Source organism: Tiliqua scincoides, chromosome 2, assembly GCF_035046505.1.
Source record: "Tiliqua scincoides isolate rTilSci1 chromosome 2, rTilSci1.hap2, whole genome shotgun sequence".
In the NCBI taxonomy this organism is placed as follows: Eukaryota; Metazoa; Chordata; class Lepidosauria; order Squamata; family Scincidae; genus Tiliqua; species Tiliqua scincoides.
The window spans coordinates 271,596,947-271,664,080 of record NC_089822.1 but is presented as its reverse complement, the minus strand read 5'-3'; the positions used below and the strand labels follow the sequence as shown (position 1 = coordinate 271,664,080).

The 67,134-nt window shown below is 59.4% G+C and overlaps 4 protein-coding genes across 8 annotated transcripts in view; 2 read left to right on the top strand and 2 right to left on the bottom strand.

Moving 5' to 3' along the window:
* Positions 1–7,643, bottom strand: part of COL11A2 (collagen type XI alpha 2 chain) — a gene marked incomplete at its 5' end in the record, with an annotated part of 69,624 nt that extends 61,981 nt beyond the window's left edge. The window contains 3 exons of the mRNA XM_066613218.1: positions 601–811; positions 4,326–4,493; positions 7,634–7,643. Of these exons, the coding sequence (XP_066469315.1) occupies positions 601–811; positions 4,326–4,493; positions 7,634–7,643 (389 nt within the window). The remainder of the gene's footprint in view (positions 1–600; positions 812–4,325; positions 4,494–7,633) is intronic.
* Positions 7,644–19,350: 11,707 nt separating this feature from the next.
* Positions 19,351–36,532, bottom strand: RXRB (retinoid X receptor beta). Of its 4 annotated transcripts, XM_066613828.1 has the most exons (11): positions 36,300–36,442; positions 32,209–32,401; positions 29,860–30,092; positions 29,578–29,731; positions 27,897–28,076; positions 27,101–27,330; positions 26,640–26,769; positions 26,205–26,337; positions 24,446–24,537; positions 21,484–21,589; positions 19,351–20,631 (listed from the first exon to the last, which is right to left on the bottom strand). In XM_066613828.1, the coding sequence occupies exons 3-11, from the start codon at positions 29,989–29,991 to the stop codon at positions 20,484–20,486; spliced, it is 1,305 nt and encodes a 434-aa protein (XP_066469925.1). In that variant the 5' UTR covers positions 29,992–30,092; positions 32,209–32,401; positions 36,300–36,442; the 3' UTR covers positions 19,351–20,483. The 4 variants fall into 4 exon arrangements, with proteins under 4 accessions (XP_066469925.1, XP_066469926.1, XP_066469923.1 ...); XM_066613829.1 differs by lacking the exons at positions 32,209–32,401; positions 36,300–36,442 and adding an exon at positions 36,450–36,532; XM_066613826.1 differs by lacking the exon at positions 32,209–32,401.
* Positions 36,533–36,761: 229 nt separating this feature from the next.
* Positions 36,762–42,476, top strand: SLC39A7 (solute carrier family 39 member 7). The gene is made up of 8 exons (XM_066616906.1): positions 36,762–36,805; positions 37,381–37,912; positions 38,871–39,039; positions 39,139–39,219; positions 39,847–39,969; positions 40,754–40,855; positions 41,000–41,196; positions 41,743–42,476. Exons 2-8 carry the CDS (start codon positions 37,391–37,393, stop codon positions 41,992–41,994), a joined length of 1,446 nt encoding a protein of 481 aa, XP_066473003.1. The 5' UTR covers positions 36,762–36,805; positions 37,381–37,390; the 3' UTR covers positions 41,995–42,476.
* An 890-nt stretch (positions 42,477–43,366) lies between these two features.
* HSD17B8 (hydroxysteroid 17-beta dehydrogenase 8) lies at positions 43,367–47,531 on the top strand. Of its 2 annotated transcripts, XM_066616627.1 has the most exons (9): positions 43,367–43,435; positions 43,543–43,733; positions 44,608–44,724; positions 44,807–44,902; positions 45,037–45,122; positions 46,595–46,679; positions 46,836–46,878; positions 47,032–47,106; positions 47,187–47,531. In XM_066616627.1, the coding sequence occupies exons 1-9, from the start codon at positions 43,390–43,392 to the stop codon at positions 47,201–47,203; spliced, it is 756 nt and encodes a 251-aa protein (XP_066472724.1). In that variant the 5' UTR covers positions 43,367–43,389; the 3' UTR covers positions 47,204–47,531. The 2 variants fall into 2 exon arrangements, with proteins under 2 accessions (XP_066472724.1, XP_066472725.1); XM_066616628.1 differs by lacking the exon at positions 43,543–43,733 and having other exon boundaries at positions 43,374–43,435; positions 44,537–44,724.
* Positions 47,532–67,134: the final 19,603 nt, after the last annotated feature.

Genomic DNA, 67,134 nt, shown 5'->3' with positions numbered 1-67,134 from the left:
TTGGGGGGCCACTGTGAGATACAGGAAGCTGGACTAGATGGGCCTATGGCCTGATCCAGTGGGGCTCTTCTTATGTTCTTAAGGGTCTGTGGCTACAACGCTGGACCCTGGCCAGGGAGATTCTGGTACCAATGCATAAAACTCCCTGGGAGGGGGACTTGCAGGATTGTGGCGAGAGGAAGACCTGGTGGGCGAGGGCCGTGTCTGCTGCCCTGAGCACCTGAGAGGAAGGGCAGGTGCGACATCAATTCCATAAAAATTTCCCCCACCCTGGTGAATCCCCTCCTGCGGCTGCCTCTCTGTGCTGGTTGCCCAGACCTGGAAAAGGCAGAAAGAAGGAAGGTGGCAACTGCCCAACGGGCACACATTTTGCCCAGACGGCCCATTCACAGCGGTGGCTTTCACTCCAGGCGCTGTCCTGGATCCATCCAGCAGGCCCCTTCCTCCGAGCACTGACCTTGCCTAAGGGAAGGCTCCTGGTCAGACTGGTGAGAAACCTACCCCTCAGCAGCACCTACTCTCACCAGCACAGACAGCCTGCAGATAAACCCAGCAAGTGAAGAAAGTCCAGGTGGGAGGAGGAGGAGAAAAAGCACTCACTTGCCATCAGCCAGATTGACTCCCTGGAAGAGCGGGTAGTCCTCAGGGGCAGGGCGGCCAGTCTGATCTTGGTAGAGGAAGACAGGTGAGCGGCCAAGTTCCACGCCCAGCTGCTGGATGCCCTGGTGGTCATAGATGGACAGCAGGAAGGCCTGGAGGCCGGCCTTGGGCTTCACCAGGGCCATGATTGAGAAGTTCTCGGGGAACTTGCCTGCAGTGAGAGGAGAAGAGGCGCAGGGTGATCAAGCAGCAGGGGAGGTGAGAAGCAGGGGAGGTGAGAAGCCAAGTGCCCTGTTTGTTTGTCCAGGGACATAAGTACATAAGAACAGCCCCACTGGATCAGGCCATAGGCCCATCTAGTCCAGCTTCCTGGATCTCACAGCGGCCCACCAAATGCCCCAGGGAGCACACCAGATAACAAGAGACCTCATCCTGGTGCCCTCCCTTGCATCTGGCATTCTGACATAACCCACCTCTAAAATCAGGAGGTTGCGCATACACATCATGGCTTGTACCCCGTAATGGATTTTTCCTCCAGAAACTTGTCCAATCCCTTTTTAAAGGCGTCCAGGGTAGACGCCAGCACCACATCCTGTGGCAAGGATTCCACAGACCGACCACACGCTGAATAAAGAAATATTTTCTTTTGTTTGTCCTAACCCGCCCAACACTCAATTTTAGTGGATGTCCCCTGGTTCTGGTATTATGTGAGAGTGTAAAGAGCATCTCCCTATTCACTCTGTCCATCCCCTGCATAATTTTGTATGTCTCAATCATGTCCCCCCTCAGGCATCTCTTTTCTAGGCTGAAGAGGCCCAAACGCCGTAGCCTTTCCTCATAAGGAAGGTGTCCCAGCCCAGTAATCATCTTAGTCGCTCTCTTTTGCACCTTTTCCATTTCCACTATGTCTTTTTTGAGATGCGGCGACCAGAACTGGACACAATACTCCAGGTGTGGCCTTACCATCGATTTTTACAATGGCATTATAATACTAGCCGTTTTGTTCTCAATACCCTTCCTAATGATCCCAAGCATAGAATTGGCCTTCTTCACTGCCGCCGCACATTGGGTCGACACTTTCATCGACCTGTCCACCACCACCCCAAGATCTCTCTCCTGATCTGTCACAGACAGCTCAGAACCCATCAGCCTATATGTGAAGTTTTGATTTTTTGCCCCAATGTGCATGACTTTACACTTACTGACATTGAAGCGCATCTGCCATTTTGCTGCCCATTCTGCCAGTCTGGAGAGATCCTTCTGGAGCTCCTCACAATCTCTTTTGGTCTTTACCACACGGAAAAGTTTGGTGTTGTCTGCAAACGTAGCCACTTCACTGCTCAACCCTGTCTCCAGGTCATTTATGAAGAGGTTGAAAAGCACCGGTCCCAGGACAGATCCTTGGGGCACACCGCTTTTCACCTCTCTCCATTGTGAAAATTGCCCATTGACACCCACTCTCGGTTTCCTGGCCTCCAACCAGTTCTCAATCCACGAGAGGACCTGTCCTCTAATTCCCTGACTGTGGAGTTTTTTCAGTAGCCTTTGGTGAGGGACCGTGTCGAACGCCTTCTGAAAGTTCAGATATATAATGTCCACGGGTTCTCCCACATCCACATGCCTGTTGACCTTTTCAAAGAATTCTATAAGGTTTGTGAGGCAAGACTTACCCTTACAGAAGCCATGCTGACTCTCCCTCAGCAAGGCCTGTTCGTCTATGTGTTTTGAGATCCTATCTTTGATGAGGCATTCCACCATCTTACCCGGTATGGATGTTAGGCTGACCGGCCTATAGTTTCCCGGGTCCCCCTCTTTCCCTTTTTAAAGATAGGCGTGACATTTGCTATCCTCCAATCTTCTGGCACCGTGGCCGTTTTGAGGGACAAGTTGCATACCTTAGTCAAGAGATCAGCAACTTCATTCTTTACAACCGGGACGGGTGCTTTACAACCTGTTTATAAATGACCTGAAGTTGGGGATAAGCAGCAAGGTGGCCAAGTTTGCAGAAGACACTAAGCTTTTCCAGTTGGTGAAGACCAGAAGGGATTGTGAAGAGCTCCAGAAGAATCTCTCCAAAGATGAAGAATGGGCAGCAAAATGGCAGATCCATTTCAATGCAAGCAAAGTGTAAAGTAAAACGCTCTGGAGCAAAAACAATCAAAACTTCTTATATAGGCTAATTAACTATATAGAGCTAACATATAAGCTAATGAGTTGTCCGTAACGGATCAGGAAAGAGGTGCTGGTGAACAGCTTGATAAACGTGTCGACCCAAAGTGTGGTGGGGGTGAAGAAGGCTAATTCCCAGGCTTGGAATCATTAAGAAGGGGATTGAGAATACAATACTATTCTATCACTCGACAAATTGATGGTTAGGCCAGATCGGGAGTACTGCATACAGTTCTGGTCACCGCATCTCAAAAAGAATATAGTGGAGATGGAAAAGGTGCAGAAGAAAGCAACCAGAATGATTCCTGGGTTGGGGCACCTTCCTTATGAGGAAAGGCTACGACGTTTGGGATTCTTCAGTCTGGAAAAGAGGCGCCTGAGGGGGGACATGATTGAGACATACAAAATTACGCATGGGATTGGTAGAGTGGATATTCTTTTCCCTCTCACAAAAACCAGAACCAGGGGACATCCACAGTGGAGTACCCGGGGGGCAAGGGGGGAAAATGCCCCGGGTGCTGCACTGAGTTGCACTTGGGGGAACGGCGCTATGACCCACTTCCCTCCTTCCTTCCCCCCCTTTTTTTTTTCAAAAATAGGGAACGTAAGCTGTGATTACAGCGTTACGAGACAGGTTACTTTTACCCTACTGATGGTGTGTTGTTGCCATAGTAATCCTGCTCAGTACCAGAGGAACTGCAGGTTCAACGGGGAAACGGAGGAAGCAGCCACATAGAAGTAATTGCGGAGACGATGATATCACTGCAATTACTTCCAGGTCAGGAGTGGGGGGGCAGCAAAGACAGAGGGGGCCCCCGGCAGAGAAAAGTTCAGGACCGCCCATGGACATCCACTAAAAATGAGTGTTGGGAGAACAGCCAAAAGAAAACAATGCTTTATCCAGCGTGCACTTAGTCTATGGAATTCCTAGCCACAGGATGTAGAGATGGCGCCTGGCCTGGATGCTTTAAAAGGGGATTGGATGGACTGATGGAGGAAAGGTCAAGCACAGGTTACAAGTCATGGTGACTGCATGCAACTCCTGGGTTTTAGGGCTATCCCATCTTGGAATGCCGTCTGCAAGGGAGTGACAAGGGGATGCAGGTCTCTTGTTGTCTTGTGTGCTGTCTGAGGCATCTGTTGGACTACTGTGAGTAAGAACAGGAAGCTGGACTAGATGAGTCTATGGCCTGATCCAGCAGGGCTCTTTGGTTCTGATGACAGGCAGAAACTGAACTAGTGAAGCCTTTTCCTGGCTTCATGGACATTCTATATTTAAAGAAACCTTTTGGTAGGTAGCCAATTCACCCCCGAATTGGCCTTTTCAGCCACACTAGACGCTGTTCCAGAACCACCTTTCAGAGCACGATACCAGAGTCTTTCGAGACTGAAGGTTGCCAACATTGCTAGGTGGATGGGAGTCATGCTAGAAAATCTGACTACAGTCCAGTTGGGGGGGAAGCACTAGATCCACCCACCCACCCACTGAACCAGCCCAACCTCCCCTTTGAGAAAAGCCATTTTTCACATGGGCTGTCGGTGAGGCTTGTGGCTACCTGGGAAGAGCTGCCACGTGGGGGCGCTGATCTGGGCTCGCCTGGATATCCGATAGGCCACATCTGGCCCTGATCCTGAGCGTCTCTTTGTGCAGAATCCTGTGGTCTTGCGAACACCTTCGGGCTGGTTCTGCAGCTGCAGCACTTTGAGCACATCCACGGGTTCTGCTGTGGGGGAGAAGGCAGAGACACAAAGATGAGGAAGGACTGAGAGGAGGGAGAGGCTGGGGATTGCTGACTATCCCTCTGCTTCAGCTCCTTCCCAATGCCCTGACCTTTGGCACAACTCCCGCTCCCTGCCCCATGCCTGGATCCCCCCCAGCCCTACCACTCCCTCTGCCTTCACCTCCCCCAGTTCCACTGCTCCACCTATCCCTACAGAAACGGAATGGGAACAGAAAGAGGGAAACATAAGAACAGCCCCACTGGAACAGGCCATAGGCCTATCTAGTCCAGCATTCTGTGAAATAAAGGCAGAGGAGCAGAGGTGGGCAGCAAAGGTGACAACCTTATGCCCAGAGTGGGCACTTGAGGCCCCTTTCAAAACTACTCCATTAAACAGACACCCACAATATGGCCTCTTCTGATAAACGGGCTGCAGCCAATCCGATAAAACCTCCTTGAGGACAAGCTCCTGAAGTCACAACAACCCACTGGAAAGGGAAAGCCCCTGCAACCTGCGCTCAGAACATCACATCCTGACAACATCATCCCTTGAAGGTAGGCTGCTGCTGTTTCCCTTTTCCAGGTGGAGATCCAGGCCGAGCCAAGCGCAAACGGTCCCCTCCCGGCTGCACATTCCGGGCTCTGGGCGACTTCCTCTCACAAGACTGGCTAGAGCTGGGAAGGGGGTTCCCCAGAAAGGTGGCCCCCCAAGTATGATCTGGGGGGGAGGGGCAGGAGACCTGCCCCCAAATGGCTGCTGCCTTGCTCTGACTCAGAGGTTCCCTGCAGGGGAGGGGGCACCTGGGGGTCCCTCTCCGGAGCGGGAGGCAGAATTCCAGTGGGATCAGATAGGACCAGACTGGGGTGTCCCTTTCAGGTGTGCCCGTTAATATCAGAACTCCAATCTTCCCCCTGGCAGCAGGCAAGGCCTCCCTCCCCTGCCGCCAGGGACGTGAAAGGGCTCTTTGTCTGGCCCAGGAGGTGGCTCCAGGGCAGGCGCACCGCAACCCAAAACACACACACACACACACACCAGGAAGGAGTCGCAGGCCTTCCTCTTGTGTGCCCAGATGCACAGGCCCTCCAACACTTTCCGGGTGAGCCCCTGGACCGCACCCCTGGGCGACGCACACACAGCCACAGGAAGCGGCAGGTGCACGTCAAGAGCCGTCCAGGGTTCCTTCCTTAAAGGCCCCGCCACAGCCTCCAGGGAGGGCGGAGGAAGCTGGTCTCTCGAGGTCACTTCGTCGTGATAACAACGTTTCGCAGAGACCGTCCAGGAGCCCGGAGCGGGGCACGGTCTCTGCCCCGAGGGCTTCGGAGCGGGGAGGAAACGGCGGGGGAGGCCACGTGTCCACTCCGGACAGGCCTGCCCGGGAGTCTCTCGCGGGCCTGCGCGGAAGAGCCGCTCGCTCCGCTCAGTCGGCTGCGGGCAGCTCTCCGTCCCGCGGAGCCGCCGGGCGTCCGGCCTGTGGGCCCGGGCGGGGGCGCCTGCAGGCTCTCCGGGGTCTGGGAGAGCCCAGGCTGAAGGGCCCGCCCAGGCCACTCCGGGCAGCAGCCTCCGCCGGCCCAGGGCGCCCCGAAGCCCAGGCGTCCTCCTCTGCAGTTGCTGCCAGGAACGTGGGGCTGGAAGGCTGCCGCCCGCCCCTTCCAGGCGCCGGAGTGGAAGCGCGGAAGGCGCGGCGAGGGAGGGGGCAGCGGCCTGGAAGGGCTCCCGCGCGCAGCCCTTCCCGAGGGCCAAGGCGCCTGCCGTCGGGTCCCGCCAGGCGCAGCTGCCTGCTGCGGGGCGAGGCATTCCTGCTGGCTGGCTGGCTGGCTGGGGCGCGCTTGGCACCCCGGCGCTGCCTCCCGGGGCCCCCACCGGCGGGAAGGCGAAGCCGCCGCTTGGCACAGCCCTGCACGTCGGCCGCGGAGGACGCACGCCCGCACCCCCCCTCGCAGGGAGGCGCTCCGTGCGGTCCCTTCAGGCAGCCGGCCCGACGTGCCCGGCTAGCCGGTGTCAGCTGCAGCTGGGGGGTCCCGGGGAAACGGCCTGCAAGGTCGCCAGCCCGGCCCCACTGCCTGCGGAACGGGAGCGACAGGAGACAGTCCTCCGCCTGAGGAGGGGGCTCGTGCTGCTGCTCCCCCCGCACTCAGTCACAGGCCGGGACCCCTGGCTGTGCGTAGTGGAGGGGGGTCAGCATCCATGGATCTGGCGGAAGCAGAGGGCAGTCCTCGCCCCTTCTGGGGGGGGAAGCAGACCCTCTATTTCCTTGGCTCTGCCTGACAGTCCCCACACACTCTAGCCCCCCCCCCCCCAGTTCTGGGGACAGGACACCTCGGAACTGTCCGATGGCTCCAGGAGAAGAAGAGGGGCCCCTGCCGCTGCTCCCTCACCACCCCCAGGATGTGTCCCCAGTGATGGCAGCCATGAGCCCCACTGCCCCCCCTTACAGCAGAAGCCAAAGGTGGGCCTCTGCCCCATGGAGCTTGCTGGTGAGCCCCTGAGTGGCGTTTGCTCAGAGACATGGAGAGGCTGCAGAACAAATGAGTGCCCGTTGGCGGGTGGCACAGCACTCTTGATTGGCCTCTGCCCAGAGGGACTTGGCCCCACAGCCCCTGCTCTCCAGTCCAGCCAAGAACAGCTCGAGGCACCCAACACTTGAGGTTTCGAGGCTCTTGGGGCCTGGCACAGCCGGGAGCATCTCCGCTTGGCAGCCGCTGAGCCCTGCATCTTAGGCAGGAAAGTGTCTCTCATGCGTCCCGACAGAGCTCTGTGTGACTCAGAAGGCCGTGCGTGTCTCCACCAGCAGTGGGAGAGGAGAAGCAAAGGCTCTCTGAGCAGTTGGTTCACTTGCAATGTATTTTTACAGCTGAAAATGTTGTTTTTAAACCATTCTCTAGATCAGGGGTACCCAAACCCCGGCCCGGGGGCCACTTGCGGCCCTCGGGGGCTCCCAATCCGGCCCGCAGGAAGCCCCCAGTCTCCAATGAGCCTCTGGCCCTCCGGAGACTTGCTGGAGCCCATGCTGGCCGGAGGCAACTGCTCTCAGTATGAGGACAACTGTTGGACCTCCCTCCACTCCTTCCTGTTTCATGTCTGTGATGCAGCAGTGGCAGTGAAGGAAAGGCCGGCCTTGCTTTGTGCCAGGCCTTTTATAGGCCTTGAGCTACTGCAAGACCTTCATTCATTCATGGAAGTTCCTTCTCTAATATATTCATTTATGTAAATTTATTCAAATTTAAAATGTAAATTCTTCCCCCCTGGCCTCCCCCCACACAATAGAGAGGTGATGTGGCCCTCCTGTCCAAATGTTTGGACACCCCTGCTCGAGAGTGCTGTCCTGGAGCTTTCTGGGAGACAGGTGAGAATTGCAGGCTGCACAAAGGCTTTGCCGCTTCAGTGGTCAAGATGTCAGGAGACCGCAGTCCAGTCCCTCTCCCCACATCTGACCAGTCACTGGACCTGACCAGCCAGACACCAGCACACTCAGCAGATTCACGACAGGCAGAAATTCAGCTGGTGCTGCTTGTCTCATCTCCCTGCCCAGAAAGTCTTTCCCTCTTTTGTTGGAACCAGAACTTCCAAAGGATCTGCTGCTGTGAATTCCTGCGAGGTGGCCGAAGGCAAGGTCAAGGTGATGATGATGATGAAGAAGAAAGGCACTGGGACTTATTAAGCTTCAGGGAGGGGGCTGGGGTTTCTGTGGGGTGGGGCGATCCTGTGTAGGGGGCTCAGTGTGGCTTCACCTGAGGAGAGGAGCTAGCACGTGGGACTTCTGGGCCAAGAGCTGGCCCCAGGAATTGGAAGGGCCTGCCAGCCTCTAGGGATTGCACAAAAGGGCCATGATGACAGAGGGCCAGCAAGAAGAGGAGGCCTGTCAGGGCTTCTGGGCCTGGAGCTCCAGAGCTGTCCTGGCAACTCCTCAAGATCCTGCAGGGAGGAGCCACCTAAGCATGGCAGGCACTGAAGAGCTGCAGGAAAGGTGGAAATCCAACAGGTGAAACTCCCCACCCTGCTCTTCCTTCCTTAGAACACTCCTGCCAGTGTGACCGGACTGCTAGGACTGCCAGCCTGCTCAGGTCCACCTTAAGGCAGAGAAGATTTTGCAGGGGATACGGGTCCAGCTGAGATGCAATAACAGGATCTCAGTTGGAGTGTGTGTGCTTCCTGACACCCCCCCCCCCCCCGCTGTATGCCCGAATCCAGCAGATGCCTGATCTCGGAAGCTAAGCAGGGCCAGGCCTGGTTAGTACTTGGATGGGAGACTGCCTGGGAATACCAGTGGCTGTAGGCTTCTGCCAGAGTCTTTCGAGACTGAAGGTGGCCAACCAGAGATCAGACGACAGGACACAATTGGACCTGTCAGGCTCTCCCCTCCCCCAACACGAAGGCCACCCAATCTTTTCTGGAACCTGCAGGCATCCAGTCTGTTCTGGGAGCAGTGAGTGCAGGTCTGGCCCAGGATCTCCCAGCGCCTGAGGAGGGAGCCAAACGCTGCCCCCCTCCCCTGGCAACGTGCCAGCCTTGGAACAGAAGAGGGGAGAGAGAGGGCTGGGGAGTCGCAGGCACACAGGTCAGCCCCACCGCCGGGAGCGCACAGCAGTGCTCCTTTTCCAAACCAGAGAGTGGGGAGAGCTGCAGTGGGAGCAGCAGCAGGCAGAGATGTGCCCCCCCACCAGACACCTGAGGCAACCATCTCAACTGGCTTCAAGGACGGGCCATTCCTGAATGACTGCTGTTCAATAACAGAGCAAGGCTGTTGCTCTGCTGCTGTTAGAGACTTCATGGGGCAGTGAGTTCCGCCGGCTGTTCGTGGGACTGGTGCACATCATGGCTTCTCCATGAGCTGAGGGTGCCCAGGTCCCTGCATGCACTAGGCCCAATTTTCTTTGATTACTGGGACCTGCGTGTGCAAACCATCCACTCCCCCAGTTCAAGCTGCTCTGCGGCAACCCGTCGGAAGGCAGAGAAGTGGCTGTTCCAAGGAAGAGAACCCAGCCCAGGAGCCCTCTGTGCTGAGCACGGAGGGCAGCTCCAGGAGCTCTGCCTCTGGCCCTGGCGGCGCCTGGCCGAAGAAGGCAGCGGCCTGAGACTCTGCGCGCTCTGAAGGTGCGACCCATCGGGGAGAGGAGAGCGGGTCGTCGCACGCTCACGTGGCAGTGAGTTCCAGGGGCTGAGGAGGGCGGGGGAAGGCGGGCTCCTTCTTGCCAAACCGCAGCCGGTCCAAGTTAGGAGAGGGGGGCTGTCCCCGAGGCACCCCCGCCCCCCCCCCCGGAGAACATGCCCGCGGCCGAGAAACCCGCACCCCCGTCCTCGGGCTGGCGCAGGCCCTGAGAAGCGGCGCCCTTCGAGCGGCAGACGGAGGACCGCCGCGCCCGTCGAGGGACACGCAGCGGCTGGGCTGTGCCCGCAGCCCCGAGAGCGGGGGCCGGCCGGCCGGCCAGCCCTGCGCTTCTCCGCGCCCTCCGCGGGGGCGGGGGCGGGCGAGGCGGCCAAGAAGCTGCTCCGCCGCCCCAAGGCAAACAGACTCCGCCCGGGCGGGCAGCGCCGCGCACACTCGCCCTCTGTCTGCCGCACAAAGGCCGCCCTGTCTGCGCAGAGCCGCGCGGAGGGAGGAGGGAGCGGACGGAGGCCAAGTGGCGCACCGGCGGCTCCGCGGAGACTTCTCCGCCCGCCCGGCGGGAGCCCTCTCGGCTGCTGGGCAGCGGAGACCCGCCCGGGAGAGGCTCGGCCCCCGAGCCTGACCCCCGCCCTGCCCCAGCCGCGCAGCTCCGGCGCCGACACTCGCAGGAGGCTCCTGGGGGACCCGGGTGCTTGAACCCCCTCGCCCCCCCCCTGGACGGAGGACTCCCTGTCCCGGCATCCCGCGGCCCCGCCCCCTCGCCGCTCCCCCGCTTCACCCCACACTTCCTTTCCAAGCCCTGGGGAGGCACCCGCGTGTCGGGGCCGCGAAGAGGACGCCACGACCCGCGCGCAGGCTCCTAAATGCGCCCCCCGCGCCTGCCTGTCACCTCCAGCCAGAGCCCCCCGGGAAGCGGGCGGCAGGTCCAGCCACATCACCACGTGGCGCTGCCCGCTGGGCGCCCCTCCTGCCACCTGCCGGCCACGGGGCGCGCTGCAGAGGCTGGACGGGGCGCGCGGCAGCCAAGGACGGAGCGTCTCGCTCTCCCCCGCAGAAGACTCGCCCTCGCCGGAGGTTTTCCTCCTCCCGAGTCCCGGTCCGGAGAGCAGCCCCCGCCGCGCCCGCGCCCGCCACCCCCTCGCCTCCCGGGGCAGCGAGCCCGGCGAATCTCTCCACCAGGCACCGGCGCCTTTGCCAAGGCTGCTCCCGCCCGCTGCGCCGTCTCTCCGTCCCGTCCGGGGGCGCCCATGGCGAGGAGGGACCGCCGGGACGGGCAGCTCTGCCTGGCCAGAGGCGCCGGCGGGCCAAGCGCCGGGCGCAGCGCTCGGCTCCTGGACGTGCCCCAAACGCCCCCTTCTCCCCTCCCGCGGCCGCCCTCGCAGCTCCCCCCGTCGTCTGCAGGGAGACTGGCCCGGGCGTCCCGTCGAATACGGCCCCCGGCCCATCCCGTCCCCGCCCGCCCGAGTTCGAGGGGGGCCCTCCTGCTGGAGCCCCGACGGCTCGTCCGCGCTTACCTGCTCCGGCGCCGAGGCAGGGCAGCAGCAGCAGCAGCGGCGGCAGGAGCCGGGCGAGCGCCATGGCGAGCGGGCGAGAGGCGGGCTGTCAGCGGCTCCCGGAGCCCATGGACGGGGGCCGGGGCGGCGCGTGAATCCAAGGCCGTCCGCCGGCTCCGTCGGGGCACCGGGCGGTCTGCTGCTGCTCTCGCTTTGCTCCGCGCAGCAGCCCCAGGCAGCCTGGCTCCCCCCGCCCTGCCCGGACGGCCCCCGCCACGCCCCGACCCCTAGCGGCAGCGCGGGCCTGACCACTCCCCGCCCCCAGGCCCTGCCACCCACTTGCTCCGCCAGGCAGCCGCTCGCAGCCCCGGGGGAGCAGCCTCTGCGCCCCTCCCCGCCTTGCGGAGGCAGAAGGACCCGGCCAGTCCAGCCACCGCCTGAAGCTGCACCTGCTGGACTCCTGCCTGAACTGCCGTTCTCAAAGAGGCGGGAGGTGGAGGCAGTCACCCGCTCTGCCCCTCTGGCTGTGGTTTCTGTTTGTGTGTGTCCCCAGAGGCAGCTTTCTCCCCCCCTCACCTTCCCACCTCAAGCAGCTGACCCCCGTGATTCCCTTCCCCTCTGCCCCCCAAGCTGCCACTTCTCCCCTGAACCTCCAGAGAGCAACTGGCCCCCAAAGCCCTCCCTTCTCCCTATGGGAGGGACTGACCCCCTCCCATTGTTGGGCCACTTGCTACCCCTCTGGATTGCAGTGAGGCTTGTGCCTAACACCTCTGGGAGCCCTCTTCCTCCCCCGCCCCACAGTGGCACACAGCAGGGAGATGGGAAGTCCCTCCCCGCCCCACTCCCAAGCCCCCCACTCTCTGTCCCAGCCTGATTCTGTGGCTTTCTGCAGGGTAGGCCATTTGGGGGGAGGGGGGCAGACTCTGTTGCTTTAGGGTGGGGAGGTGCCCAGGCCCTGAAACTTGGCATTGGTGGGTGACAGACTTCCCTGGACTCAGGAGATGTCAAGTCTGGCCTGCAGAGGGTCATCCTCATCGCCATCCCCACCACGGATTTATTTTCTTTACGAGACCTGCATCCTGCTTTCCCTAAAAAGATCAAAGTGGCCTACAATAGTAAAATGCGTAAGGTGCAACACAAAACACTCACAATTCACAAAACAAGCACAATCCGTAGGCAGTGAAATAACTAGCAGCAGCCAGGGGAGAGCTGGACTGAAAAGTTCGCAACCCCTACTAACTGGTTCAGAGGCGCTTTTTCAAGTGGGTACTCCTCTTTTATTCAGCAGGGGGAGAGTAACTGGCCCTCCTCACCCCAGCAGTGTCTTTTCGAGTGGCTGTCTGCTGGTGTTGCATCTTTTTAGATTGTGAGCCCTTTTGGGACAGGGAGCCATTAGATATTTGATTTTCTCTGTAAACCGCTTTGTGAACTTTTAGTTGAAAAGCGGTATATAAATACTGTTGTTGTTGTTGTTGAAAAGGCCCAGCACACTGGAGGGGAGTCAGCAGCCCCCCCCTCACTTCACCCCCAGCCTCTCCCAAAGCCTTGTGAAACGAGACTGTCTTGAATCCCGCAAACTCGTCCTCTGTTGTGCTCAAGGGAGGGTGGTGGTGATTGTTGATACATCCATGAGTTTCATTAGCAGCAGGAGAGCAACTGTCTCTCCTCTTCACTCCAGCCTGGCACTCTTTCCAGTGGCTCTGGCCAGTGTCAGACTGGGAGCCCTTTGGGGACAGGGAGCCTTTTTTTGATTTGTTGTGCTACTGCAGCTGCTTTGTGAACTCTTTTTGCTGAAAAGCAGAATTCAAAGATTCTGAAAAAGAAGACTTGAGATGAGAAGAGAGCAGCTGCCTTCCTTTTCATCCCCAGTGGGAGGAGGGCACTTTGCCACCCCCTGAAAAGAGGGACGTTCACAAGGCCCAAGAAAGGCACCCTCAAGGTAACTCACCAGGAGATGTTAACAGTAGAACAACCCCTGAGTCAAACCCTCAGCACAGAGGCCTCTCTGCAAGAGGTGGGGGGGGGGCTCAGAGGGTCCCTTCCTGGGGGAGGGAGTCCCACAACCCAGGGAGCCACCACCAAAAAAGGCCCTGCCAAAAAGTAAGAAATGAGGAAGCACGTGGAGAAAGTGGCCACAGAAACAATGAGAAGAGGGTGCAAAACAGCAAGAGGTTGGAGGACAGAAAACAGCCGCCCAGTGGAGGATGGAAAGCGTGGCAAAGGTGGGAACAGTGACTGGCATCACCAGAAAGATGCCAGCTGACTCTTGAGCCAGAAGGCCTGCAGGGAAGGGGCAGGTGTCAGCTCAGCCGGGAGGGAGCTCCAGAGCTGTGAAAAAGGGCCTGCTGCAGGCCTCTGTCCCCCCCCCCCCCCACTCTGCCAGGGTGGCATGCACAGCCAAGCCCCCCTTTGCAGCCACCCCAAGCCTTGCAGGGCTCTGCAGGCCAAAGTCAGTGCCTTGAACTGGGCCTGGAAATGAGCTACCCATTGCCCCTCGGAGAGCCAGCTGGCCACACACACCCGCCCCGCCCCAGGCCATCTGCCCAGCGCAGTGGTCCCGAGAGGATCTCCGTGCAGGCCGGGTGTGTCTGGCCACTCTCTGCCAGTGGGACTGGCTTGGCTTCCACCGGCCTCCGGGAGTGTCAACTGGAAGGATAATTAGGCCCCTGCAGTTAAACCTCTGGCTTCCTTTCCCTGCAGATGCAAGAAGGGGGGCAAACGGAACTGGGTGGATGAGGGGGGCACTCCATGTGCAGAGAGCATTCCAGTAGCAGCGGGGGGGGGGGGGGTTGTGCTGTGTGGGTACATTCAGGGGGCTGCCAGGGAGGGCTGCCAGTGGAGGCCAAGCCTCAAGCCCAGATGGTTGCCCTCCAGAGCGACTCCTCCCTGCCATCCTTCTCCAGCGTCCACCCCAGTTTGGCTCATGTGACAGGGAGGGATCCGCCGTACTGTTCTGGGGCACCCCCACTGGCTCTTTGCTGGGGCCTCTTCAGGGCAGGCCTCCTCCTTCCTGCTCCTCCTCTGTGTCAAATGCTCTTGTTGCCGTGATGGAGGGATGTTTGTCCGCAGGAGTCGCTGGCAGGTGATGCTCCTCCTCACTTCTGAGGGCCTGCAGGAAAGTGGACCCCTAGAGGGTCAGCTCCATGCCGGGTACTGGACAGACCAGTCTGGCCTCTCTCTCAGCTGGATGGTGGAGTGCACCAAAGATCCCCAAGGCCAGTCACGCATCTCCCCCAACCATACTCGAGTAGGGCTGTGCTCAGCTCAGGAGCCTGGCCATGGCAGTCGTCTCCAGCAGAGGCCTCCTCGCTCAGGCCCTGCTGCTGCTGCTGCTGCTGGAGGTGCAACTGGGAGTGACACAGGCCAATCTGGCTCACCATGGAGAAGCCCAAAATGGTGGTGCAAGGCTGAGCGACTCGGAGAGGTGGCAAACCGGTGAGCCCCCAGCCCACCTGGTGGCTGCCTTCGCCAGACTGCCAGTCCACCTGAGAGCAAGTCAGAAGAGGGAGGGTCACAGCAGTGGCGACAGACAGACCCTCCTCTCTCTGGTGCTGCTCGGGGAGGAGGGGGAAGAAAAAGGGGGGCTGCCAAGACTCCAGATCACCTCACAAGTACTTGGTGCTTGCGAAGTGCTGTGGAGACCCCTCCCTTCTCACCCCCTGACTTACGAGGAGTGCAGATTACAGTCTCCCTCCCTGGCGCAGCTCCACCAACCGAGCAAGGGCAGAGGTTCCCAGCATGCCCTGCTCCCATTCCGTCCCAGCAGGAGTGGTGCAGAGCAGGGAGGCTTCACATCATGCTGCGTGGAAATCGGGGGAGAGAAGGGGTGCAGGGTGCCCACCCCTTTGCAAGCTCACCCTCCCCTCTCACCCATGGACAGGGCCGGCCTGGAGGCCAAAGGAAGCCGTTACTTCAACCAGCAGACTGAGGGTGAGGCAGCCATTTCTGTCTCCTCCTTCCATGCCCTGAACTGCAAAAAGGGAAAGGGGGGGACAGAGAGAAAGATGGAGAGCTGAGCTGGAGCACTGGGGAATGGGGGGGGGAGCAGAAGCTGGTCAGGGAAGGGGGGGTATCATGTAGCAAGCCTCCTCAGGCCCTGGGAGGTCTTCGGCGACCCCTGTCCATGGGAAGTGTACCAAAGTGGCATTTGGGGGGATTCAGGCAGCCATGTAGATACATGGTGGGGCCTTTTTGCTTGTGGCACCTTGGTTGTGGCTCTTCCTCCGCCGGAGGGTCACATGGCCCCCAATGAAAACCAGCAGGTTTTTGAACTGGGTGATTGAGACCAGCTTGCTCCAGGCCAGGCCAGTTCTTGCTGCTGGCGAGTTTTTCCCCTTCACTGTGGCTGTTCTTACATGTTTAGTGCCCGCAGTGCAAGTCACCCGAAGGTCTTCATCCGCAGGAATGCTGGCTGGGGGAGCATTCCTGGGGTGCTGAGAGCTGTGCTGGGGAAGCAGGCTGGCCGGGGGCCAAGGAGAGCTGCGGGACTCTTGGGCATTTCGGCAGCTGCTGCTTTGCTCCCTCACTGAGCCCACGTGAGACGCAGAACTTAACCCCTGTGCTGTTCATGCACCTGGGAGGCGGAAGGAAAGGACATTGCCCTGGTTTCCAAGAGGCACAAAAGCTTCACCACTGATGTGTCAGTGTCAAGACAGCCGGGAAGGCCGTTCTGTGCTTGTGCTGCAGGTTTGGCGAGAGCCTGACCCAGTGCTGCTCATCTCAGTGCAGTGGAGGAGAAGATCCATGCTGGAGAAAGAGGCCTTGGATTCAGAAAGGACTTTGCTTAGAGACCCACATCTCTCCAAGCCCACCAGAGGGTCTGGCGAGTGCTGGCTGGGCTCAGGACTGTGGGGTGGTGGCCGCAGGCAGCCTTGCTTGTGGGTGCCGTTCGCAGCAGGTGCCTGAATGGAGAGGGGCCAGGAGCACTGCTCAGTTCCCAGCCACAGCCCTGCCCCCCCACTCCTTCCCAGAGCTAATTGCAGCCTCCTTGCAATTTTCCTTGCCAGCCGCCCCGGATCTGGCCAAGCAACATCTGGGCACACATATCATCATGTGGGCCATCTAGGCAGGGAGAGGGAGGGTGGCACTTGCTCCCACAGTGGGGTGGGAGGTGCTCAGAAGAGCCTTGCTGGATCAGGCCAGAGGCCCGCTTCCAGCAGCTCACAGTGGCCTACCAGATGCCTCAGGGAGCACCCAAGACAACAAGAGACCTGCACCCTGGTGCCCTTCTGCTTGGGGTGGTGGTGGGTGGGCCTGGGGTGCCTGAGTTCAGGGCAGAGCAACTGGTGGAGGGGCACCAGCTCCCTGGCACCTCCTTGCTCCCCCCGAGACCCTCGCCCTGAGACACAGCCGCTGTTGGGCCCAGGCCTGGCGCCTTCTGTGGGCACGGCAGGGGCTCTCCGCTGCACTTGAGGCTGACTCAGAGCCCAGACCCTGCTGGCTCTTGGAAACCGGGCTGTGCTTCGGACAGAGGCGGGTTCCTGGCAGAAACACCCAGGGACGAGTGGACCCAGAAAGCCCCTCTCCGGGGTGCCTGCAAAGTGTTCAACGATGTTGGGGCGTTTGGCCAACACTGCACCGCCCCCCCCAGGTGCTCTTTGCCTGAAGCACCCCCTTGGGGAGGGGAGGGGAGAGGCAGGGAGCCGAGGGTCTGGCGGGCCACTGGCCTCTTCACCCTGAGGGCCAAGTAGAGCCCCCGCCTAGGGGCCAGGGAATGTGCCCCAGTCTGGGGCCCTCCGGAGGTGTGGGAGCCCCGGCGGCGGGGGCGCGCCCTCCTCCCCTGCAAGTGGCCCTCCCACCGGCGCTGCGGGGGGCGCTCTTCTGGACTGCAGGGCCCTCCCCACAGGGACGCTCGTTCTCCGCCAGGGAGTACTGAGAAAGAGCAGGGGGGCGCGCAGGGGCTCTGCCCGTCGCGGCACCTGTCAGAGAACTGCCTGCGCGGCGTGGAAGCCTCCACGCGCATGCGCCCGCAAACACGGGCGCCCTGCGCTCGAGTTGCAGTCCCTGCTCGGGGGCACGATGCAAAGAGTGCTTCTGAGCACGTGCAGAGCGACTTTCCCTCCGTGGATAAGGGACGAGGAGGCTGCCTCCTGGGTCGATGGCTGGCCTGGGCTGGGGCTCCCGTCCGGGCCACGGCTTCTGGCGCCCCAGGCAGGGCTGCGGGGCAGCGGGGGAGAAAATGCCCGCTCCCCCCCCGCACAGATGAGAGCGCGATGGCGCCTCGGCAGCCCCGCCGTCTCTCCCCACGGAGCCCGCCCCGAGGCCGCCCGGAGGCTCTCGAAGACCCGCGGGGTTGAAGCAGCCCCGAGGAAAGCCTGCCCGCCCGCTGCCGGTGGAGGGGTGGGGGCCGCCCCCTCGGGGGTCTCCACTGTCTGGCAGGAGCGCCGGAGCGGTTGCCCGCGCTGGGCAGGGGCGGGGCGCTTCCAGGGCGCCTGGCCCGCCCGCTTGCCAGAGGAGGGGGGCTGCTTCTTGTCCTGCCAGGCCTTTGCAGCCGCGGGCTCTTGCGACCCGCCTGGCGCCCCCCCCCCCCGGACCGGAGGGCTCTTCCTGCCTCAGTGCTCGCTCGCTCGCTCTCCCGCAGGCCGGCTGGCCGCACGCCCCGGGTGGAGTCGTCCCAGCGGCCCCGATTGGAGGGCAGGCCTGTCCGCGGGGCGCCGGCCGGCAGCCAGAGGCTATTCCTGGCGCGGGCGTGGCGGGCGCGGAGGCCGCAGCCCTGGGCCCGCAGGCAGGCAGGCGGGAGGGGCGAGCGGGGGTGTCGCCTGCTGCCTCCGGAGGGCCGAAGGGCTCCCGCCCCTCCCTGCCAGGCAGCGACCCCCGGCGCGCCCTCGCCCGTCGAGCCCCGGGCGCTCCAGCCGAGGGACTGGCGGGAAGAGGTGCCGCGACGCGGAGCTCTTCTCCCGGCTGCGGGGTCACCGGGTGCGGGAGCGCTCGCCGCGCCTCCTGCTCGGCTGTGAGGAGCGATGCCGGCCTGCCAGGGTCTGCCGGGCTCGCCGGGTGAGGGGCAGGACAAGGGCGCATTGACGGGGCGAACAAGCCCCCCTTTGTGCGGCTCCTGGCGGCCGGTTGGCAGCGCGGCCTGTGAAAACACCCGGCGGCAGGGCCGAGCCCCCTCGCGGCCAGCAGGGAGCGCGGGGGGGGAACAGCACGCCGGCCGCAGGGTTCAGCCGGGGGCGCCGCTCGTTGCAAGGCCCCCCGACGGGCTCTGTCGATGTAGGCCGGGTGAGCTGGGGGGGGGATGGGCTCCCCCGCGTCTGCGAAGCATTTCCTGTGCGGGCAGGTCGCGAAAATAATAAAAGCAACTTCCCCCCCCCCCCGCCGGGAGGAGGAGATGCGGAAGAGACGAGCGGCGCGTGCGAGACACTGTCCTCAGAGGAGCACTTACAAAAGAGCCCCCCACTCGCCATTCCGAGGGGCAGAGAAGCCCTCTCCCACTCCCAGAGGTGTGGGGAATGACTGCAGCTCAGCAGGAGAAAAGGCACTCTAGACACGTTCAGAGGCACTCTTGTCCTTGTCCCAGACATTGATCCAGAGCTCATACTCCCATGCGGGTTATTTCGGGGGGGGGGGCCGGTTTGATTTTAAGGTGCACCGATATCTTTAAGCCTAGAGGGGGGCTGCCCCACGGAAATCAAGCGGGAAGTAAAGCGCGAAGGACCACCCACTCTGTAGCTTGCGGGACGAGTTCGGGGCAGGGGGCATCGGATTGCACGCAGGGTCGCTGGGTTTTCCTGCCCCTGCAGCATCACACCGTGGTGAGAAGTGGGGCAGAGACCGGAGAATCCCTGCCCCACAGATGTGACTCGGCCGCCCTCTGCTGGCAATGAAAACAACCGCAGCCACAATCCACCCTTAGCATTGGCTTCGGAAGGTAGCTGCCTCCTATCTGTGCCCCAGGCAGCAGCTCTGCCATGGGCCATAAGAACATAAGAACAGCCCCACTGGATCAGGCCATAGGCCCATCTAGTCCAGCTTCCTGTATCTCACAGCGGCCCACCAAATGCCCCAGGGAGCACACCAGGTAACAAGAGACCTCAGCCTGGTGCCCTCCATTGCATGGGACTGTGGGGCTTTCAGCATGCCCTCCCTCCTGACAGCAAGCAACTCTAGGGCCATGTGCAGAGGGACGGGGTGTGTGGGCCCAGGCCTCTGCCCACCCTCAGAGGCACACATTGCTCAAGAGCCAAAGCCTGGGGGGGCTGTTGCTCTCTTCTCACAGAAAGGCCAGAGGAAGTCAACACCAGAGAAAGCAGAACACACTGCGAGGAGAGGGGAAGCCTCCAGAAAGAGCAGCTTTTATTAAATCAACTTATTCCAAAAGCAGTTATGGGGAGGGGGGATTCAGAGACACAAAATAAACCCGGGTGGGAGAAGCAGCAAATGGACAGAGGCATGCCAAGGACAAGGCGGAAAGCACAGCCTGGGAGGACCCCCCACCCCAGAGCGTTGCTGTCTCCCTCAGGTAGTCAGCTCCCCTCCTTCCACAAGCCAGGATCGGGGGAGGGGGTCGGCATACAAATCTCCAAGGTGGCTGCTCTGACAGGCAGCTCCCCTCCAATCCAACCCCCTCCCCACACCAGGGAGCTCAGGATGAACAGTGCCGCCCCCCAGGGGGCAGCACCCCTAGTCACACTCTGCATCGTCCTTCCCCCCACCACTCCACACCTGCTTGCATAGATGAGGGACAGCCCACGGCCAAAGTGCTAAACCAGAGACGAGGGGGTACAAAATGGGGTTTGCTCAGGACCTCGTGCATGGTGGGGCAAGAGAGAATCCAGGAAACCCCCATTCAGTTGCCATTATTGAGGTAAACGCCGTCCTCCCGCCTTCAGCCTGACTTTCCAGTCCCATAAACCCACCCTTAGAACAGCCTATTTGGGGGCCCAGTGGGAGAGGATGTTGATGGGCACTGGCACTCCCCCCCACATTCCGCAGTGAAGGCCGGGAGGCTGTTGACGACATCAAGAATCCTCCCCCAGGCCCCACCCCAGAACACAGAACTGCAGTGCCCCAGGCTGCACCTGCATCCAGAGAGGGAGGGAGACACCTTGGAAGGCCCACAGGACCCCCTGAACCTTCCCCCCCCCACAAACCAAACCAAAGTCAGCTCTCCCCAAACATAGTACCTTGTCTTGAAGCCTGGCTGAATCCTGCCTCTTTCTTGACACCAGCAAGGAGCAGGGACCTCCCCCCCCAACTTGGAGTGTGTCATTGTACACCTGACCCCACAAAATCCCACCTCACCCTTCCCCGCTCCAAGGGAGGGCTCTTGGATGTGATGGAGGAGGCAGGATGGCTGTGGCGTCAAGGGGGGGCAGTGTGACTGGCGCAGGTCCAGGGTGCACGTTCCCGCAGAGTCCCCCAACGGCACCCCTCCGTGTCCCCTGTTCCTGAGAGGATCAGGACATCTGGTGAGGGGCCTCCAGCATCTCCATGAGGAAGGTGTCGATGGGGGTATCCCCAATCAGCTTGAAGAAGAAGAGGTGCTCCAGACACTTCAGACCGATGGACCGCAGTGCAGGCAGGCGCAGTAGCAGCTTGGCAAACCTGTGGGAAGGGGCACAGGGGGCACATCAGGGCAGGAGCCATACGCCAGGGCAGAGTGTGCGCCCTTCAGGAGGGGCAGCACAAGAGTTCCCAGGCCAGCCCTTCCTGTTCCCCACAGGCACCCCTAAGGAGTAGTAGTACTTTATTGTCATTGTGCTGCGAAACTGATGCACTTTTGAGATACAAGCATAAATGACTATATACAACGATCACAACAAGGGAAGCTCAGCAGCAGGGAAGGGGGGCAATGGAGGCAGGTGGTCTCTGGCCATGGAAAGGGCACCCCCTGAGGGCCAGGGCTGACCTCTCCTCCTCACTGTGTCTGCCCAACCCCCCTCTAAAACCCTCTTCCCAGCCAACACCAGCACCTGTGGCAGGGAGTTCCACAAGGCAGTGCGGCGCTATGCAAAAGTCCTGCCCAGCCTCCTAAATCTTCGTCTTACGGAAGAAGACACCTTCTCTCCCCAGCCTGTCTCCGCCCAGGTTCAGAATGAGTGTTTCTGACTCCCACTCAAGGAGAGAGAAGTGCCAGTCAACTCAGCTTTTCACCAACTAGCTGGTAGGGGAATTCAGGGCACCCCCTCCTGGCAAGGGGAACTGCAGTCTCTGCAGTGAAAACGGCCAACTGTCGCAAACCAGGTCTGTCCTCCATATTGGGGAAAGAGGCTCATTTACGGGCGGCAGGGGGGAACAGGCATAAGAACATAACAACAGCCTCTGTGGGGCCCTTCCGAAAACCCGCAGGAGGGAGCCACTGTCCCCAGAGCTCCTCGGGGCTTCCAGGGCCCCTGGCTTTCAGTGTCTCCCCCACAAACCCAGCTGCCCTGCCCCCTCCCTGTTGTGGCTCCGCACCTGCCCTGCTGCTCAGGGTACTTCTGCTTGCAGTAGGACTCCAGCGAGGCGTAGACCTTCTCCCGCAGCAGCTCCACCTCTCCAGGGTTTGACAGCCCCTTGGCGTCTGGGGGAGACCACAGCACAGACCAGGTAAGGAGTGCCCCATTTTCAAGGCCCCCCTCTTTTGGGACACATTTAACTGCCCAGAGGCTCCTGTTATAGCTCAGCTCCCAAAGGTTGTCCTCCTCGGCCTGCCTGAAGCACCACTCCCCTCAGGCCATGTGCTGGTGGCAGATTCCGGACTCATCCTCCTGTCTGGGGCAACTGCTCTGCTTGGCCACAGGGAGGCCTTGCCCACTGGGGAGCACACCTGTCCATCCAGATCCAAGGAGTGGGGTGAAGAATCCAGGTGGGACCCCTCCTCCAGTCAGGTAACTGGTGACATAATCAGAGCAATAAGAGGTATTCCCTGCCCACAAGATACTATATAGAGATCTTGGGGTGGTGGTGGACAGGTCGATGAATGTGTCGACCCAATGTGCGGCGGCAGTGAAGAAGGCCAATTCTATGCTTGGGATCATTAGGAAGGGTATTGAGTACAAAACGGTTAGTATTATAATGCCGTTGTACAAATCTATGGTAAGGCCACACCTGGAGTATTGTGTCCAGTTCTGGTCGCCGCATCTCAAAAAAGACATAGAAATGGAAAAGGTGCAAAAGAGAGCGACTAAGATGATTACGGGGCTGGGGCACCTTCCTTATGACGAAAGGCTACGGCGTTTGGGTCTCTTCAGCCTAGAAAAGAGACGCCTGAGGGGGGACATGATTGAGACATACAAAATTATGCAGGGGATGGACAGAGTGGATAGGGAGATGCTCTTTACACTCTCACATAATACCAGAACCAGGGGACATCCACGAAAACTTGAGCGTTGGGAGAGTTAGGACAGACAAAAGAAAATATTTCTTTACTCAGCGTGTGGTTGGTCTGTGGAACTCCTTGCCACAGGATGTGGTGATGGCGTCTGGCTGGACGCCTTTAAAAGGGGATTGGACAAGTTTCTGGAGGAAAAATCCATTACGGGGTACAAGCCATGATGTGTATGCGCAACCTCCTGACTTTAGAAATGGGCTATGTCAGAATGCCAGATGCAAGGGAGGGCACCAGGATGAGGTCTCTTGCAGTCTTGTGTGCTCCCTGGGGCATTTGGTGGGCCGCTGTGAGATACAGGAAGCTGGACTAGATGGACCTATGGCCTGATCCAGTGGGGCTGTTCTTATGTTCTTAAACTACAATTCCCAGGAAGCCTTGCAGGTCTCTTGTTATCTGGTGTGCTGCTGTGAGATACAGGAAGCTGGACTAGATGGGCCTATGGCCTGATCCAGTGGGGCTGTCCTTATGTTCTTAACTACAATTCCCAGGAAGCCTTGCAGGTCTCTTGTTATCAGGTGTGCTCCGTGGGGCATTTGGTGGGCCGCTGTGAGATGCAGGAAGCTGGACTAGATGGGCCTATGGCCTGATCCAGTGGGGCTGTTCTTATGTTCTTAACTACAATTCCCAGGAGGCCTTGCAGGTCTCTTGTTATCTGGTGTGCTCCCTGGGGCATTTGGTGGGCCGCTGTGAGATACAGGAAGCTGGACTAGATGGGCCTATGGCCTGATCCAGTGGGGCTGTTCTTATGTTCTTAACTACAATTCCCAGGAGGCCTTGCAGGTCTCTTGTTACCTGGTGTGCTCCCTGGGGCATTTGGTGGGCCGCTGTGAGATACAGGAATCTGGACTAGATGGGCCTATGGCCTGCTCCAGTGGGGCTGTTATGTTCTTAAACTACAATTCCCAGGAGGCCTTGCAGGTCTCTTGTTATCTGGTGTGCTCCCTGGGGCATTTGGTGGGCCGCTGTGAGATACAGGAAGCTGGACTAGATGGGCCTCTGGCCTGATCCAGTGGGGCTGTTCTTATGTTCTTAACTACAATTCCCAGGAGGCCTTGCAGGTCTCTTGTTATCTGGTGTGCTCCCTGGGGCATTTGGGGGGCCGCTGTGAGATACAGGAAGCTGGACTAGACGGGCCTCTGACCTGCTCCAGTGGGGCTGTTCTTATGTTCTAGGCAAAGTACCATCCAGCTAGGAGTGTATTAAGGAAGTTTATTGTTTTGTCTGCTCTTTTCCTGCTGGCAAACTTCATGGGGAGGGGGAAGGGAGAGGGTCATATAGGTGAGTGTTTGGGCAGCATCCCAACTCCATCTGCTGGGCATTCCTGGTTACTGCATCCATTTGATGAACCCCTTTCTATGCGCCTCCCAACCCAGCTAAGGAACTTCATCTGCCTGCTGGTCCTTTTACTGCCCCCCCTTTCCCCATGTGGTTCAATTCCCTTTTCCTTTAGCCTTTTAACAAAAAGGTTCTGTCTTGACCTTTGGCCTGCCTGATTCAGGTTCATAGGTCATTCTGTGGCTTATCACATCTCCTCATCCTGCAGCCACTACTGTGGGCTTCATTTCAAAGAGGAACCTCTGGGGTTCAGTGTTCTCCTGGGAGGGTTCCAAGACGGCCCCCGTCTGCCTGGTCTCTGCAGCCTAGGATGGTGGCAGCTGATGCACACTGCCAAGGTGTCTGCCGCCCCCCCCCCCCCCCGTTCAGCTGCTGAAGCAGTAGACAGAAAGCGGGGTGGGAAGCAGGAAGGAGAGTGAGCATGCTGACCATTAAATATGACTTCCCTTGGTCAGCCCACCTTCTCCTGGGACAATCACTTCCTTCCCCCTGACTGGCTGCCATCTCTTGCAACTTGTGGTTCTGGGGGGAGCAGATGCCCCCTTTTGCTAGCACCTTTGCCCTCACTATGGAAGGGAGGAAGCCAAATCTCTAGTCACCTGAGCACCTGTCCTGTTAGACCTCTGTGTCAAGGATATGGCAGGTGCCACAGTGACTGGGGAGTCCCCTCCATCTCTTCTCTCCCTACCCCCGAGGGGCCCCTTTGCTCACCTGGGTTGAATAGGATGATGGCACGGAGGCAGCCGAGCTCCGTCTTGTCCATCCGCATGTCTCGCATCTTCGACACCAGCTCGGTCAGCACCCTGCAGCAAGGGGGCAGGTCAGACAGTTTCTGGGTAGAGTAGGACGGGTCCCTCCTCCTGGTTAGACCAACCCGTCCTCTTCCCCTTCCTGGCCAACATTCAAAGAGCCATGCAACAAGGGGAGGGATGGCGGACAGGGGCAGGTCCTTAAACTGGGCACCCTCTGCTGTCCTTTCCTCAAATCAAGCCTTGGAAAACTGCGTTGATGTCCTCCACTGTCGGGGTCCCAAGGGAGCAGGTCCCCTTGTTGCTATTGCTTGTAGGCTACGAGCAAATGGAGGCAGCCAAGTGGTGAAAGTGAGGGAGGGAAGGCTGAAGGGACTCCCTGGGCACAAAAGGGAGAAGACTAGAATGTTGTGAACTAAACCAGGAAAACTCCAGACTGGCATGGACTGAGCACACTAAGGGCCCCAAAGGGTCTTGGAATGTTAGGAAGGGGCAGAATCCAGCAGAAGAACATTGGGAGGCATGTCTGCTTGCGTTGGGGGGGGGCAGCATTTTGCTGCAGGCCTCATGTGTGTGAAACTCCCACAGAGCGGAAACAAGCAACAGCACTGCTGTGTCAACGCTCACGTGCTGCCTCAACATCTCAAGGGGTTTTCCCCACAGCCAAAGCAGCTCAACCAAAGAAAAAGCCTCCCTGAGTCCCACAGGATGGATCCTATATGGGCTGCACTCTCCCCCCCCCCATCAGGACTGCAGAGTGGGAAGGAGGATGCATCCTCAGCCACCCTTGGTGCTCCCACAGGATGCTGCTCTCAAGAGGATGGGCCTGGACCCTGTTCACACACTCTGCCACTCTGTCCCCCTTCAGGGACTGCCCTTCCAGGGCGTCAGTAACAAGAACAAAACGCTGAGGCCGTGAAATCTGTCACCCTGCGCATGTTGGCAGGCCCAGCAAGCTGTGCACCAAGACACAGTGCCCAGTGGTACCTGCCTGCACCCCAAGAGAGGGAGGGAGGGTTGCCTGAAGCAAAGGCACAGTGTTCGTTGTGACCTTTGGCCACCACGGTGCCCGTCACATCACCCGTGGCAACACCAGACACTGAGCATGACACCACTGCCACCTCTGGAGCGTAGCCAGCCTCTGCTCTCCTGGCACTCTGTAGGCAGCTGCACACTCACTGGGGGGCCCCAATCCCATCCAACTTTCCAGCACCAATGCAGCCAAAACGCAGCCCCCTGGTAAGAGAACAAAACTCCCTTACCCTGAAAAGGCCTCTGTGACTGACTCCCCCCACTGCAGGATGCAGCACACTCCCCACTGGGACAGCTGCATCAGCGCTGGAAAGTTGGGCAGGATTGGGCCCCGAGGCTCTCCTTTGGTCCGCTGCCATTTTGCCAATCCTCCAATTTTAAACTGCGACAAGCTGCCCCGGGGCACCTCGCATTTCCAAAAATAGGAGCTGTTCCATGCCATGTGGGAGACAGCATTTGGCAAGCTGCTTTCTCTACGTGTACACAAACGGGCATGAAACGTATTTGGAGGGCGGTTCTGACTGTGCTTTGAAAACAGGGCAGAGAAGGGGCTGGTACCCCAGGGAAGAAGGCCTTGCCCCAGTCTCATCGGGCCCACACCCATCCAAAGGGCGATAACACCACATCTGCACCCCACACACAAGAGGTGGCTGCTGGAGACTCTGCACCCCCTCCCCCTCCCCCAGCACCTGTCAAAGATGGCTCCTACGCCCGCACTGTGGGCGCTGTTGCGGTGCACGTGGAGCCCCGTGGCCAGCAGGATCCCATCCTTCACCGAAATGGAGCGGTGGGAGAAGGAGGCAATCAGCAGCTCGTTCCAGCCTGCCGAAGAGCAGCGTGTTAGTGGGGGGCAGGACGGGACAGGACAGAGAGTATGTGCGTAGAGAGGGGACCTTGACAACCCTCACACCAGAAGGGGTCCCCAGGTCTATGCCAAATGGACCCCCTCATACCATGTTGCCTCCCAGGCCCGAAGAGCACAAGGGAGGGGGAGGATGCCCAATGGCACTTTAACAATCCTGGAAGGGATCCGCCTACCCACTGATCCCACCGGCACTGCCAGCCCCGAATGCAGCCCTGGAAGCAGGGCAAGCCCCCACCCTGGGCCCTCTGGTGCGACTCGCCTGCCCGTAGGAGGATGACCTGGTCGTCGAGGGGCAGCTCTGAGAAGTGGGGGATGCGCTTGGCCCACTCCACCAGCGTGAAGAGCTGCTTGTCGGCCGCCTGGCAGATGTTGGTCACCGGGTCGTTGGGCTGCATTAGACGATGAGGAGCAAGCAGGGCGCGTGGGTGGCAGGCATTCCTGGGCAAGCCTGGTCAACCAGAGCACCACCCACTCCTCTGGGCCCTGTGGTCACCACCAGGACCCTCTGCCCTGCAATTCCCCCCATTCCAGCCCCACCCCGTCATTTCCACAAACGCCGCCTGGTCCCTCGGTAATGAAGGACTCCACCCCGCCCCTCCAGGCTCACAAAAAATCCATGCCTGTGATCTGCCCCCACCCCACCTTCAACCCAAGTAGGCCCGCCCGCCCGCCCTCCCCCAATTATTAGGACTAATTTCTGCAGCCCAGAGCAATATTTACCTCATCCGCATCGACCGTCCGGGGTGAGCGTTCTGATCCCGCAGCACCACCACCCCAACTCACCGAACTGCCCCCCGTGCCGGATCCGTCGACACTTTGGTCCGATTTCTGCTCCACGGCAAGCTCGGCTTCCAGAATCTTCTCCACCGGCATGTCCTCATTGACACCTCCCCCAGCCATGTCTCCATCCCCCTCTTTCTCTTTGCCGCGCTGGCGTTCTTCCTGCACGGCTGCAGGCGCACAAGGGGGGAAGAGGCAGGGCTCAAAGAGGAGCAAGAGCCCAGGGCAGGAGAGACAGGCAGCGAGGGAGTCCTGGGCAGCGACACAGCAGCTGCCCGGGCAAGACCGGGGCTCAGTCTCTTCCCCTCCCCCGGCTGGCTGCGTGCACAGAGAGGGAGAAGGCTGGGGACTGGCCGCCACCACCCTGCCAGGCTGCAGGCAACTCCTTCTGCCCCCTCCTGCCTCAGACCAGAGGACAGAGAGTCATGCACAGCACCTCACACGCTGGCAGCCACCCCCACTGCTGCCCCCCCACAGCCTCCTTGCCCCATGCAGGTGCCAGTGGGGACTGGTTGCTGGAGGAGGCGACCTCTACAGATTGGGGCCTCCGGGCTGAGAAGGGGCAGAGGCTGGATGCTCCCTGCCCTTGAGTGCCCAGGAGCTTGCAAGAAGCCCTCTGCAGGGGGAGCCAACAGGCATTGTTTACAGGTAGCTGAGTGGGTGGGGTGAAGGGCTGCACTCCCCCGCCCCCCGACCCACCTCCAGCCTGCCGGCCACCCCCGCCCGCACTGGCTACCTTCGCGCTTCATGCCGGTGGCCAGGCACTTCTGATAGCGGCAGTACTGGCAGCGGTTGCGCTGGCGCTTGTCCACAATGCAGTCCTTGTTGTCACGGCACGTGTAGGTCAGGTCCTTCCGGATGGTGCGCTTAAAGAACCCCTTACAGCCCTCGCAGCTGTACACCCCGTAGTGCTTTCCTGGGAGGGGGCAGGCAGGACTGACTCTCAGAAGGCAAGTCCCAGGGAACACAAGCAGCCTGCCACCCCATTTCCTTCAGGCCTCACGCCTGCCCAGCTCCCCACCCAAAAGCCTAGAAGCCCCCCACAGCACCCAGACTCCACAAGAACCTAAGAGGAGCCCCGCTGGATCAGGCCAAAGGCCCACGTAGTCCAGCTTCCTGCATCTCACAGCGACCCACCAAATGCCCCAGGGAGCACACCAGACAACAAGAGACCTGCAAGGCATTCTGGGAATTGTAGTTAAGAACATAAGAACAGCCCCACTCGATCAGGCCACAGGCCCATCTAGTCCAGCTTCCTGTATCTCACAGCGGCCCACCAAATGCCCCAGGGAGCACACCAGATAACAAGAAGACCTGCAAGGCCTCCTGGGAATTGTAGTTAAGAACATAAGAACAGCCCCACTGGATCAGGCCATAGGCCCATCTAGTCCAGCTTCCTGTATCTCACAGCGGCCCACCAAATGCCCCAGGGAGCACACCAGATAACAAGAAGACCTGCAAGGCCTCCTGGGAATTGTAGTTAAGAACATAAGAACAGCCCCACTGGATCAGGCCATAGGCCCATCTAGTCCAGCTTCCTGTATCTCACAGCGGCCCACCAAATGCCCCAGGGAGCACACCAGATAACAAGAAGACCTGCAAGGCTTCCTGGGAATTGTAGTTAAGAACATAAGAACAGCCCCACTGGATCAGGCCATAGGCCCATCTAGTCCAGCTTTCTGTATCTCACAGCGGCCCACCAAATGCCCCAGGGAGCACACCAGACAACAAGAGACCTGCAAGGCTTCCTGGGAATTGTAGTTAAGAACATAAGAACAGCCCCACTGGATCAGGCCATAGGCCCATCTAGTCCAGCTTTCTGTATCTCACAGCGGCCCACCAAATGCCCCAGGGAGCACACCAGATAACAAGAAGACCTGCAAGGCCTCCTGGGAATTGTAGTTTAAGAACATAAGAGGAGCCCCGCTGGATCAGGCCATAGGCCCACCTAGTCCAGCTTCCTGCATCTCACAGCGGCCCACCACATGCTTCAGGGAGCACAGAAGACAGAAAGACACAGCCTGCATCCTGGTGCCCTCCCCTGCATCTGGCATTCTGAGGTAGCCCATTTCTGAAAGCAGGAGCTTGTGCACACCTATCGTGACTTGTAAGCCATGGTGGACTTTTTCTCTGGAAACTGTTCGATCCTCTAATCTTAAAGACATCCAGGCAAGATACCATCACTACTTCCTGTGGCAAGGAGTTCCACAGACTAATTACGTGCTGGGTAAAGAAATACTTTCTTTTGCTTTCCCTAACTCTCCCAACACTCAGTTTGCGTGGATGTCCCCTGGTTCTGGTGCCACGTAAGAGGGAAAACAACGTCTCTCTATCCATTCTATCCGTCTCCTGCATAGTTCTGTATGTCTCATCTCCCCCACCTCCCAGCTTCTTTACCCCCTTGGGCTCCTGCATACCTGATGATCGGTCACCGCAGATGGCACAGAGGCGCTTCCCAGGCACCATGCCGCCGTGGGGGTGGCCAGGCATCACCCTCATGCCCACAGGCGGCTTCACATCATCCGAGCTGCTCACTGAGTGGAGACCTGACAGGTTGACTGTGGAGTTGATCTGGGGAGGGAAGGAGAGAGTCCTGAAGATGTGCTGTGGAAGGGCAAGTCCTAGCTCCAGACCGCTCGCAGTCGACCCGCCCCCCCCCGCCCAGCCTTGGGAACCGAGGTGCCTGGGCCTTCACTCACCTGGGGGCTGCTGACGGGCCCATAGCCGATCGAGGGGGTCGCAGGGAGGCCTGGGGACCCCATTGAGGAACTGATGACTGGGAAAGGGGACCCCAGGCCACTGATGGAGGTGGTCATGGCAGAGCCGATCATGGAAGGATGCAAAGGGGCCGACGGCTCGGGCGGAGGGGACGTTCCAAGGCTGCGCAGGGGGGGAGAGGAGCTGAGAGAGGAGCTGTCCGGACTCCTGCAGTCTGGGGAGAGGGAGCAAGACGAGAGGAAGAGAAAGGCTTGACGACACAACCACAATCCCCCCACTCCCCGCTGAAATCAAGGGCACCAGGCTGGGTAGAACCTCACCCGCCCCTCCTCCTAACACTTCCCCAGAAATGCCCACCCCGGACACCCTTGGCTTCCTCTCCGGATATATTGCAAAACTGCCAGGGTGTCACATGACCCGCTGACTTCCTGATCATCCCGTGAGGCGGCCCAGGGAGGTGGGAATGGAAGCCAGGAGCCTTGCTCCACGGACAGCATTTTAAATGTCAAAGAAGCAGCCTCTGCCCCAACAACGCACCTCACCTCCTGGAGGAACTAGAAGAGCCTCAAAGGGGGTGAGTGCCAGGCCCGAGGGAGGCACAGCGAGGGAGCCCCCAGTCCCCAGCTGGGAAGACAGGGGAGGTGCTGAGCAGCCGCCCTAACCTCAGTTAGCCAAAGGCCGGGGAGACGGAGCCAATGTAGCGGAGGTAGGGCGATGCTTCCTCCGTGTGTAGAGAGGCTGAGCCCCATCTGTTGCAAATGGGGGCATCCCCCCATTCCTGTGGCACCCTCTGCCACATCCATCTAGCTCAGCAGCCCACCTGCCCCCAATGGCTGGTGAGGCATCTCGGGGAAGTGTGTGAGCAGGACAAGAGCAGAAACCACAGCCCAGGACGTTCTAGGAAGGGGCCTCTGCACTTCCTTTGGTCACCTGGGCTGGGCACCCACTCGTTCAGGCCTGCCCCAAAGCAAGGTGGGAGCAGGCCTTGTCCCGCCACCAGAGGAGGGGCCAGGAGGACAAAGTGGTGCTAAGACTGCAGCCCCAAGTGGGGACCTTCCCGCCAAGCTGCTTCCAGAATCTCCCTGCAGAGGGAAGCAGCTCAAGAAGGTGCTGGGCGGCTCCCTCAGCCCCCATGTCAAGCCCCACACCCAACCAGCCCCACTGCCACAGCCAGCTGAGGTGGGTTTGTCCCAGGAAGCAACACAGCCCTGATGGTGGGGAGACCTTGGCTTGAAAAACTGCCCCCTCCCTTCCACAGAATGCACCCACTCTCCCTGCCCTGAGCCTCCCCCGCAACAGCCACCTCAGCACACAGCGAACAATGCTGCCTTTGCCCCTCCCCCTTTCACACAGCCTGCCCTGGAGTCGAAGTTTGGCAACAAACACCCCGGCATTTCCAAGAGCCACTCAGGTTGCTGATCATCACAACACCCTGTGGCAGCAAGTTCCAAAGGCTACAAACGCATGGCTGGTCCAGAGCAGCAAGGCTTTCCTGCCTTACCACAGCCAGGGAGAAGATTCCTACACCCACCACCCAACAAGCAGTCAGGTCAGTGCTGGGTGGAACTGGAATGGGCACAGCTTGGCTCCCGACCATCAGGGCAAAGAAAGTCCCTGGAAGAGGCCCTGGCCTCAAGGCAGCAATTCTGGAACTGCAGAGTAGAGAGGCGTGAAGCTCCAGAGAGGGAGAAGGTCTGGGGGTAGCTGGAAGGCGATGCAGCCCTGGTGTGGGAGTCCCCTGGCTTGGAGGCGTGGGACTGAGCAGCTCCTCACTGCCCCAGCTGTCCTCCAGGTGGCTCAGGGAGGAGCGGCCGCTTCTCTGGGAAGAGGTTTCGCTGTCCTGGCTTCAAGCTCTGCTCCTCTTTGGGATGCCTGCCTCCTTGAGGTCAGAACTGCTTGTCAGGGATGCAGTTGGGGTGCTTGCCCAGGGTCTGGTTGGCCCAAGCAGTGCTGGTGGCAGCGGAAGGGGCCAGCGCACCGTCAGGGGAACTAGTACAGAGCTCCGTGCTATGGCCCCACAACTGCTGGTCAGCATGACCACTGGCCTGTGGCTGCACCTCCAGGCAACCTTACTGGGAGGAGGCCTCTGGCTGGACAAGCCCAGGACAAGGAGGAGCCTCCAAGCAGCCCACCTGGCAGGTAGAGAAGCGTAGCCTTCAGAGGTCAGGCGGGTGACAGGTATACCCCCCTGACATGAGGGAAGGAGCGCATGGACATACCAGCCCTGTCCACGAGGCCCCAAACAGCCAGGTCCAGCCAGCCAGCCAGCCAGCCAGTGGGGGGGGAATTCTGATTTTCGGCAGACTACAGCCCTGCTATGGTGCACTTGCCAGAGCTCTCACAGCTGTAGACAGAGGCTTCTGCTGTTTTCCTGCTCACAGAGGAGACCGGATTAAGAGGCAGCAGAAGGAACCCAGTGAAGTTCAGGGCTGCTCAGGGATCCAGGAAGAGGGGGATCTTCAAGGCCCACAGCTCCAGTTTCTGATTGTTTTGCCTTCTGAAAAAACCAGCTGTGCGGCACAGCTGGGCACCAAAGGCACAGGGAGAGAACATAAGAGCCTGTGGGACCAGCTCAACACCAGCCAGTCAGAGCTTTCCCTGTCCCAGCAAAAAGGTGATGCCCTCCCCCGATTGACCCTAGCATTAGCACTTAGAGGTATACTGCTCTTGTACCTGGAGGTTCCATTCTGAGGGCCAAGCTACATGTTGCAACATTTTTATGTGAACTGACCCTTTAAGAGCTTCAATTTTGGGGGGAAAACCAGCACAGCGGAGAGGTGTCAGAGAGATGATGCTCTGGAGCAAAAAGTCAGTAGGGGGAGCTAAGCCCCGGGACAAGTTTCACTCCATTTATCATGTCAGGTAGCTTAGCCCTGAGATGCTTCTCCATGAACTTGCACCTCTAGTTGCCTCAGAACTACGGAACTCCCTTTTCTCCATTATGCTTGATTTCTTGCCTTTTGGATTTGTTATAAACTAACTTTAGGGTTCTACAAAAAAGAGACTAGAGACTCTACAAAACAAGTATCTTTCAGAAGCCGTGAGAAAAATGCCCCCCTCTCTCGCTTGGCATTTAGGGGGAGAGGAGCCTAGGATTCAGCCAGCAACAATCCAGTCCAATTCCTGAGATACACCAGTATGCCCCCCCCAACGTTGGCACAACGACAGCCTCGCCAGTGCAGAAGCCCACCCGCCAAAGGATGTGCCACAGGTTGGGAAACACCACACCAGCACAGCTTGGGCATCACTCAGAGTCAGTGCTGGCAGAGGGACCAAAACAGGCTGTAGGCAGGATGAGGGGGAGTCAGCCAACCCCCTTTGGATGATGGACACACCCCTAAATACACAACACCAACAAGAGACCTGGCGAAGGTAGGGAAGGCTGTCCTGGGGTACAATGGAGAAGAGAAAAACACCAGATCTCATCTCCCACCCCCTGCCATACTCCCCCACAATGGAGTACAGGGTACAGACTGCATTTGACAGCCAATCACAGCACTCCAGTCCCAGGAGACAAGCCCCTGCCAGAGAGACCACAATTCAGATGATCAGACTGGTAATTCGGTCTGTCAAAGAGTACTTGGCGTATACAGGGAGCTCTCTGTACAAACCACCTCTTGCCTCTCCCAACAGGTACAGCAAGACAGTTTGCCAACCCTTCTTTTCTCCAAATCCAGTTGCAAGGACTCTGCCCCAGGAGGACTTCACAGACTTCCGGGGGGCCTCTACCACACCATGCCAACAGGGGAAGCATAGGAGGCAAAGAAGGGGGGAGTCCACGATGCAAAGCATTGATGCTGCACTTCCCTCTTATGTATCTCTCCACCCCCCTCCAAGGGTATGAACCCTCCAAGACCGTCTCTGCTAGCAACTGTATCTTCCAACCCCCCCTTCCTTTTGCAGCAGCCAAGAGCGAGTGACACCTGCTTCCTTTTGGCGAGTGCCACAGACTCCAGTCATTGCTACTGCTGGCCAAACACTCATCAGTACCCCTTTTGCTTTTCAGGGCTGCACCATTGCCCCAGCAGGCTGCACAGTGGTTCTGCAGTGTTCCGCTGCAGCCCCTCCCCGCCAGGAGACGTGTAACCTATGCCCAGCCACTATGTTCTTGACCTCTACAGGTCAGCACTGCATGCACTCTCTGGTGGCACTATCTCCCTCACAAACACCAAGCATGCATCTCAAGCCAGAAAACCTGTGTGGCTGGCACTCTTGTCCACTGCTCTGTGTTTCTCCTTGCCTCCCGCAGGCAGCTGTCCCACAGGTGAAGCCAGCGTGCAGACCCCAGGGGAAGCCTACAGACAGCCTGCCTGCCTGTCAAGCTTGCTGACCCACTCCTTGCAGCCAGGCCCTGTGACTTTGCCAAGTCTGTGACAGACAACAAAGAAACAGATGCAGCCAGACCTCACTGACACCTGTGCCTTAACTGTCTGTTGGGAGAACTGGAAAGGGCACATCCGCCTTGATGGGAGAAGATGGTGGGCAGCCCCACGTGAATGAATCTCTTTCAAGTGCTGCTCCATCCCTGGTGCTGTTCAACCAAAACCTTGCTTGGGTCACATTTGCTGCCTCATTGCTAGCAGGGAGGGAGGTGGTCCCTTCTTCTCACCCAAGTCGCTTCCTGCCTCAGCTGGCCTCAAGGTGGGACTCTGCAGGGGGGCCTCTCTGCTCTGAGGGGCTGCTGCATCTTCACTCTATGACTCCTTGGGCTCAGCACTGAATCACAGGACGTGAGGTGTGCGTGGGTGTTGCTAGCTGGATGGGCCGCTGCAGGAGGCGTCCTGTGTCACAGGCCAGCCCATGACTGGCCAATGCAATGCCTCTCCTGCTAGGCCCACATGCCACAGCCTGCCAGGCAGGTGAGCCAGTTTGCACTGCTGCTAAATCCCAGAGGAGGAGCTCTTTTCCCATCTCCTGCTGTGGCTGGGCAGAGGGGGCCACTTTGAGGAGCTGCTGGGAAGGGCTGCCTCCCTGGCCTCTCAGGGAAAGATCCCTTGGCTGGGCTCAAAATCCTTTGCTTGGTTTCCAGGTTGCATTTTTATAGAGAGAGCTACCAGCACCTGCTTTGCCCTGAGCGCACCCCCACCCCCGTGACTCACCCAAGTTCCTACCCTGGGAACTGTTCCTTCCAGCTAGGGGACACCCCCACATGAACTCAAACCCTTACCTGAAAGGAGTGCGTGTGTGTGTGTTTGTTTCTCTGCTGCTCTTTTTGGGGACAGCAACCTTCTGTGCTTGCCTTGCTTGGCTCCTAAAAAGGCAGTGCTTGGATGTGCTTTTTTATGTTTTTAAATTATGTTTTTAATTTGTTTTAACCTTGTTTTGTAAGCCGCCTTGAGTCCCTTCGGGGAGAAAGGCGGGGTAAAAATAAAGTATAATAATATTATAATAACGTGAGTTACGTGGGTGCGACAAGGAGAGCTAAACTCTGGCTATGTGATTCCTGGAAGACTCAAACACTTCTGCTCCTGTGCAACTGATGCCACAGAAGGTCATATTGGGGGTGTGTGTGAGATTTCCTGGGGGCATCTCCCCTTGGCTGCCTGTTGCTCATTTCTGTCCCCCACCACAAGGGCCATTTGTTGGCTCTGAGTCAGCACCGCTCAGTTCACTTCTCCGAAGTGCTTCTTCGGAGAACCATTGTAGGGACTGGCTAGATGTGGGCAATGCAGATGCGGACGGCGTGCTCCCGTCAGGACATGGCTCCACAGGTGCCAGGCTTCCACGGATGCTGCCAGCACCACAAAGAGCGCCGCACTGCCAGGGTGAGCCTAGGATAGGGCAGGCATCTGCAGTGTCCAAAAAGGAGTGGGCCATAAGAGACGTGGCCAAAAGAATACGGAGATGCACCTAAGTGCCCTGCTGGATTGGGCCATCCAGTCCAGCTTCCCGTATCTCAGCGGCTCCCCAAATGCTTCAGAGGGCACAAAAGACAGCAAGACTCAGCCAGAGTCCTGGTGCCCTCCCTGCAACTGGCACTCTGTGGCCACCTGCCCCTGCGCCAGGCGCTCGCACACCCCGGCCATGACTGGAGCCCGTGACGGGCTTTCTCTCCAGAAGCCTGTCCAGCCCCCTCTTAAAGGCATCTAGGCCAGTGACACCCTGTGGCAAGGAGTTCCACAGACCCGCCGGGTAACAAAACGGAGCCTTCTACCTGCTCTAAGCACCTCTGCCTTGCAGGTCGTGGGCGCTGGAAGCCCTTGGGGGTGATGACGACGGGGGGGGGAGAGGCTCAACCCCTCCCCGCTTTCCCTGAGGGCAGGAGGGGGCCGAGACCGTCCTCGAGGGCGGGGGAGAAGCTCCGCCTGACGGCTGCCTGCCTGCCTGCCTGCCTGCCTGCCTATGGGAGGGCCCGTCAGGCCGCGGAGGCAGCAGCGCAGCCAGGGCCCCAGCCAGACGCCCGCCCGCCCGCCCGCGTTACCGGCTCCGGCCCGTCCCGAGTCTCCCATGGCGGCTGCCGCGGGGCTGCTCCAGGGCCTGCTCCGGCCGCGGCTGCGGCCCCGACAGCGCGGCCTGTCGCGGAGGCGGCCGCCCGCCTCTCTCCCTGCGGCCGCCTGACTCCTTCACCCACCATGCACCGCGGCCCTCCGCCTGCCTCTCCACTCGTCCCTTGGCCAGACTCCCAGCCTGCCCCGCGCGCGCAGCCAGGCCAGCGATAGGAGGGCAGGCGGGCACTGCCCGCACTGCGCACGCGCGCCCAGCAGCGCGGGAGGGAGGGGGCTGGCTGCCCTCCCACAATGCCCCGGGGCGGCACGTCATGCGCGAGACGAGAGAAGCGCTGCCCTGAAGAAAGATGGCGCGTGAAGGGCGGGTGCGGGAGGTGGTTGGTGGCCGCCATGTTTGTTGAGGGCGGGGGAGCGCCTGGAGGGGCGGGGCTCGAGTGCCACGTCAGGGCTGAAGCCGGCGCTAACGGTCCGCGCGGCTGTGGTGAGGAGCCGGTCGGGGGAGGGCTTGTAGGGCTGGGGGCGGCCAGTGGGGCCCGGAATGGCTCCAACGTCGAGGGGGAGGGGCAGCCAGCGGGGGAGGGGCCTTGAGGCGGCCCCCTCCCGGGAACACCACTCTGAAGATCCCCCCACAGCCAGACACTGGGGCAGGCAGGGAAGGGAACCCCCCCCAGCTCCTGAACGGGCGAGGCTGGGGGGCACACCTGTGCCCACTGAAGCTTCCTGGGGGGGGCTGCACCTGCACAGTGAGCTTGGGGGGCAGCGCCTGGCTCAGGGGCTGTGCTTCAAGAGTCCTGGGGCACCCTCAGGTGAGCTGCTGTGGGGGGTGAGCCGGGCCCCCCCTCTATCGGGGTACCTCTGTCAGGGTGCCAACCGCCCTCTGTCTGGGTGCCAGGGCAGAGGGTGGTTGTCGGCATGGATCCGGGCCAGGGTGGCTCTTCTGCAGCCCCGAGACACGGCCTGGGGCCGGACGAGCTACTGCTTTAAGAGCCGCAGGGAGCGAGAGGCTGGGTGGGGCGGGCTCAGGGCTCTCACTGACCACCCCTTCTTCCCAAACAGAGGAACCACCATGGCAGCCAGCCGGTTTCCGCAGGGGGCCACGTTCGAGTTCAGCAGGGTGCTCACCGCTACCACCGTCTGCTGCATGATGCTGATGTGGAGCGTCGCCTCGCACGGAGGTTTTCACGGCCATGGGCATTCTCATGAGGACTTGCACCACGGCCACAGCCACGCTGACCACGGCCACACGCACGAGAGCATGTGGCACGGGCACGCACATGAGGAAGATCTCCACCATGGCCACAGCCATGCCGACCACGGCCACGCACACGAGGACATGTGGCACGGGCACGGTCATGCACACGAGGAGGATGTCCACCACGGACACACCCATTCTCACGGCGGTCTGCACCACGGGCACACTCGTGAGGATTTTCACCACGGGCACAGCCACGCTCACCATCATGAGGATCTGCACAGTCACTCTCACAGGGATCGTGCCAGTGGTCTCAGCCAGGCCGAATCCTTACAGGCACCCGAGAAGGCTTTTCCAAAGAGAGAGAAGCTGGCTCCCGTGCAGTTGTGGTCCTACGTGAGTGCCTTTGCGCCTGTGGTTGGCCAAGGGCTTGACACATGATGCCAGCAGTGGGCAAACCCTGGTCCTTTTGCTGGGATGTCTACTCCTGGTGGATTGGGCTCTTTCACCAGTCCAGAAGCAGAGTTTATGGAGACTTGACCAGAGAAGGGCCTGGACCGTCTCTGTGTTAAGTCTGTGCAATTCTTGTCCAGAGTGTGTGCAAGTGGGGAAGCCTAAGAGCTTCACACGTGGCCTTGTTTTATGCCAATTCTGCCAGCTTGTATATGTTCCGAATTCTCCCCTCTCCTCCCCTTGCTTACAAAAGGCAGGCCCTTGGATTTCTTGCTGCTGTCTGAATCAACTATTGTGAATCTGCTGTCCTTTCTTGTTTGCTTTTGTTCATCAGCTGTTTTGGGGGCAGTTGTCTCTTTGTGACTGAAGCTGCCTTATATGCATAGTAAGTGCTCTGCCCCGTCTTTCCCAGTCCCTTTGCCTCTGCCTGGCTGTGGCTCCTTTTGTTCCCCAGCAAAGGGAGATGGCCTCCAGTCCCCAAGAGCCTTGTGGCTGGAGGCTGGGCCGGCAAGGCAGGAGCGATGACTGTTCCCTCTGGCAGCCCACCTCCCCGAGACCCTGCCGGGTGGTGCTAAATGGGACAGTCATCCTTGCAGGAGGCAGGTCTTCAGCATTACTCTACCTCGGCCAGGCCTGGGAGGTGGCTTGTTGGCTTCCCATTTGACAAGTGTCAAACTCAGGCTGGGAATGGGAGAGAGATGATGCCCAGATTCACCCTCAGAGATCGTGGCTGAGCCTGGATTTGAATCCAGTCTCCCGACATGGGCTAGAGAGCCAGAAGTGCATGGAGGTGACGTGGGTCCCCTCTGAGTCTGTATTGGAGGTGTTGGGTGGTCTTTGTGAATGGGAATGTGGGAGGTTTTTGCTGCTGGCGCCACTCCTGCCCTGTTCTTGCCCTCAGGCCATTGGGGCTACCCTCCTCATCAGTGCAGCCCCCTACTTCATTCTCTTCTTGATTCCTGTGGAGTCCAACACCTCCCGGCACCAGGCCCTGCTGAAGGTGCTGCTCAGCTTTGCCTCCGGGGGTCTTCTGGGGGACGCCTTCCTGCACCTCATTCCTCACGCACTGGGTGAGTGGCATCTCCCCCAACCCCTCCGCGGGCAGACGAACCCACTGACCTCCCACCCTTGTGTCACCCCTATGTTTTCCACCCTCTTCTCTCCCCCAGAGCCTCACTCCCATCATGGAGAAGGTGTGGGGCACACGCACTCCCATGGGAAGCCCTCCAGCCACGGACCGTCGCACCAGGGTAAGAGGGTGGGGTGATGCTGTCCCCAATTTCTGTCTTTGGTACAGCTTGTCTTCAGTGAGGTTATGGGGGGCGGGGAGGAATTGCCTGAGGCCATCCAGTGAGAGGCGAGGGGCCACAGCCGCATCTGTTGTGGCAACTGTCAGGCTTGGCCTCATGAGCCCAGGGTGTTTTCAAGGCTTGCAGCCAGCAGCAGGACTTGCCCCTGCTTCTGAGCACCCATGGCTGCAGGAGCCAGCCCCTCCTCTTCCCCAGTGCATGGTCTTGTGCAGGGGGCTTCACCTGGGTCTCCCAGACTGAATCAAGAATGGTGTGGGGCTGGGAAAGGGGGGGCTGAAGGGCATGGAGCAGGGTCACAGAATGGCCAAGAGCGATGGGGGCAGAGGGGGCTGCTCTACCATTATAGTCACGAAGAATTTGTGGGAACCAGACATGAGCAGCCATTGGAGGGGGCTTCTGAATGCCCCCAGCAAGTGATTGCACCTAGTTGGGCAGGAATTGAGCCATGACACTCTGTGGGGCTAGGGGAAGCAGGGCTAGAATAAAGCAATCTTAGGGATGTTTGGTTCTGGTGGTGTGCAGAGGCCTTGTTCTAATTGCCAGCCTTGATGTTCCTTCTCCCCCCAGCTCCTGAGCACCAACACATGATGCTGGTTGGCCTCTGGGTTCTCTGTGGCATTGTGGCCTTTCTGGTGGTGGAGAAGTTTGTCCGACATGTCAAGGGCGGCCACGGACATGGACACAGCCATGGTGGGTGGGGCAGGGGGCTTGGCCAAACCCCTGTTTCTTTAAGAAAAGCAACAAGGATTTGGAAAAACAAAGTGGCACCATTTGTTGCTTTCTGGTTCTGCTTTGCTCAGTCTTGTTAGGACAGACAGAAGGAAATATTTCTTTACCCAGCGTGTAATTAGTCTGTGGAACTCCTTGCTACAGGATGTAGTGATGGCATCTTGCCTGGATGCCTTTAAGAGGGGATTGGACAAATTTCTGGAAGAAAAGTTCATTACAGGTTACATGTCATAGTAGGCATGTGAAAGCTCTTGGTTTTAGAGGCAGGCTGCCTCTGATTGCCAGATGCAGGGGAGGACACCGGGACGCAGGTTGTGCCTGTTGTCTTGTGTGCCCCCTGGGGCATTTGGTGGGCCACTGTGAGATTCAGGAATTCAGGAATTTGGCCTGATCCAGCAGGGCTCTTCTTATGTTCTTATGTTGTGGAAATGACCAGGAGAGCAATACTTCCTCCAAAAACACTCCGCTGGAGGGGCAGGGATATTGGGTGGGCTGGACAAAACCCCCACCCCCAGCAATGCAGAGTTTGAAGCTGTTCTCTGCAGCACTGAGGGCGAGCAGCTGGTGTTTCTCTTACAGGAAAGTAGTGATTTTGTGGACTCTGAGTCAGTCTTGGGGCTCTGCCAGGAAGTGGGGGCTGGGCTGGGCTGGGCTGTCCCTGTAGTGTGGGCAGCCCTGGCTTCAGGCTGGGGGCTCTGGGAGAACCTGGGCCCTTCTGAGTCCTCTCTTACGCTCCCCACCACAGCTTCCAAGGCCAAGTGCAGTGATGATGAGGGGGAGAAGGAGCCTGGCCGGAGGGTGTCAGGGAAAACTGCCCCCCAAAAGAAAGAGAAGCCCCAGGAGTCTGGTAAGGTGGGTGGCTGGGGGGGGGTCTGACTCCTGGAACCTGCATGGCCGATGCAGGCAGGGAACGTGCCTGGGGACGGGGCTGGTTCCTGCACTGGGGGGGGTTCAGCCCCCCAGCTGACCGTCTCTCTCTGCCACCCCACAGCCATGCGCGTGGCAGGGTACTTGAACCTGGCGGCTGACTTTGCGCACAACTTCACGGATGGCCTGGCCTTGGGCGCCTCATTTCTAGCGGGCAGCACGGTGGGGGCCATCACCACCCTGACGGTGCTGCTGCACGAGGTGCCCCACGAGGTGGGCGACTTCGCGATCCTGGTGCAGTCCGGCTGCAGCAAGAGGAAGGTAACAAGTGGGCTGGTTTGGGGGCCCCCTCCTGAGGACCGGAGCCAGGGGTGCTGCTGTTCCACCCCTCCCCCCTGGCACGCGAGGCTTCCCTCTGGGCGGCCCTGTGTGGGGCTAGATTTCAGTTTGCGCAGGGACGCCTGCCCAGGCCATGGTTGGATCCTGGCTCTGACCGCACACTGGGTCACGCACACGGCTGTTCGGGCCACGTGCTTGTCTGTTTGGACGTTCCTGGAACCACGCAGTCCCATCCTGTGGGACCACTGTCACTGGAACAAGGGTTGGTGACTCTGAGGCTGCTCCGTGCAGCAGGTGGGGGAGAGGGACACGCACTGGAGTCACTTTTGCTCTGATCTTGAAGTCGGATTTGGGTACATTTGGGGGGGCAGATCTGCTTGACAGAGAACAGACCCTCCGTGTGGGGAGGCAGCCTACATGTGGGTACCAAGCGTGGGAACGAGGGCGGGGCCGGCTTCCCGCCCTGCAAGGAGCCTGTTGTGCTGCTGCGCCCGCCTGACTGTGCCCTCCTTTGCCTCTCCCTCTCAGGCCATGAAGCTGCAGCTGGTGACGGCCCTGGGAGCCCTGGCAGGAACCGCCTGCTCCCTCCTGGCTGAGGGGGTGGGGGAGGCGGCCACCGCCTGGATCCTCCCCTTCACGGCCGGGGGCTTCATCTACGTGGCTACTGTCTCTGTGATCCCGGAGCTTCTGCAGGACTCGGGGCCGGTCCAGTCCCTGCTGGAGGTGCTGGGCCTCGTGGGAGGCGTGGCTATGATGGTCTTCATAGCCCAGTATGAGTAGCTGGGACCAGTTCGGGGGGGGGGCAGCACTGCTAAGCACAGTCCTTCCCCTGGAGGGAGAGCGTAAGTGAGTGTCCAAGAGTGTGTGCCTCCCCCCTTGCTTCGATTTCGCCTGTGCAGTGGCAGTGGAGGGCAGCGTTCACGAGTCCCGCCACAGCCCCCTCCCCACTGCAGCCCACTCTTGCAGGAAGACTGTGGACCACCCACCCTGTTGGCTGTCCCTGTGCTACATTCTGCCTCCTCCAGGGGGTGGTGGGAGGAGCTCCTGGAGCAGGAACCAGGTCTGTCCAAAGGGAAGGTGGGGAGGGGGTTTAAAGAGTGGGCTTCTCACTGACTGTCCTGCTGCCCAGGGCCTGCTTTATCTTGCAGTTGGGTGGAGGGTTTCAGTTCTCCCCCAAGGCCTTCCTGGGATGGGAGCAGTGGTGGCTGTCTTCCTTCTGCTGGGGCTGAAGCATGGGAGCAGCAGGATGGTGCAGGAATCATGGTTCGGGGGCGGGCTGTGAGAATTACGGGGGGGGGGGGACAGACAAGGTAGGTGGTGTCTAAGAAGAGGGGGCGCTATGGACCAATGGACACTACTTGCTTTGTGAACTGGACTTTCTCCGAAGGGGCAGAGCGAATCCCCTGCACCCCCCTCATTGAATGAGAGTGTTGAGAAGTGTATTCCTGGCCTGCTGCCGCCCAGGGGTTGTTCTGGATCAGGGCCTCGCCTGTGCTGCAGTAGGGCTGTTGCCACTCCTGCAGGGCACTAGGCTGCATCTGGCTCCTGTGCCCTGGTGGTGAGCCAGCTCCCCCTTGAAGAAGGGGAGGGGTAGTGCAGCAGCAGGGAGGGGTGGGGGAGGGCGCTTCATTCAGCCTCGGGGAGGGGCTGGACTCGTACTTGAGGGGGGGTCTGTTTCCATTCCTGGGAAGGGAAGCCAGGGGGCGGTTTCGGGGTCCAGGGGCTTCCTGTCACTTTTTGCATTTTTGTAGGGGTGGGAGATAATCTGTGGGGCAGCGACTGTAATGAGGAGGAGGAGAAATTGTGTCTGGAAATTAAAAAAATCAAGCCTACCCTGCCTGCGCCCTGTCCTTCCTGCCTGGCCAGCAGCGGGCCTACGCCGAGCCGGGGCCGGCCCTTCCTCGCTCCTCCGGCCTGCCTGCACTCGGCGGGGCTAACGCTGGTCTCTGCAGTCGCGGCGGCGGCGTAGCTGGAGGGGCGGGGAATGGCCCCCCTCCAGCTACGCCACTGAGTCGCGGGGTCCCTCTGGAACGGTGAAGGGAGGGGGGTGCGGGGATCGCGGCCTCCCGGGCGGGGCTGGTGCTCGGTGTGACCCCGCGGGGTCGGGCTTGCAGCCTGGGCGGGGTGGGGGCGCTCGGGGCTTCCGGGGCAGGACTTCCTCTGGGCGCGGAGGCGATGGCTGCAGCCCGGAGGCTGCCGGGGGTCCTGGCCCTGGTCACAGGTGCGCTGCCTGCGAGGGAGCCGGGCCGCCTCGCCGCTCCGGTGCGCGCGGGTGCCGCGGCGGACCCCGGCCGCCCTCCTGACCCTCCGCGCCCGCTCTCTCCGCAGGGGGCGGCAGCGGCATCGGCCGCGCCGTCTGCGCTCGCCTGGCCCGGGAGGGCGCGCTGGTGGCCGTGGCGGACCGGGACGCGGCGGGGGCGGCCGAGACGCTGCGGGCGCTGCCCGCGGGCGCGCACCGGGCGCTGGAGGTGGACGTGGGCTGCGCCGAGAGCGTCGCGGGCCTGATGGCGCTTCTGCAGGTGGCGCTGCCCCTCGTGCAGGACCGCGCTCCGCTGCCTGGAGGGCGCCCGGCCCGGGACCGGCAGACGCCCAGGCAGCGCCGCGTTCGTTCTGGGGCGGCCGGGCCGGGCGGGCTCTGTCCTGCCGAGAAAGGCAGCGAGGCTGGGACGGGGCTGCCGCTGGGTTAAGGCGGTCTGAGCGATTGATCGTCTCCAGGGTCGGGGGGGGGGGGCGAAGCGGATCTGCGTGGGAGACGGGTGGATCTGGTGGGGGGGGAAGAGTGCAGATCAGTCAGGCGGTGGACCTGGGCGCCCGACTGAACTTCCGCCTGCACCTGGAGCCCAGATCTGCCTGCCTGGTAGACCTGGGCTCCTAATGCAGCTCTTCCAGCAGGTAGACCTGGGCTCGGCCATGCATGGGCTGTTTCCCATCCCAATACATGCTCTTCCCCTCTGGTGTCAGTTGGGGGGGGGGCAGGCACCCGAAGCTCCCCTTGGATCCACCCTGGTGGGAGAGGGAAGGAAGGGGTCTGTCAGGGAGCGCACACGCACTTTTGCAGGCTGCTGGAAAGGCTGCCCAATCCCACTGCAGGGGCTTCCCCCAACCTCTCTCTTGCCCAGAGGCCAAGGCCTGCTGCCTGCCTGCCGGGCTTAGAAGTCCATCTGGAGGCTCTGCCGGACCGTGTGAGTGGCCCAGCAGGCTGCTGCCTCCCCAGATGCCCCCTCCGGACTGTAGGATGGTGCAGGAAGGTGGGGGGCCATCCCAGCACCGCTCTCCTCTCCGCTGCTGCCAGGATTGTTTTCATGGCTCTCCCTGTCCCCAGGTGGGCCTGGCTGTGCCAAGGAAGCCAATGCCGGGCTGGACGCTGTCTCTCCCCTCTCCGTCCTCCCCCAGGCGCACTTCTCCCAGCCAGCCAGTGTCTGCATCAACTGCGCGGGCATCACCCTGGACGAATTCCTGCTCAAGCAAACTGAGGAGGCCTTTGACGCAGTGCTCCGGGTGAACCTCAAGGTAGCGGGCAGGCACCCTGTGCCCTCCTCCAGCCCCTGTCTGGGCGGAGGTGCCCTCGCTCACTCGCTTCCCCCTCCCGCAGGGCACCTTCCTGGTGACGCAGGCTGTAGCTCGGGCGCTTGTGGCATCCGGGGCGTCCGGGGGCTCCATCATCAACGTCGGCAGCATTGTGGGGAAGGTACGGGCTGCCCACTGCTGCTCCTCAGCCTTTGGACAGTATCCTTTAACCAGCCCCCCCCCGACTCGGGGCTCCCTTCAGCAGGGCCTCCCCCCCACACACACACACACCATTCTCTCTTCTTCCCTGGGCAGGTGGGCAACCTGGGGCAGGCGAACTACGCAGCCTCCAAGGCTGGGGTGGAGGCCCTCTCCAAGACGGCGGCCAAGGAGCTGGCCAGGTGAGCCCTGGGGTGGGTGGCCTTGTGCAGTTACACCATTAAGGCGTGAGAAGAGCTGGTGTGGTGGCCAAAGACCCTTCCTAGGGAGGAGGCGCCACTGAGCACCATCAAGCTGACCTCTGACTAAACACACACAGTGTAGCAGTACCAAAAGAGGCTGACCTGCGGACCACAAAGTCCCCTGTTCAGATCTGGCCTGTGCCACTGACTTTGGCAAAGCGCTTTCAGCCGCGACCTGCAAAACGGAGGTGACGGCGCTCACTTTCCTTGCGGGTTTATCACTGCGAGTGCTCAGATAACGTACACAAAATGCTTTGAGGAAGCAGCAAGAAGTAAACAGTTATCAACAGGGTTGATTTAATCATTGGGTCTGTTGCAATTGTCATTAGTTCAGAGTGTGTTTCACTTTGTTAATTAGGGAAGAGTGGGGGAGTCTGCTGGACCCAGACTCTGTGCGGAGATCTTGAGACCTGATTTCTGCCAAAATCTTCCCCTCTTAGGCCGTGCCCTGTGCTGTCTCTGGCCTGGAAGGGGCCTTGGCAAGTGCCCTGCAGCAGCTGGGTCCTGGTGGGCTTAGCTGGGAAACTATCGCACTTCTCAGGGCTTCCCTGTCCCCTCCCACGCGTGTGCTCCAGGCCCCTGCGCCAAGTGGGCCACCCAGTGTGGCAAGAAGTGCTGGGAATCTTTTCTGTGGTCCCTCAAGGCAGGCCTTGGGGAGGGGCCCTGCCAGCACACTCGAGCCCCAGTGGGGGGTCAGGCCAGGCCTCCCCCCTGGAGAAGGTGGGGTGCTTCCTTGCACCCCAGCTGCAGGCAGCATTTGACATCTTGTCAAGGGCAGTGCCCCGCGGAGGGCACAACCTGGCAGACCTTAAGGCAAGAGAGTTCAGGGTCCCCGTCTCTAGGAGCACTTTCAGCCTGCACATAAAATGGTAACCCAGGCCCCCTTCAGAGGCTTCGACCTCCAGGAGCATGCAGCAGTGGGGGCAGCCTCCACAGCCACTGCCCTCCTGCAGCAGGAGCCTGTTCCTCTCAGCAGGACGCAGCAGGCCAAGCAGCAGGCAAGGCACCCTCTCCGCCACGTGGGAAGCTCCAGCAGCTGTGCGTCTGTCTGTGTCAGTGGCCCGAGACTGGCAGCCCTTTGTGTGCCTGGCCTCCTGGGGCATGGAGCACCCGTGTAGGGTGGGAAGGGGGGCAGCACTCATGTTCAGGTCTTCCTCCCCCCACCCCTCACTCTGGCTCATAAAGTTGTAGTTGGAGAGGTGGGGATCTGGCAAAGGAACACTTCCTTAGTGTGGAGCTGCGTCAGCAGGGAGAGGTAGCTGCACCTGTCGGCTGCCAGCCTGTTCTGCAGCTGGTCCCAGAGGGGCTCTTCCAGGGGAGGGGGGTGGCAGGTGGCAGGCCCAGACCTGTGTATCTCGTGTTCCCGCCTCACCCCCACTCTTCTGCCCCCTCCCTGGCTTGCTGCACTACAGGTACGGGATCCGCTGCAACACAGTCCTGCCGGGCTTCATCCGCTCCCCCATGACGGACAAGGTGCCCCAGAAGGTGCTGGACAAGGTAGGGCCTTTCCCTTGGTAGGAGCAGGGCGGGGGGGGGCGCCCTTCATTCCAGGAGGGCACTGCAGCCCTTTGATTGGCTGAGTCAGCTGTCTGGAAAGAGTGCCTCTCTGGTGAGCCCCACCTCCCACCAAACCCCCTCACCTGTCTCTTCCAGTTTGCAGCGATGGTGCCGCTGGGACGACTTGGAGAGCCCGAAGGTCAGGCATGCGTTCAGTGGGACCCTCCAAAGAATTGGGGCCGCGTGGTCCTGGCTGGGGCTTCTGGATAGGGAGAGTGAAACCGGCGGGAGGAGGCTTGTCGGGACTGGGGAGGAGGCGGGTGTACTGCTGACTCTCCCCTCCTCCTCCCAGACGTTGCCGATGTCTGTGCTTTCCTGGCTTCAGAGGATAGCCGCTACATCACCGGGGCCAGCGTTGAGGTCACGGGTGAGTCGGGGAGGGGCTATGGGGGGGCTCCTGTGACGCTCACAGGAGGAGGTCATCATCTTCTCCTCTTCCTTCTCCAGGAGGCCTCTTCACTTGATGCCTCCATTTCCCTGCTTCTGCTCAACACTCCAGGACCCCCGCCCTCCAAGGAAGGAGGCTCCTGGGGGCACCGCACTGTGTGGATAACCTGGAACGTGCAGCAGGACGCTCCTGCTTCTTTGAGAGGGAAGGGGCTGCTTCCGAAAGAGGGACTGGAGCCAAGCCCAGGAGGCTTGGCGCTTTGGGGAGAGCAGCAGCAGTCGCTACGGCCATGAAGTGGTGCTGGGACGTTTCCGTCAATTGTTCTTCTGCTTTCTGAGCGACTGATCAATCAGCGAGGGACACTTTCTTGAATATATGCAAGCTTAATAAATACAGAACTGTCATTTACATGTTTTTTTGAGACGCAGAAGAAAACACAGGAGACCTTCGACTTTCTTGACTTGGCCTCCCGTTCTTGGGCGGAGCTGGAGGTGCTCCTTCCTGTTCCGTCTCCGAATTGCAGTGACAACAATGGCACAAGCACGACCTCCGAAACAGACAAGAATGGTTTCATTAGCACGGTCCCTTGTCCATGTCTGCAACTCCTTAAAGGGTAGGAATAGAGAGCCCTGCTCTGAGGCAATTCCCGTTTTGGAATATTTATTTTTTCACATTTGTATTGTAAGAACATAGGAAGAACCTGACTGGATCAGGCCGAAAGCCCATCTAGTCCAGCTTCCTGTATCTCACAGCGGCCCACCAAATGCCCCAGGGAGCACACCAGATAACAAGAGACCTGCAAGGCCTCCTGGGAATTGTAGTTAAGAACATAAGAACAGCCCTGCTGGATCAGGCCACAGGCCCATCTAGTCCAGCTTCCTGTATCTCACAGCGGCCCACCAAATGCCCCAGGGAGCACACCAGATAACAAGAGACCTGCAAGGCTTCCTGGGAACTGTAGTTTAAGAACATAAGAACAGCCCCACTGGCTCAGGCCAGAGGCCCATCTAGTCCAGCTTCCTGTATCTCACAGTGGCCCACCAATGCCTCAGGGAGCACACAAAACAACAGGAGACTTGCATCCTGGTGCCCCCCCCCCCGCATCTGGCACCCTGAGGTAGCCTACCTCTAAAACCACAAGGTTGCACAGACCCATCATGGCTTGGAATCTGTGGTGGACTTTTCTTCCAGAAATTTGTCCAATCCCCTTTTAAAGGGATCCAAACCAGATGCCATCACTACTTCCTGTGGCAAGGAGTTCCACAGAACAATGTCACACTTGGTAAAGAAATATTTTCTTTTGTCCTTACTATCCCAGCACTCAATTTTAGTGGATGTCTCCTGGTTCTGGTGTTATGTGGGAGGGAAAAGAGTACCCCCACTTTATTCCTCCCCTGCATAATTTCTTTAATATCCCACCCTTCCTCCAGGTTCAGGTTGGTGTACCTGGTCCCTCCTTTTTTGTCCTCAAAACAACCCTGTGAGGTGGGTGAGGCTGAGAGTGTCTGGTCCAAGGTTGGAGAGGAAGCTTTGTGGCTGGGCTGGGATTTGAACTCCGACCTTCCAGGTCTTCAGCCCCACTCCAGAACTACTTTGCCATCTTGGCTCTCAGGATGGGATAAGGGAGAAAATGGGAAGGATTGCTTTGGCCTGCTCCTCAGTCTGGTGGCAGAAGGGTTGGCTCCTAGTCCTGTGCTAGCCTCTGAACTGTCAAAAGCGGCCTTTGAATCTCCATTTCTGGGCCCCAAAGGGCTGCTTGGGAAGGGCTCACACGTGCCCGAGAGCATTGGAACCTCAGGAGGGGCAGGTGGCTGGATCAGCCTAGACGGGGTCCATCCAGCCCAGACCCCAAGAAACTCCCAGCAGGGTACAGGGCTCTGCCTTAGGATGTCAGGTCACAGTGCCTTGGGTCGTGCACAGAGTGTCTTTCCAGGTGAGCAGGACCTCCCACTGGCTGGCCCTGACTTCTGGGCTGTGCTGCGCCTGTTGGGCTCTAGGTTCTGCTTACACTGCTGGTTTCCTGGGGAGGCGAGAAGGTGGCCTTGCGGCCAGGGACTCCTGGGTCCCCCTTTCCCTGCTAATCCCAGGGGATTATGGGAGCCAGGCTGTGTGTGTGGCTGCACTAATTAATATTTGCTGAAGGGATTATCGGGGTGTGCTTGGAAAACAGGTCTGGGGCCTGAGAGGATTAGCCGGGGAGGTGCTCAGGCCCCCTGACCCACTGCAGCCTACCCATGCTCTCCCCACACTGGCTGGGGGTTGCGGCCAGGAAGGCATCCTGAGGTGGGGATTCCAATCCTGGAGAAACCACAAGGGAAGGGGGATTTGTCTTTCAACAGCCCCCTGGGGATGGAGGAGGGACAGCTGCTCCCCCTAACCTCTCCCTGTCACCCCCCCTGCAGCCTGGGGGCAGTGCTGGGAAGTCTGTGTCTCCCTGAAATGCTCTGGCTTGCCTCTGCTGAGACGCTCCTGCACACTGCAGGGGGTTCATTTGTGGGAGGGGGCAGCATAGACCTCACTGTGCCCCCCAACCCCAGAAGAGTCCGGTTGCTGGATCAAGCCAAAGAGGGTCCATCCAGTGTCCTGTGATGCTGCCCCCCCCACCGCCCAGACCAGGAGGAGGCCTTGGCACTTTCGATGTAGGCTGATGGTTCTGGGCTGTCTGTGACAGATCAGGAGAGAGATCTTGGGGTGGTGGTGGACAGGTCGATGAAAGTGTCGACCCAATGTGCGGCGGCAGTGAAGAAGGCCAATTCTATGCTTGGGATCATTAGGAAGGGTATTGAGAACAAAACGCTTAGTATTATAATGCCGTTGTACAAATCAATGGTATGACCACACCTGGAGTACTGTGTCCAGTTCTGGTCGCCGCATCTCAAAAAGGACGTAGTGGAGACGGAAAATGTGCAAAAGACAGCAACTAAGATTATTATGGGCTGGAGATGCCTGAGGGGGGACATGATTGAGACATACAAAATTATGCAGGGGATGGACAGAGTGGATAGGGAGATCCTCTTTACACACTCACACAACACCAGAACCAGGGGACATCCGCTAAAATTGAGTGTTGGGCGGGTTAGGACAGACAAAAGAAAATATTTCTTTACCCAGCGTGTAATTAGTCTGTGGAACTCCTTGCCACAGGAACTGGTGATGGCATCTGGCCTGGCCTGGATGCCTTTAAGAGGAGACTGGACAAATTTCTAAAGGAAAAGTGCAGGGCACCTCACAAGCCATGATGTATCTTGTCTGTTCAACCTCTGGGTCGAATCTGGAATGCCAGATGGGGGGGGGGGCTCCGCAGTGAGGCCTCCCTGCCTCTACAAAGGTGCACACGTCTGGCGGCAGCAGCCCAGCCTTGGCTGGCGCGCGCGGGGTTTCGCTCCTGCCCGGCCGTCCCCGGCGGCTGCCTCGTCCTCGACTCCAAGCCGCCGCCCCCGACGTGAGCTCCGCAGGGGCTGAGACTGCGCCCTGGAGCGCGCCCGGTGCGCTCCGGGGGTTGCACGCGGGCAGGTCGTGAAGGTGGGCTGCTGGCGGGCGCACCGCCTCTCCCCCGCGGACCTTCTTCCGGGGAGCCCCGAGCTGCTCCCGGCCAAGCCCCAGGACTCCCGAGGGCCCCTGGACGGGAGGGCAGGCAGGCCCCGAAGGCTCCGCCGGCTTCCCAGGCCGGAAGAGGAACGGAACCGCGGCCCACGGCATGCCGAGAGGGGCGGCTGCTCGTCTCCAGGAACCGAGTCCGCCCGACGGAGAAGCGCCCGAGCGCAGGGCCCCCGGCAGCCCGCCCTTGATCGGGGCGGCGAAGGGCGGCGGGCGAGGCCTCGGGCGCTGCGCCAGGAGCGGAGGACGTCCAGCCCTCCACGCCCGGTGGCCAAAGCAGTCGCGGGCGGGACGAAGCGGGAAGCGCGAAGGGCCGCGGCGGGCCCGGCTCCGGACTGCATCGGGCCAGGGACGTCCGCCCGGTTGATGGACGTGCGCCAGGAGCTCGAGCCGCTCTTGCGGGCGCGGGGGCTGAGGGGGTCGCGAGGGGGGCGGGTGCCCTGCCCCTCCCGCGGCGCTCCAGTTATGGGGCCCCGGTGGAACCCGCAGGCCTGGAGCCCGGACCCCTGGCAGTCGCCCCCATCACCCTCCCGCCTGCAGGGCTTACAGGCGGGGCTCGGAGGCTTCAGCGCGGGCGGCCGAGGGAGGCTTCGTCCTCCGCCCCGCAGCCCCAGGGAGCGAAAGCAAAGGCGGCTCCGGGGCGCGTGGCCTTCGCGCGTGGCGGGACCCGGTGGGGCGGCGGGCGCAGCCTGGGACGAGCGGTGGGCGCCTTCCCTGCTCGCCTCCCGCGACGCCTCCTCCCGTCCGTCGTGCCCGATGCGGGTCAAGGAGCGGCTCTGGGGGAGCGTCCCCTGTTGAACTTCTGCCTCGTGCGCCAGGACGACCAGCGGCATCCCGCACGAGGAGTTACTCGATGTGTGTGGGGGGGGGCATCCAGCAGCCTGTGTTCCCCCCTTTGGTGAGAGCCTGCAGTGGTTTTCCTCATCATGCTGCGGTGAGGGGGGGCGCCCAAGGCCAGCTCCCTCCCCTGGGTTTGGTTCCTCGTTCCTCCCAGGCTGAGGCGGGGGGGGGGGTTTGCTGCCACCCCCGTCCCTGGAAGTTTTGCCTCAGACGGACCCGCGGCCCTTTCCTTTCCCCGCCTGCCTTGAACGGGAGGGAGGGGGATTAGGGTTAAGGGAGTGGGGGGGCGGGAGGGGATTAGCGGGTCTGTCCCCAGTCCTTCTTCTGCGGCCCCTGTTTGAAGCTGCCGCCCTCGATGCCTTCCATTGAAATCCCATCACCCGGGGCAACGGAGGGGGCATGAAAGGGAGCGGAGCGTCCAGGCCCCCCCGGCTGCCACACTGTGTGGGTGCTCCCTGGCCCACTGGGGGGTCCTTGGCCTTCATCACCCGTGGCCTCTCTTGGCATCTCTTCCCATCACCAGGGCAACTGTATCCCCCACCATCACCACGGTGACCCCCATCTCCCTGGGTGGCTCTCCGCCCGCCCCCCTTTCTGGAGGGGAGGGGGCTTCCCCCGTCGAGGCGGCCGCCCCCTATTCAGTCGCTTTCCCTCCCCCCATCCCGGGCCTATTGTGGGCACAGCTGCACAGGCTGCCTGCGAGCCCGCGCAGGAGTGGGGAGGGAGCCGGCCCCCAACGCAGGCAGGCGACGGCGCTGGCACCGAGACCCCCAGAACGGGGAGGATTCGTGGGGGGAACGGGACCGAACCGCCGCCTGGGAGACGCCGGAGGGGGCTGCTGCGGGCCCCCCCAGCTCAGGGGAGCGGCACTTTCTTTCCTTGAGTAACTTTGTTCGGGGTGCGAGGGGTGGGGGGCCGGAGGGGCTGCGCGGGCAGATTCAAGGGGCGGGTGTGGGGAGGACTTTGGCTCTTGTGTGCCCTTCCGCGTGGGGGGGGTCGGGGAACGGGGTGCAGCCCTCGCTGGGCAGAAGCGCAGACAAAGGCCGGCCGGCCGGCCGCTGCACCCCGTCCCCGGCAGGCGGATTCACTTGGGGACGCGGGCTGGACCCGCGGCTGGGAGCCACTGACCGGCCGGGAGCCAGGCGGCGCGGAGGAGCTGACCCTCGGGGTGACCCCGATGCCGGAGCACGAGGAGGGCCCCGGGCAGAAGTGAGGAGCTCCCGAGCGAGGGGCAGGAAGCGGAGGGAGCCCGGTCCAGCAGTTGTGGGGGGCCGCGGCCTGCAGCGATGGGGGCGGCTGGATGGACGGGGAGGCGGCCGCAGCGCAGAGGTGCTGCTGGACGTGTGCGAGGACCAGGCCGCGGGCTGGCGGGCCACGTGTGCAGGTGCCGGCCGCTGCCCCACACCAGGCCCGTTCCCACGGGTCGGGAATGGGGAAGTCTGCGGGGCGCCGCCCGCTCCTCAGTGGGGCATCCGCCAAGGTCACCTGCGGAGGGGGGGGGGCTCGCCTCCCGGAGCTGGGCGCGCTGGGTCGGAGGGCCCGAAGGGAGTGGGGCAGGAAGCGGGGCAGCGTCTGCCGAGGCTGCGGGTCTCCGTGTGGCGCCACGCGCGGACCTGGGCACGAAGACGCGGGGGGAGGGCGGGAGGCGAGCGGGGCTCTTCTCGGGGCAGGAGCCGCCCCCCAGCCCGGGGGGTTGGGATGCGCCCCGCTCCTCCGAGCCGCGCGGCAGGAGAGGCGGGGGCGGCAGGCGGACCGTCGCAGCGCCTGCCGCCCGGAGGAACGGAGGAGCCTCGCTCGGCAGCCGGGCTGCCAGCCCGGAGCAGCCCCTCCAATGCCTGGCCGCTCCAGCGCCGGCCCCGGCCCGAAGGGGAGGCCCCTGCCCCGCCCCGCCCCGCCTGCCTGGCAGGAAACGAGCTTCAGGTGCGGCTGCCTCTTCACGCGGAGGCTCCGCATCCCGGGCCCTTCCTCCTCCAGCCATCGTCGAATCGCCTGTCCTTGTGGCAGGGAGTTCCTCCGGCGCTGCGCAAGGAGGGGCTTCTGCGTGTCTGCCTGAGTCTCCCTTGGGCGCCCCGAGTTCTCACCCACTGGAAGAGACAGAAGCTCCCCCCCCAGGCTTCCTTTGAGCGACCTGCTCCTGCCCCCCTGGGGTCGCCTCCTTCTGGGGAAGAAACGCCTGCCCCGGATTGCAGCTGCAGACTCAGGGGCCAGTCTCAGTGGCTCCCCCCCCCACCCCGCAGGGGTGTCCTGTCTCTGCCAGGTGACAGGTGGGCTGAAGTCCTGTTTCCAGAGCAGGCCCCTGCACATGCCTGAGGCTGGTGTGGGGGGTGGAGGGAGGATGTGGCAGCACCTGGGGCTCCCCAGAGGCCTCCCTGCGCATCCCATTGCGCTCTTGGGAGCTGAAACACAGGTGGCAGCTTCAGGCCTCAGAGGCAGCCCTTCTCTGACTGCCAGGCGCAAGAGAGAGGAAACAGGAGACAGGGATCTTGCTGTCTTGTGGGCACCTGGTGGGCCCCTGTGAGACCCAGGAAGTGGGACAAGGTGGGCCCTGAGTCTGCTCCAGCAGAGCTCTCCTTATGTGCCAACTGCCATCCCCACAGCGGAGGCAGGTGGCTTGATCCCTAAAAAAAGCCTTTGCAGGCACCAGCCCAGCCTGCTGGGAAGGGCCTCTGGTCTCATGAGTGGTCTATGGGGAGGGGGGTCACTGCTTGCCAAGCCTGGTGCCCTGGATGTGCTCTCCCTTGGGTGAGACCAACCCAAAGGAAGTGCTCTCCAGAAAGGCTCCTTTCAATCTGATTATCCCACCTTCTGCCTCCTGCTCTTCCTCCAAGAAGCTCAAGGGGGCTCCACGATCTCTGCCTCCTTGCCCCTCCCCAACCGAATCCGGACAATGACCCTGTGAGCTCACTTGGACTGACCCAGGTTCACCCCTTGGATCTGAATGTGGATCGCAGCTCCGTCTGCCTGTTCTGGCCACTGTGAGTGAGCTGGGCTGTCATGACCTGGCTCCCCAAAAGGGCTCAAGATGCTCAGTCTGGCTCTGGCCACTTGCCCTGGCTGCGGATGGAGCCTCCATGGTTGGAGAGGTCTATCCCGGAGAGACTGCTGGAGACAGAGGGTGGAGGAGAGCTTCCCCCTGTCCCCAGAAGTGTCTGGTTGCCCGCTGCTGGACTCGGGGGCTTACCTGGGCCTGACTGGCATCCTGCCTCTTTGCCTACAAAGCCCCTGACGCTGGTTCATGTGCAGCAGAGGCAAAGGAGGGTGTGCTTTCCCTGTATGGGTTTTTGCTGGCACCTGTGTGCAGGCCCCAGGCAAATTCAAGCCATGTAGGCTCCACAGGAGCTTCATGGACCAGGTGGCTTTGTGTGGGCCGAACTGGGCCTTGGAAGGTGGCTTCTGCGCCCACAGCAGGCTCTTTTGTTCGCCTTATCGCTGACGTGAACCTGACTGGGGTGGCATTTTTGAGCCAAATCCAGTGGAACTGAGTGTCCCTGGTGCAGAATGGACAGTCTCAACACCAGCCAGCTGGATGATGAACAACAGCCCCAGTTATGGATGCTGTGGGGTGTCACAGGTTTTCTTGGGGGAGAGCACAAAGGTGTGTGCTGCAAAATCTTGGGCTTGGCCTGTTCCTGTGTGTGGCTGGTGCAGCCACAGGGTCAGCTGTAGCGGTTGCCTCAGGCAGCAGGTGCTCAGTGCTGTCCTTCCCCACTCTCTACGGGGTGAGGAAATGGGGACTGGAGCAAGAGAGGAAGTGTGGAGGAGGGCTCCAGAGGGTGGGGCACTCTTGTGCTGCCCTCTCTTCTCCATCTTCGCACTTTCTCTTTTCCAGTCCAGGAAGCAAGAGGTGCAGCAGCTGGTGCATTGGCAGATAATTGAGGCACTTGGCCTCCACCTCAGGTGCCAGGAAGTCCTGAACCAGCCATCTTCATCGATAGTGTGTTGGCTGAAAAATGGGGGGGGGGGGTAGCATTGAGGGAGGGGGTTGTGAATACGCCTCCAAATGTTGAACATAAGAACAGCCCCACTGGATCAGGCCAGAGGCCCATCTAGTCCAGCTTCCTGTATCTCACAGCGGCCCACCAAATGCCCCAGGGAGCACACCAGACAACAAGAGACCTGCAAGACTTCCTGGGAATTGTAGTTAAGAACATAAGAACAGCCCCACTGGATCAGGCCATAGGCCCATCTAGTCCAGCTTCCTGTATCTCACAGCGGCCCACCAAATGCCCCAGGGAGCACACCAGATAACAAGAGACCTGCAAGGCCTCCTGGGAATTGTAGTTTAAGAACATAAGAACAGCCCCACTGGATCAGGCCTTAGGCCCATCTAGCCCAGTTTCCTGAATCTCACAGCGGCCCACCCAATGCCCCAGGGAGCACACAAGACAATAGGAGACCTGCATCCTGGTGCCGTCCCTGCGTCTGGCATTCTGAAGTAACCCACTTCTAAATCAGGAGGTTTCACATACACATGGTGTCTTGTAACCTGCGATGTTCATGTTCAGAGGCTCTCTCCCATACTGCCTTACATGTTCTAGATGCAAGCCTCGTGTTGCCCCAGAACTGGGTGAAGGGTTCAGGTTCCACCCTCGTTGTCTGTTCCCCGACAGGTGACCTCTCCGTGCTCTTCCCTTGGCAAGTTTCCACTTGCAAAACACTGAGGAGTTTTTCTTCTCAGTCAGCTCCTCGGTGTGGAACCTGCTCTTCTGCTTGCACCTGTTGGGGCACATTGTGGCCAGAAAGGCCGTTCATACCTGTGTGTGGGTCAGTCTCTGGAGTGCCGCTGTGGAGGTGGGCATGTCTGCCTGGCATGTGGGTGGATGGACATGCCTGGGACTGGGCACCTGCCTGCCTTTGCGCCGCTCCTCTTGCACACACGTGTTTGGGAGTCTGTGCACATGCAATGGGAGGGCCACGGATGCAGTAGGTTCCCTCTGCAAGTTCAGGTCCTTGCCTGTAAAAAATGGGAGCTGGGAAGCAGCCCAAGTGGGTTTGGTTGAATGGTCCGTGAGCGCAGCCTGCGACAAAGTCAAGAGGTCCGCTCTCACGTTCTCCTGTGGAAGAGACTCCTGCATAGTCCAGCAGACCCAAATCCCTGGCCCTGGGGAGAGGATGCAGCGGCCTCGGGGCAACACTTGCCCTTCTTGAAGGTGTGAATGGATGTTTTTGCTTTCCTTGGAGCCAAAGTGGCTGGAAACCTGTCCCGGGGGGGGGGGGGAGGGCAAGAAGGCCTTGCCACTGCGGGACAGGCTTGCCTGGAAGGACAAACAGGGATCCTGAGCTTCTTGGGATGATTCCTGTTCCGACAGCGGAGCAGGGCCCTCGTGCTGCACATCGCTTGCCAAAGGCCGTGGCCTGGCTGGGAAAGGGCTCTCCGCGGTGGAGCTGCCCTGCCCCCCACCTCCCCTCGCGCAGTGGTGACCCCTGGCTGCTGATTGTCCAAACGCAATTCTTGTCTGTGCACCTGAGAGTTGGGTCTGGACGTCGCCAGCCGGGGAGATCTGATGTCGGCCATCAGTGAGGCGCAGAGGAAGGGAAGGGACCTCAGGTGGGCTGGGGGGGGCGTCCCCCTCCCAACACCAGGCTGTGCTTTGGGAAGGGCCCCTGGTTGATTTTTTAAAGAGTAAAGCACCACGTTCAGCGACACGAAAGGACTCCCATCGGTGAACCTCTTGCTGCTGCAGTGGGTGAAGGTCCTCACTGTGCGTGTGATGCCTCCCAGCTTCTCTTGGTCAGGTCCCCAAAATGCTTCCTCCTGCTGGCCGCGATTTGGTGCTGCCTGTCATTTTGGACACAGGGAAGGATTGCTCATAGCCAACCCTCTCTAAATTATGCAGGAGATGGATAGAGTGGAGAGGGATGGGCTTTTCCTCCTCACACCAGAGCCAGGAGACATCCACTCAAGGTGAGTGTCAGGAGAGTGAGAGCAGATGAAAGAAAATATTTCTCTACTGGCGTGTAATAAATCTGCAAAACTCCTTGCCACAGGATGTGGTGATGGCACCTGGCCTGGACTCCTATGAAGAGGGATTGGACAGAAAGATGGAGGAAATGTCCATCACAGGCTGCAGGCCATGATGGGTGTGCAACCTGCTGGTTCCAGAAGAAGGCTACAAAGCAAGGGAGGGCACCAGGAAGCAGGTCTCTTGATGTCTTGTGCGGCCCCTGAGGCATCTGGTGGGCCGCTGCGAGATGCAGGAAGCTGGACTAGATGGGCCTATGGCCTGATCCAGGCATGGGCTGTTTTGGTGATCTTAACCCCTCCCCCGCCATTGCAGCCACACCACCAGAGCACGTGCTGCATTTGGGGAAGGGGCAGTCCCTGAGGTCTCCTCCTGGTAAGAGGTAATTTGTTTCTGTGTGCTGAAAGAAGCCTCCACTGCCTGAATTCATTGACTCCTTGAACCTGCACCAGGGGTTTGGCCAGCGCAATCCTGGATGGACCTGGGAAGTGCCGGGCAAGACTGGAGAGGGGGTAGGACATTGGAAGGACTGCCACCACTCCGGCCACGCCCTTCCCGGCCTTGACAACCCCCTCCCTGCCCTGGTCTGCACCCTGTTTCTCCTTCTCCCCACTCTGTTCTGCCCACCCCACCTGCCACCTATGCTCATTTGCTGGGGCTCCTTTACAAGCCGCTGGTTGTGGTGGCAGCCCTGCTGCACAGACTGGGGTGTCATCTCCAACGACAGCTGTCAAGCAGGCTGCAGGGCCGGAATGCGGGTTCCACTCCATGTGCACCAAACCATGGCCAGCAGGAGGAAGCATTTTGGGGACCTGACCAAGAGAGGCAGCGAGGACCTTCACCCACTGCTGCAGCAAGAGGTTCACCGAATGTGCAGGCCAAGCTCCAAGCCTCCCCTCCTCCTCCTCAGGGAATCACATGGACCAGCTTCTCCCTCAGCTGAGGTCTTTGCAATGTTCTGGAGGAGGAGGGCCTGCCTAGCGGCTGCGCAAGCAGATGAGCAGTGGCCATGCAGGCGAGGAGACTGGTGGCTCCGGACATCCCAGCCAGGCAGATGCCCCAGCCACTCCCTGCTGGGACTCCCCTTCACCTGTGACTGGCAGGCTCAGGGTCTCAGGCTTCGGGATCTTGCCCAGCAGCCCCCCACCCTAGGAGAAGGCTGCCAGCCATCCAGGGACTGAGCCAGCCGGCCCTTCTGCAGGCATAACAGGGGCTTCTGGATGCTCCTGTCGAACAGAGGAAGCAGCCTCCTCTCAAGACAGGCCCTTCTGAGCCCGCCCAGCTCAGTCTGGTCTTCACTGACCGGCAGTGGCTCCGCAGCCTGGCCCAGCCCTCCCCGGGGGTGCTGCCAGCCAGGGTCTGGTCCTGCTGGGCCGTCCAGCAGTCAAAGGAGGGAGAGGGGGTGCTGCCTCTGACCAGCAGTCCCCCTAGGCTTCTGCTTGGGGCGAACAAGGTCTTTATCACACTCCACCTGGTGCCCCTCAGCGGCTGGGTGGGTTGGCAGCCGGTGAAGCCAAAGTCTAAAGGGCAACAATCACCAGGTGGCCGGAATGCATCTCTCTGCTCAGCGCCACCACCTGGGCCTCCACAGAGCGGGAACACTGGCCCCGAGAGCCACAGCCAGCCACAAGGGGACCATCCCATGGAGGAGACAAGAATCACGTGCATCTGCCCCCAAAGGGTCTTGGGTGGGGGGCGCAATGATCGCAGGACGCCGCACAGAGGACCAGGCAGGCGGGAGGGGTGAGGCTTCCCAGCCTTGACAAGGGGCCTTCTCACTTCCAGCTCTTCTGCTGACAGCAAAATGTCACAGAATCAGAGAGTTGGAAGGGACCTCATAGGTCATCTAGTCCAACCCCCTGCCTTAGGCAGGAAATCCTCTTAGAGCATCTCCAACAGGTGCTTGTCCAGTCTCTGCTTGAATATCTCCAGTGCAGGAGAGGCCACCACCTCCCTCAGCAGGAATGTTTTCCTGATGTCTGATCGAAATCTCCTCTCTTGCAGTTTGCACCCCTTGGTCCTAGTTCTGCTTTCAAAGACAGCTGAGAGGAAATGATTCCCTTTAAAGAGAGCTCTCAGATCCCCTCAGCCTTCTCTTCTCCAGGCTGGACATGCCCAGTTCCCTCCACCTTTCCCCGCAGGGCTTGTCCTCCAACCCCCAATCATCCTCGTCGCTCTCCTCTGAACCTGCTCCAGTTTGGCTGCATCTTTCACTGTCACTGCCCCCTTCCTCAGGAGAGAACTCAAGGCAGGGCAGGTGACAAGCCAAGGCAAGAAACAGTTAAAATGAGTCACAGTGAAAAGCTGCCAGCAGCCATATCAACCAGGGTGGTCTTAACAGTTGCCTGAAGCAGAAAGGCAGCCTTCAAGGGCAGCCCCATGTGCCACACATGCTGTAGTCCACTCTGGATACTTGTGGCCAGGCTGGCGATGCGCACACACTGACTCTTGCAGGGAACATGGAGGTGCTCACTTAACAGCAGTACCCCTGGCTACCAGTGCAGCAGGTGCCCATCCCTGGCCTTTCCCAGTTTGAAGAGATACTTGGCCAACAGACTGAGTCAAAGAGGCAGAGAAGGAAGGCCCACAGCCAGGGACCACTTTTCAGAGTCTTCCGAGACCGAAGGATGCCAATGATGTGTGCTCATCACTGCTGTCTCTCCAGTATGAACCAGAAGAGTGGCTCCCAAAGAAACCGTGCCATTGGGGAGAAAGTGCCCCGGCCTCAGGGGGCAACAGTGTGGTTGGACAGAGGCCTTTCGGCAGTTCTGCAATGGCCATTGGCACTGGGCGGACAGGCCCGTGGGATGTCCTGGGACCAATGTCCTGGGACTGCTAGTAAAAAGCCCAGCAACATGCTCGGTTAGAAGGCCGTTCGGTGTGGCCAAGTCAGGCACGGGGTGCGCAATAATAGCAGTCACTGAGCATGTGTAGAGTGCTGCCCCACACCACTGAGTAGCCCTACGTGCCCGTTTCGGGGGTGACTTTGAGCCCAAGCACTTTTCAAGGGATAAAGGCTCACAGAGGCGGGGGGTCCTCTGTTGCTTTTCCTTCACTTCTCCCCTCCTTGGGGCCCAGCTCAACAACCGATGGCTGAACCAAAAGGAGGGGGAATAGAGCAGAGTGGCAACTGCAAGTACCCCCTCCGTGGCTATGCAATCCCCTCTTTCCCCCAACCCCATAATCCTCTGACCCCTTTCAGTGGGGACAATGAGGCATGCTCTGCCTGGGTGGTCTCGGGCCTTTTCAAACCCGCCCACAATGTCCAGCCAGAGACGGCACCTGCCCAGCGTACCAGCCTGTTGTTCCCCACATCATCTCTGCTCTGCGCCTGCCTGCCTGCTCCCCGTGGTCCTGTCGGGGCCCATCTCTCTTCTCCGCCCCCCACCTGCCCACCCACCTCAGGTACAAAGCCTGGGCATTGACAGTTGCTGCCATGTTGATGTCAGAGGCTGAGGTGTGTGGCAATTGGCAAGCCTTTGAATGACACAGGTGTCAGCGAAGAATATCACTGAGGTTTCTGCATTTCCCAGAATGCTTCACTGGACAAGCAGGAAGCAAGGCTTCCTCCCTCAGACCCAGCCAGGCGCTTGCCACAGCCAAATCTTCCCCAGCAGAGGCTGCCTGTTCTTAGCAGGTGCCTACTTGCTGGGAACATTAACTCTGCAGCCCAAAGGCCCCACCTGGTCCAGCCCCACAGCGGACAGCCAGGAGACCTGCTTGAAAGCAGCAGCAGTGGCGGCCCCCCCCATGGTCTGCCCCGGCAATTGGTCTTTGGCAGCAGACTGCTCCTGCACCTGGAGGGTCCTCGCAGCCAGTCCACTAACAGCCAAGTGATGCTAATCTCCTCTCCTCCACAAAATGGTGTAAGACTGCAAACCTCACTGTCCCGTGCAATCCAGTGGACACAATGCAGTGCACATCTGAGCAGACTTGCCTAGGATTCTGCTGCAATGCACTTTTCAAACCACTGAAGAGGCCATCACTGCATCATCCTGTGGCAGCGAGTTCCACAGGTTAATGAAGTGCTGCATGAGAAGGGTTTTCACTTGTGGGGAGAGGGGCTGGGCCAGAGGGGTCATGCACTTGAACCACCTTTCTCATTGGTTTCATGGGCAGGCCGCAAGTGCTTGACTGTGTGGGGGGAGGACCATCTTTGGCCCATTTGTCCCCCACAAGCCTCCCTCCACTCAGCTCTGTCTGCTCTTTCTCCATTGTGGCAAGCCCAGAGGGGCAAGCCCAGAGGGGGGGCCGTTATCCACCCCACCCTTCTCTTGCATAGTGGAAGCCAAGTGGGACAGGGCCAGGTTCCCTCTTCCTCTTGGGACAGAGGAGCCTTAAGCCATGTCTGCCCAACATTACATATATGCAACAGGGATCAAATGTGTACACCTGTGGGCTGGGCAGAAATGGGTTAAGGTCACTTTCTGTGCTCCAAGCAAGCAAGAGCCAGCTGGTTTTGCAAAGGGGGGGGAAGGCCTGGAGGAGGGAAGAGACTGGAGGGGCACCCCATTTTTGCAAAGACTAAATAATTGGGGGGGGGGATTTTTTGTTTGTTTTGGTAAAGAAAGAAAACATTATAAGAACATAAGAACAGCCCCACTGGATCAGGCCATAGGCCCATCTAGTCCAGCTTCCTGTATCTCACAGCGGCCCACCAAATGCCCCAGGGAGCACACCAGATAACAAGAGACCTGCAAGGCCTCCTGGGAATTGTAGTTTAAGAACATAAGAACAGCCCCACTGGATCAGGCCATAGGCCCATCTAGTCCAGCTTCCTGTATCTCACAGCGGCCCACCAAATGCCCAGGGAGCACACCAGACAACAAGAGACCTCATCCTGGTGCCCCCCCCCTTTATATCTGACATAGCCCATTTCTAAAATCAGGAGGTTGCACATGCACATCATGGCTTGAAACCCATAATGGATTTTTCCTCCAGAAACTTGTCCAATCCCCTTTTAAAGGCATCCAGGCTAGACGCCATCACCACATCCTGTGGCAAGGAGTTCCACAGACCAACCACATGTTGAGTAAAGAAATATTTTCTTTTGTCTGTCCTAACTCTCCCAACACTCAATTTTAGGGGATGTCCCTGGTTCTGGTGTTATAAGATTGATCAACTCAAACTGGGCATTGAGGGCCCCAACCTATCCCATTCTCCAGTCCAGTGCTGCTGTGTCAACGGGGCATGCAGTGCATCTTGTGGGGGGGCAGCAGTCACAGAGCCATTCAAGGTATGGGAACATTTGTTCCCTTGCCTCTGCGCTGCATGAAGGTTGCACCTGTGCTGGAAAGTTGGATGGGATTGGGTCCTAACTCAGTTAAGGAAATCTTGTTGAATTCAATTAGAATAGTCTAAGGGCACAATCCTTACCTGGTCTACTCAGAAGTAAGTCCTATTTTGTTCAATGGGGCTTACTCTCAGGAAAGTGTGGTTAGGATTGCAGCCTAAGAGCTTAAGCCAATGTCTATCTACTCAGAAGTAAGTCTTATTATAGTCAATGGAGCTTACTCCCAGAAAAGTGCAGATAGGATTGCAGCTTAATACAGTGGCTCCTAAACTGTGGGTTACAACCTGGTATTTGTTGGGTTGCTTAGCAGCTGAGCAGAGGCTCCCATGAAAATAAAAAAATCATATAGCTCAATCTCCAGCAGCTCATGGATCGTTTTAGCAAAGCCTGCCAAGATTTTGGAATGACGATCAACCTTAAGAACACACAGGTCATGGTTCAGGATGTGGACTCACCTCCCTGCATTACAATCTCTGCACATGAACTGGAGGTTGTCCATGACTTTGTGTACCTTGGCTCAACGATCTCCAACACTCATTCTCTCGATACCGAGCTAAACAAGCGCATCGGTAAAGCAGCTACCACGTTTTCCAGACTCGCAAAGAGAGTCTGGTCCAACAAGCTGCTGACGGAACATACCAAGATCCAGGTCTACAGAGCTTGCGTCCTGAGTACACTTCTGTACTGCAGCGAGTCATGGACTCTTCGCTCACAACAGGAGAGGAAACTGAATGCTTTCCACATGCGCTGCCTCCGACGCATCCTTGGCATCACCTGGCAGGACAAAGTTCCAAACAACACAGTCCTGGAATGAGCTGGAATCCCTAGCATGTATGCACTGCTGAAACAGAGATGCCTGCGTTGGCTCGGTCATGTCGTGAGAATGGATGATGGCCGGATCCCAAAGGATCTCCTCTATGGAGAACTCGTGTAGGGAAAGCGCCCTACAGGTAGACCACAGATGCGACACAAGGACATCTGCAAGAGGGATCTGAAGGCCTTAGGAGTGGACCTCAACAGGTGGGAAACCCTGGCCTCTGAGCAGCCCACTTGGAGGCAGGCTGTGCAGCATGGCCTTTCCCAGTTTGAAGAGACACTTTGCCAACAGTCTGAGGCTAAGAGGCAAAGAAGGAAGGCCCATAGCCAGGGAGACAGACCAGGGACAGACTGCACTTGCTCCCGGTGTGGAAGGGATTGTCACTCCCGAATCGGCCTTTTCAGCCACACTAGACGCTGTGCCAGAACCACCTTTCAGAGCGCAATACCAGAGTCTTTTGAGACTGAAGGTTGCCAACAATAATAGCTCAAAAAAATCATATAGCTGCTAAGCTGAGCTCCTGCAGTTTGCAAGCAGGTGTAAATAAATGTTTGAGCATCTTTGTTGGGATTATTATTACTTGTCAATAAATGAATAATTTCTTTCTCGATGTCTTTTATTTACAGTCTGGTACACCTACATGGGTCGTGATAGCGTGTCATCTTACAGCCCAATCCTGTGCACATCTACCCAGAAGCAAGTTCCATTCGTGTCAATGGGGCTTACTCCCAGGAAAGTGTGGATAGGATTGGGCTGTTAAAAAGCGGGTCCTGGGGCTCTCATGGAACGGAGATGAATTCATTAAACACACACTCATGAAGCCACTGTTTTGCCCGGCTGTTTTTTAGGAAAGCATCCAGTGTTTCCGGAGGAGGGTCACGCGTTCTGCGGCCTCCTCCCTTCCTGGAAGGGTCCCTCCGCAGCCCCCCTCCCTCCCCAGATCAGCAGCGAGTGGGGGGCCGGGGGCGCCTCTCTTCCTTCTCACCCCTTCTTAAACTCACCTTAAACTCACTTTTCTTGAGGAGAGCTCAAGCAGCACACAAGGCCTGTCCCAGTGAGCGCAACCTGCAGGTCCTCCGAACTGCTCGCAGCAAAGTCCAACAGACTGCCAGGAGATGTGCTAACGACTACTGGCTCCAGCTCTGTTCCGAGATACAGATAGCAGCTGACACGGGCAACATCAAGGGGATGTATGACGGTATCAAGCAGGCCCTAGGTCCAACACAGAGGAAAATTGCCCCTCTGAATTTGCCCCTCTGAAGTCTGCCACAGGCGAGGTCATCCAGGATCGGGCGCAGCAGATGGAACGCTGGGTGCAGCACTACTCTGAGCTATATTCCAGAGAAAATGTAGTCACCGAAGAAGCGCTGAACAACATTGAGTGCCTGCCTGTGCTGGAAGAGCTTGACAGTGAACCAACCCTAGAAGAACTTCACGTGGCCCTGGACTCCCTTGCCTTTGGCAAGGCACCTGGAAAAGACAGCATCCCTGCTGAAGTCCTAAAATGCTGCAAAGAGATCATCGTCACTGAGCTGCATGAAATCCTCTGTCTCTGCTGGAGAGAAGGTGGAGTACCTCAAGACATGAGGGATGCAAACATCATCACGCTGTACAAGAACAAAGGTGACAGGGGTGACTGCAACAACTACCGCGGCATCTCTCTCCTTAGCGTTGTAGGAAAGCTGTTTGCCCGAGTTGCACTAAAGAGGCTCCAGGTACTTGCAGAGAGCGTCTATCCAGAATCGCAGTGTGGATTCCGAGCCAACAGGTCCACCACTGATATGGTATTCTCCCTTAGACAACTGCAGGAGAAATGCAGGGAACAATGACAGCCACTCTTTATAGCCTTCATAGATCTCACAAAGGCTTTCGACCTGGTCAGCAGGGATGGCCTCTTCAAGATTCTCCCCAAGATTGGATGTCCACCCAGGCTCCTCAGCATCATCAGATCCTTCCACAAGGACATGAAGGGCACTGTTGTCTTTGATGGCTCCACGTCACACCCCTTTGATATCCGAAGCGGCATGAAGCAGGGCTGTGTTCTTGCACCAACCTTGTTTGGGATCTTCTTCGCTGTCCTGCTGAAGCAGGCCTTTGGAACTACAACAGAAGGCATCTATCTCCGGACCAGATCAGATGGAAAGCTCTTCAACCTCTCCAGACTGAGAGCAAAGTCCAAAGTCCAGCTGAAATGTCTGCGTGACTTCCTCTTTGCCGACGATGCCGCTATCACTACCCACTCTGCCAAAGATCTCCAGCAGCTCATGGATCGTTTTAGCAAGGCCTGCCAAGATTTTGGACTGACAATCAGCCTGAAGAAAACACAGGTCATGGTTCAGGATGTGGACTTACCTCCCTGCATTACAATCTCTGCGCATGAACTGGAGGTTGTCCATGACTTTGTGTACCTTGGCTCAACGATCTCCGACACTCTTTCTCTCGATACCGAGCTAAACAAACGCATCGGTAAAGCAGCTACCACGTTTTCCAGACTCACAAAGAGAGTCTGGTCCAACAAGAAGCTGACGGAACATACCAAGATCCAGATCTACAGAGCTTGCATCCTGAGTACACTTCTGTACTGCAGCGAGTCATGGACTCTTCACTCACAACAGGAGAGGAAACTGAATGCTTTCCACATGCGCTGCCTCCGACGTATTCTCGGCATCACCTGGCAGGACAAAGTTTCAAACAACACAGTCCTGGAACGTGCTGGAATCCCTAGCATGTATGCACTACTGAAACAGAGACGCCTGCGTTGGCTCGGTCATGTCGTGAGAATGGATGATGGCCGGATCCCAAAGGATCTCCTCTATGGAGAACTCGTGCAAGTGTCCCCGAATGAACACACACACGGTTCTTTGGATTTTGGAGAGGCAATCAAACAGGCGACAGGAGAATTCAAAGAACTTCTTAACGTTTACTCGTTTGCAAACGGGACCCCCACACACTTGGAGGACCCCGAAGGATTACAATAATACAGGTTTTATAGGGAAGAATAACATACAGGCAGACACCCAAAACAACATTTGGCATGTTATCAGTACAGGATGTTGATCTGAGGATGGCAATTCAATACACATCAGCAGTTTGTTTACAGAGATATCTGTTAGAGGGGGTCTGGCACTCTGACTCATCCCTTTTACCCTAACCTTTTTATCCTCGTTTGTTGATTGCCCTTGTCTAGGACGTTTCTGTTCACCCTTGGAGGCGTAATATCACAGTTAACTGGTTCTCTGAGAGGGATAGCTTTTTGGTCAGGGAAGAGCCTTATGGGTGAACTGGGCATCTTGGGATATTTCCATATTGTGAGCTGGGCATATTGTTATCACAAGGAAAGCGCCCTACAGGTAGACCACAGCTGCGATACAAGGACATCTGCAAGAGGGATCTGAAGGCCTTAGGAGTGGACCTCAACAGGTGGGAAACCCTAGCCTCTGAGCGGCCGCTTGGAGGCAGGCTGTGCAGCATGGCCTTTCCCAGTTTGAAGAGACACT

Excerpts from the sequence above, each read along its gene's own strand:
- SLC39A7 (XM_066616906.1), top strand. The coding sequence starts at position 37,391 with ATGGCAGCCAGCCGGTTTCCGCAGGGGGCCACGTTCGAGTTCAGCAGG. Across the intron at positions 40,856-40,999 it reads AGAGAAGCCCCAGGAGTCTG|CCATGCGCGTGGCAGGGTAC; the intron begins GTAAGGTGGGTG and ends GCCACCCCACAG. Across the intron at positions 41,197-41,742 it reads CCGGCTGCAGCAAGAGGAAG|GCCATGAAGCTGCAGCTGGT; the intron begins GTAACAAGTGGG and ends TCTCCCTCTCAG.
- HSD17B8 (XM_066616627.1), top strand. The coding sequence starts at position 43,390 with ATGGCTGCAGCCCGGAGGCTGCCGGGGGTCCTGGCCCTGGTCACAG. Across the intron at positions 43,436-43,542 it reads GGTCCTGGCCCTGGTCACAG|GGGGCGGCAGCGGCATCGGC; the intron begins GTGCGCTGCCTG and ends CTCTCTCCGCAG. Across the intron at positions 43,734-44,607 it reads GCCTGATGGCGCTTCTGCAG|GCGCACTTCTCCCAGCCAGC; the intron begins GTGGCGCTGCCC and ends GTCCTCCCCCAG.
- RXRB (XM_066613826.1), bottom strand. The coding sequence starts at position 36,327 with ATGGGAGACTCGGGACGGGCCGGAGCCG. Across the intron at positions 26,770-27,100 it reads GGACGGTCGATGCGGATGAG|CCCAACGACCCGGTGACCAA; the intron begins GTAAATATTGCT and ends CGTCTAATGCAG. Across the intron at positions 21,590-24,445 it reads CATCATCCTATTCAACCCAG|ACGCCAAGGGGCTGTCAAAC; the intron begins GTGAGCAAAGGG and ends GGTCTCCCCCAG.